At 33.4% G+C, this 69,245-nt stretch overlaps 6 protein-coding genes, 1 long non-coding RNA gene and 1 pseudogene across 7 annotated transcripts; 2 read left to right on the top strand and 6 right to left on the bottom strand.

The window, feature by feature from the left end:
• Positions 1 to 1,269: 1,269 nt before the first annotated feature.
• On the bottom strand, positions 1,270 to 2,043 carry LOC123897407. Its single transcript, XR_006805019.1, has 2 exons — positions 1,635 to 2,043; positions 1,270 to 1,548 (listed from the first exon to the last, which is right to left on the bottom strand). It is a non-coding gene; the product is annotated as an uncharacterized LOC123897407 (long non-coding RNA).
• An 8,256-nt stretch (positions 2,044 to 10,299) lies between these two features.
• On the bottom strand, positions 10,300 to 11,151 carry LOC123897327 (putative disease resistance RPP13-like protein 1). The gene has a single exon (XM_045947952.1). It carries the CDS (start codon positions 11,061 to 11,063, stop codon positions 10,491 to 10,493), a length of 573 nt encoding a protein of 190 aa, XP_045803908.1. The 5' UTR covers positions 11,064 to 11,151; the 3' UTR covers positions 10,300 to 10,490.
• Positions 11,152 to 16,465: 5,314 nt separating this feature from the next.
• On the top strand, positions 16,466 to 19,229 carry LOC123897264 (transcription initiation factor TFIID subunit 11-like). The gene is made up of 4 exons (XM_045947849.1): positions 16,466 to 16,869; positions 16,943 to 17,030; positions 18,601 to 18,700; positions 18,842 to 19,229. The coding sequence occupies exons 1-4, from the start codon at positions 16,544 to 16,546 to the stop codon at positions 18,967 to 18,969; spliced, it is 642 nt and encodes a 213-aa protein (XP_045803805.1). The 5' UTR covers positions 16,466 to 16,543; the 3' UTR covers positions 18,970 to 19,229.
• A 1,043-nt stretch (positions 19,230 to 20,272) lies between these two features.
• Positions 20,273 to 21,855, bottom strand: LOC123897185 (annotated as a pseudogene).
• A 134-nt stretch (positions 21,856 to 21,989) lies between these two features.
• LOC123897111 (3-ketoacyl-CoA thiolase 2, peroxisomal) lies at positions 21,990 to 27,072 on the bottom strand. The gene is made up of 14 exons (XM_045947640.1): positions 26,740 to 27,072; positions 25,903 to 25,979; positions 25,374 to 25,458; positions 25,147 to 25,273; positions 24,957 to 25,055; positions 24,803 to 24,870; positions 24,568 to 24,675; positions 24,351 to 24,428; positions 24,137 to 24,269; positions 23,944 to 24,040; positions 23,146 to 23,269; positions 22,953 to 23,061; positions 22,409 to 22,492; positions 21,990 to 22,316 (listed from the first exon to the last, which is right to left on the bottom strand). Exons 1-14 carry the CDS (start codon positions 26,833 to 26,835, stop codon positions 22,210 to 22,212), a joined length of 1,392 nt encoding a protein of 463 aa, XP_045803596.1. The 5' UTR covers positions 26,836 to 27,072; the 3' UTR covers positions 21,990 to 22,209.
• A 9,198-nt stretch (positions 27,073 to 36,270) lies between these two features.
• Positions 36,271 to 43,512, bottom strand: LOC123897033 (probable voltage-gated potassium channel subunit beta). Its single transcript, XM_045947559.1, has 5 exons — positions 43,497 to 43,512; positions 42,648 to 43,311; positions 41,264 to 41,407; positions 40,290 to 40,454; positions 36,271 to 36,664 (listed from the first exon to the last, which is right to left on the bottom strand). The coding sequence occupies exons 2-5, from the start codon at positions 43,209 to 43,211 to the stop codon at positions 36,551 to 36,553; spliced, it is 987 nt and encodes a 328-aa protein (XP_045803515.1). The 5' UTR covers positions 43,212 to 43,311; positions 43,497 to 43,512; the 3' UTR covers positions 36,271 to 36,550.
• Positions 43,513 to 50,201: 6,689 nt separating this feature from the next.
• LOC123902308 lies at positions 50,202 to 51,458 on the top strand. The gene is made up of 2 exons (XM_045951999.1): positions 50,202 to 50,797; positions 50,893 to 51,458. Exons 1-2 carry the CDS (start codon positions 50,320 to 50,322, stop codon positions 51,123 to 51,125), a joined length of 711 nt encoding a protein of 236 aa, XP_045807955.1. The 5' UTR covers positions 50,202 to 50,319; the 3' UTR covers positions 51,126 to 51,458.
• A 10,421-nt stretch (positions 51,459 to 61,879) lies between these two features.
• LOC123891833 (protein MAIN-LIKE 1-like) lies at positions 61,880 to 64,829 on the bottom strand. The gene is made up of 3 exons (XM_045941717.1): positions 64,694 to 64,829; positions 62,682 to 62,914; positions 61,880 to 62,335 (listed from the first exon to the last, which is right to left on the bottom strand). The coding sequence occupies exons 1-3, from the start codon at positions 64,827 to 64,829 to the stop codon at positions 61,880 to 61,882; spliced, it is 825 nt and encodes a 274-aa protein (XP_045797673.1).
• Positions 64,830 to 69,245: the final 4,416 nt, after the last annotated feature.

The raw sequence follows: 69,245 nt of genomic DNA, 5'->3' as shown, positions 1-69,245 counted from the left end.
ATATAAAAGTATCGCATCCTTCTCATTGTCGCGAAGTAACGAGGAACCTTCGGTAACATTTTTCGTCCATTTCGTTATAAGAATACGTGATCATAATCGATGCTATTTTGTCCTGCTTTTTTTTATGATAACTTCTCTAAAAGAATCTCAAGGAAGATTGATAGTGCAGTCCTAAACCAATAAGGCGTGTATTCTTAATTAGTGAAGTTTGTCCATTCTTTATTATATAAGACTTGTTTTCTATATTTCTTTGCGGTGGTAAAGTTTGTTAGGTTTATTTTTCTCTATAGGTGATATACTTTTTTTTGATAAATCCTCTATAGGTGATAGACTGATATCATGAAACAACTCTCAGTTAAATTAAAAAGATTAAATTATATTTTTTTTTTATCAGAAAGATTAAATTATATTGATGTTCCATTTTTGTCTCATTTTGGTCCATTAAATAATTGTCAGATAGTATTTTTTTTTTATTTGACTAAAGATAGTTTATTAACTTAAGATACAAACATTAGATATTTTGATCTCTTTTTGGTCTCTTAATTAAGTTAGACACTAATAAAATCTCTTATAAAAAAAATCATAAAATATAAATGAAATTCATATTTAAAATTTAGTGATATAAATTTATGATAAATTAAAAGAACTAAAAATAAACGATCAACTACTAGAAAAATCAAATTTAGAGAGGGAAGAAATCCATCACTAAATCAACAAATTCCATCACAAACTAATTTAGCGACGGATTTAGTGAGGCACAAAATCCGTAAAGAAATTGAGCGTCGCAAAATATTTGTGAGGGATTTTGACATCCGTTGCAGTTTGCGACGGATTTTTACCGTCTCAAAGATTAAATCCGTCACTATTTGTAAACCAAAATTCAACTTTAGAACACATTTCCGTAACTAATAGTGAGGGAAATATTTATGAGGGACAAATTTCCGTCACTAATTTAAAAGAATGTATTTTTGTGAGGGATTTTTTCCCTCTCTAATTCGTAGTATTTCACCTAGTTTTTCATTTTCTAATGTGAATTTTTTTAAAAAAAAAAAATTAATATAAATTTAATTGCATCCATAACTATCACATATTATTCAATAAAATACATAAAATTGATCCATATAAATTTAGTACAGTAACTATATTCTTAAAAATACTAGTTACATCCAAATTCTCAAAACAAATTACTCACAAATATAGAGTAAAAATACACTTTAGGGAAAATAAATTACTCACAATTTACAAAATACAATAACTACATTTTTTTCCAATGTGTTAGATATAGTTTGTTTAATTTGATCTCCTATCTAAGACAAGATAAAATAAAACAAACTATATCTTATAGTTTACAAACCATACATAATTCTTCGACTAACTCATCCTCCATATTCGTCTTCAAGTGCTTGTGGTAGATCCCAATCTGCAGCTGACAACTCCAATTGAACTTTTTAAGGTAAAACTAGTTTGCAAAAGAACCTCGGCTTGTTAGTTCATTGATGAGATTATTGTAATATTACAATCCCTTAGGATTTATTGGCCCTCTCCCATCTATATTAAAATGAGATCAAGGTCGGAATAACATTTGGCTTTAAAACAATATGATCCTAGTACGTACTAAATTAGGAGTAACTTACCCTTCCACGTGAATCTTCCATGGGGATGGTGCTATAACATCAGTGGTTAACCTAAAATACAAGACGATCAAGATGATCACTTCAAAAGATAACAAGGGACCATAAATTAGTTCTTTAATACAAGGGACCAAAACCCAAACTGTCAAGACATCAAGGTGTCAGTCAATATACCAGTTAGCCAATAATTTAGTACACATACATATCAAAGAAACAATTAGTATAATTATGTTTAATAATGAAATGCCAAAGAAATAATATAGTAAAAAGTACACACTTTTTTCAAAGCAATTTTGGACTGTGAATTTGTACCCCACAAAAGAAAAGTAATGAACTCTAAACATCACTAATCTAACTTTAATCAACATGCTTAGGTGCAAATTCTGACACTACCACAAACCATTTGATTCCTTTTAAACAGGGGCGGACCCACGTTGGACCCAGGGTGTGCAGCTGACCACACTCAAATTTTAATAATTGCACCAATAATCCTTATTTATTTAAATTTGCACCCCCTGAAAAGTTGGCTTTGCACCCTGCACCAAGCTAAGCTTCTGTCTAGTCCCTCTGCACCATGCAGGGCTGCAATCTGCATAGCATTCTATGACTGTATTGTATGCAAATTTTATTATTTAATGTGTTAAATTATATTTTTCATACATTAAGTTAATTTTATATTTTACGGAGTACTTTGGTTCTATAAATGTTCTTTATTTCATTTTAATCTTTTAAAATACAGACATTAGATAATTTGGTCCAGTAAATTTTTTCTTTTCATTTTTATTCTTTAAATTATAAATGTGAAACACTTAAATCTTTTAAAATATAAATATTAAGATATTTTGATTTCTAACGGAATGACTAAATTATCTAAAGTTTGTAATTCAAAAGATCAAAGTATTCGATATTCATAACTTAAGCGACCAAAATATAGAAAAAAATGAAAAAATAAATTTAAGGGACAAATGAAACAAAACAAACTTAAAAGAAAAGTAATTTGTGTTGAAAATATACATTTTTAATCGTTTAATACAGTGAATGCAATATTTTTCAAAAAAAAAATAATTATATTTAACTTTTTAACTTGTATCTTAAGGTTGATTAAAAAAAACACTTGTATCTTAATGCAAACTTTTGAAATTATATATATATATATATATATATATATATATGGGGATGGATCAAATTACACCGGTGTAATATTTGAGTAATGTTACACCGCTTAATAACGCTTTAACGAATACAAATTTTATAAAATCCACCGTTGGATTGAAAGCTTATATTGTATAGATCATATATGTTGAATTGTATAAAAATCTAAAATCGTTTGATATGTTTTTGAGATAGATCAAGATTAACGGTATTCAATAAAAGTGAAAATATTTGAGTAACTATATGGGGAGGGATCAAATTACACCGGTGTAATATTTGAGTAATGTTACACCGCTTAATATATATATATATATATATATATATATATAGGGGGCTGCTAATTTAGACCCAGTTGGGTCTAAATTAGCAAGGTGCACCTTTTGAGTTGGACAAAAATACCCATTTTTTAATTTTTTGGAAGAATAGAGCAACAGGGGCATTTCTGTAATTTTATGCAACAGTACGCGCGCCCCCACTTCTTTTTTCCCCCCCAGGACACGTGTCACGCTGTTATTTGCCAAAACCAAAGCGCGTGTACCACACGCGCCGACAGGCGCGAGTGGCTGAAGCCCAATCGCGGAGAGAGAAGCCTTTTTAAAAAGGCAGGCCACGTGTCACTCTTTCATTGGCTGCGTTAATTTTTTTTCATTTAATACTTTAAACTCGATTATTTCGTCGTAAATTAATTTTTTATTTTTTAATTTTTATACCAAAATTCATAATTTTTTTTTCTCTACAAATAGAGACTTGGTTCGTTTGATTTGGACACCGAAAAAAAAACACGATTTTTCACTACTTTAAACTCGATTATTTCGTCGTAAATTAATTTTTTATTTTTTATTTTTTATACCAAAATTCATAATTTTTTTTTCTCTACAAATAGAGACTTGGTTCGTTTGATTTGGACACAGAAAAAAAAAACCCAATTTTTCACTACCTTAATCTCATCAAATAACTAATAATCAACTTACTGAAACCATCCTACCAGGAAAATGGTTTCAGATTACAACTCTCTGAAACCATTGTACCAGATAAATGGTTTCAGAAGCAAACACAATTAATAAATTACTCACTGAAACCATTCTACCAGTAAAATGGTTTCAGAGTACAACTATGTGCAACCATTCTACAAGCTAAATGGTTTCAGAAGCAAATAACTAATAATCAACTTACTGAAACCATTCTACCAGCAAAATGGTTTCAGATTACAACTCTCTGAAACCATTGTACCAGATAAATGGTTTCAGAAGCAAACACAATTAATAAATTACTCACTGAAACCATTCTACCAGTAAAATGGTTTCAGAATACAACTATGTGCAACCATTCTACAAGCTAAATGGTTTCAGAAGCAAATAACTAATAATCAACTTACTGAAACCATTCTACCAGCAAAATGGTTTCAGATTACAACTCTCTGAAACCATTGTACCAGATAAATGGTTTCAGAAGCAAACACAATTAATAAATTACTCACTGAAACCATTCTACCAGTAAAATGGTTTCAGAATACAACTATGTGCAACCATTCTACAAGCTAAATGGTTTCAGAAGCAAATAACTAATAATCAACTTACTGAAACCATTCTACCAGCAAAATGGTTTCAGATTACAACTCTCTGAAACCATTGTACCAGATAAATGGTTTCAGAAGCAAACATTAGTTTTTAATTATCGTTTTATCTCATTTAAGGTAGTGAAAAATTGCGTTTTTTTTTTTCGGTGTCCAAATCGAACGAACCAAATCTCTATTTGTAGAGAAAAAAAAATTATGAATTTTGGTATAAAAAATAAAAAATAAAAAATTAATTTACGACGAAATAATCGAGTTTAAAGTAGTGAAAAATTGCGTTTTTTTTTCGGTGTCCAAATCAAACAAACCAAGTCTCTATTTGTAGAGAAAAAAAAATTATGAATTTTGGTATAAAAATTAAAAAATAAAAAATTAATTTACGACGAAATAATCGAGTTTAAAGCATAAAATGGAAAAAATCACGCAGACCCATTCATATGCTGACACGTGGCTGCCTTTTTCAAAAGTAAAATTTTCTCTCTCCAGCTTATAATCTAGTGTGGCGCAGACAAGATGGTAGGATGATCTGGGCTGTCTGATCAATCAGACAGCCTTAATGAGATCACATCTTGGCTGTCTGATGGAAATCAACGGTCTGTAACCATGGTCCTTCCGTACGCGCGCGACACTGGATCCACGTCTATTAATTTTTAAGAAGGTGGGGGCGCGTGTCATTATTTTTTTTTTATGTAAAATTACAGAAATGCCCCTGTTGCTCTATTCTTTCAAAAATTAAAAGAATGGGTATTTTGGTCCAACTCAAAAGGTGCACCTTGCTAACTTAGACCTAACTAGGGTCTAAGTTAGAAAACCCCATATATATATATATATATATATATATATATATATATATATATATATATAGAGTCAGGATCCGTTAACACCAACTAGTTTGACACCAAATGTTACACCTCTCAATAACGTTTTAACCGATATAAATTTTATAAAATCCACCGTTGGATTGAAAGTTTACATCATATAGATCATTTGTGTAAAATTTCAAATAAATCCAAAATCATTTGATATGTTATTGAGATACATCAAAATTAACGGTTTTTGTATTTTTTTAAATGCCGTTAATCTTTATGTGTCTCAATAGCATATCAAATGATTTTGGATTTATTTGAAATTTTACACAAATGATCTATATGATGTAAACTTTCAATCCAACGGTGGATTTTATAAAATTTATATCGGTTAAAACGTTATTGAGAGGTGTAACATTTGGTGTCAAACTAGTTGGTGTCAACGGATCCTGACTCATATATATATATATATATATATATATATATATATATATATATATATATATATATATATATATATTATTTTTAATTAAAGTGAAAAATTTTGCACCCACTGAGCCAGGGTCCTGGATCCGCCACTGCTTTTAAATGTGCTAAATGTGGAAATAAAAGTCAAATCCACTTAAAATTAATGTTATAATTATTATTTAGATACATGTGTTACAATTGTCCATTGCAGATCTTGGTGAAGTCTAACAAAAGCATCAAACTTGATTCCTATTAGAATGGGAATTGCAGTCTGCAAGTGAATGTAACATGGTCATCACAAACTCCATAAAAAACCTGATAAGTTGCAATTTCTGTACCTCTAAGACCTCATCAGTTTTATTTAGATCAAGGATATCATCCTTAGCATCTTGAATCGATCTGACAGTTTTCTTTGTTGATAATCCTGCAAAACGTGTGTATATGATCAAGAGAGAGTTTCAAGTTTTTAAGAGTATATGATCAAGAGAGAGTTTCAGGATCCGTTTGGTGCGCAGGATAGTGAGAGATGATATGATAACATTATCCTATCCCGTTTAAATCCATCGTTTGGTGCACTAATAAGAAATCATAACTTTAACCTATTTGTAATCTTATCATGTTGACCTTTTGTTATTTTTATCCTTAATTTAGGTTGGGTTAGCAACCTGATTTTACGTGTTGTATTCTTTTATTCACGCAATCAACTCCTATTCTCCGACTACGTGCCTCCTGCTCCGACAAACCTCTCTCTCCCATCCCTTCCCCTTTCTTTCTTGGCCAATGCTAGGGTGGGAGACCATGACATGTCTCTCACCGGTGCACCATATGATATGTGGATTGGATTGAATGTGTACATGATATTATGGTGTACTGTCAGTATTATATTATTTATTAATTTTTTTGAAAAAAAAAGTTTTCAATTTTTCCGGATAAAATTTTTCTATTTTTTTTTGGAAAAAAAATTTCGGTTTTTTTTTTCGAAAAAAAAGTTCCAAATTTTTAAGGAAAAAAGTTTCGATTTTAGAAAAAAACAATTCCGGAGTCTTTGCTGAACAAAAAAGTTTTCGTTCTTTTTTCAAAAAAAAAAGTTTCGGATATTTTCCGAAAATAAAGTTTCCGATTTTTTTTCTGAAAAAGATCCAATATTTTATTCGGAAAAAAAGTTTCAAATATTTTCTATTTTTTTACTCTTTTTTGTATCGACAATAATTTTTAGGTGAACATTTCGAAACTATTTTTCCCAAAAAATCGGAAACTTTTTTTGGGAAAAATCTGAACTTTTTCCATAAAAAAACAAAAACTTTTTTTTTTGAAAAATATCCGAAACTTTTTTCCCGAAAAAAGAACGGAAAATTTTTTTCCCAGAAAAACTCTGGAATTGCTTTTATGTGAAATCGAAATTTTTTCCCCCAAAAATCAGGAACTTTTTTTCCAAAAGAAAAAATCGAAAATTTTGTGCCCGAAAAAAAGATAGAAAACTTTTTTCCAGAAAAATTTAAAACTTTTTTTTTTCAAAAAAATATAAATAATATAATACTGACAGTACACCATAATATCATGTACACATTCAATCCAATCCACATATCATATGGTGCACCGGTGAGAGACATGTCATGGTCTCCCACCCTAGCATTGGCCTTCTTTCTTACGACCTTCTTTCTCCCACAAATTAGTTATTTGCTTTCTTGTATTGATATAATCCCTTGATTTGTTCCCAATTTCATGTATCGATCTGTTCTCTTGTGTTCTCAATTCCCCCCTTTTTTTTGTTTGATTGTTAATTCCCTACTCAAATTAGTTTGTTTGTTTAATTCCCCATTTTTTTTTATCAGTTTTTCATGTATAGATATGAATTCTCTATTCCTATTTTTCATTTTCAATTCATTCTTTTGATTTAGTTATTCTCTCTACCAACTCTAATTTGAGTAGTTGCATTTGTTTTCTAATGTTAACAGAGCCATCTCTTTGCTTGTCTGCAATTTGCGTTTTTTATCTCCATTTTGTTCCCAAATATTTTCTCAATTTGTGTTTTTTTAATGGGAAATGATTAAAAAAAAAGTTTGTTATTTAAATATAATATCTGTTGCTTAAAAAATTATATATATGTCAGAAATCTTGTACCAATTGTCTATAAAAAAAATTGTGAACCAAACACATGACATTATAAAATAATGCTATCCTATTTTTTATCATGTGTGTACCAAATACTTGATATGATAAATGTAATCCTGTTATTATCATATCCTATCACTATCCAACTTTTTATCATATCCTGTCTTTATCTTATCCAGCACACCAAACGGGTCCTCAAGTTTTTAACAGATAGTGTGTAAATGGTTTACCGTCTTCGACGTCCCAAATGAAAAACGAACAGACCAATAGCTAGTTGATCACCTAATATTGATCAAGAAGTCACATCCTCAGACCCTTCAACGAAAAACTTTTTTTCTTCATTATCATTCACATTCAGTATGACATCATGACAATAGAATTCTCAATACATAATAAAGAAATAATAGATTATAGAATTTAAACAAAATATGATGATTTAGTGACAATTGTTTAAACAATTATTTAGCAAAATATGATGATTTAATGACTATTTTATTTCATTTTGATTAGATGTATTCAATCATTATAGTGACTATTTGCTTCCATTAGTCCATGCGTTTTTTTTCTTATATAAACATGTAATCGGGCAGTTTTTTTTTAATATAATTGGGCAGTTTTTTTTTTATATATATATTAATGTATCATTACACATATAAATGTAGGTATATGAAAAGTTGATCAATATGACAATAATGTAAAGAGAAATGATGCGACACATTGTAAGTGATGACATGGCTAAATGAAGAAATTTCATTGGTTTGGATTAGGGTTTAGAGAACTAATAGGATAACTATCTAGGATTTATATATATAATAAATATTTATAAAAAGGTTTCAATTTCTACAACAAAGATCGAACAAAAGGAAAAGGTAAAGGAAAATGAGGAAAGATTTGTTCTTGATACACCAACAACAACATCATCATCACTGCCCATTCCTTTTATCGATGATGTTAAAGTAAGGAACACTCTCTCCACATGGAGACAGATGACCACTCATTTCGAAGCAAACCATGAGGCGATGCAAAACTTTTACAAACTCATTGGACTAAAATTTTGAAGTTTCTATATTTTCACTCAATTTGTTGGATGCTGTTAATTTGTTAGGTTTGCTAATATATATATATATATATATATATATATATATATATATATATATATATATATATATATATATATATATATATATATATATATATATATATATATATTTCAATGTTTTCTTTCTTTTGCAGATATCTTTATTTTGGAAACCGGTCTCGTGATCCTTAAATTTGTTTGCAATATGTTTAGTTTATTTTACATATCCCATAGGGCTAGACTAGATGGATATGTATGTGCTTAGTTGCATTTTGTTTATAGTTTGAACTTGTGGTGCATCGTAACTATTATGCTTTGTTACATCTGGTATTGTGATAGCTGCAATTAGTATTTTGAATTTCTTCCACATCCACCATTGCATCCAAATTAGCCCATAATTTTCATTTCTCTAATTTGTTTATGGATATCCAAAGATTTCGAGATAAATTCTCAGAATGATAATAGTTCCAAAACTATTACTAGGACCACAAAAGTATGGAGATTTGCTCTAAATGGTTTTATGGCAAAACTATTTTTTGGCTAAACCGAATCTCCAGCCGCAACGGGAATCCTCTATCTCTGCACCACCGTGAACCATTATTACCAGTGTATGACTTGATGTTTTTTAAATGCATTAATAATTGCTCTTGCCTAGAATCATGGAATGATAACTCTGATTCGCTAGATTCTGTGCATTTGAGTGTGTGTAGATGCTGACAAACTATCAGGTTTTATTGTTGTTTTCCTTCTTTTATAAGAATCACGCATGCGGTTGTTGTTGATTGTTTTGATTCTCCAGCATTTCATCTGAAAATCATGCATCAGTTCCATTCAAGTTTGATTCCTCCGAGGTTCTCAACGTTTATGTCCAATTCTCTCGTGTCGAAGTTGCAACTGTGTCGCCAAGCTTCATATCCTTTAGGTATAGTTTGTTCTTAATTTTTGTTTGCTCAGTTTCATAATTCCTAATTGTATGTTAACGTCCCTCTATAGATTTTTGCATCCCCAAATATCCAAAGACTTGAGGTTTGGGAAAAGATCTAAAGGCAAGAATATAAGTGAGTCACAGCTAACAATCAAGTACAAAGATGTAAGTGATTGGTGGTACCGAGGTGTATGTGCATGGAATACTAGCTTCTGACAATTCTGAATGTTGAGCACGCGCAGACTTGGAGATGTCGGAAGTGAACAATGCAAACGTTTGCAATCTCTGATAACAAGTAATGCCAAAGATGGAAGACTACTCGGAAAGTTCCCTGTCAGTTTAGGACAACTTTCAATATAGAACTCCCTAAGATGACTGAAAGCTCTGCTGCCTACATTGTCCGCATCAAAACACCGTCTCTCGCATGCTGACATAGACTCAATCCTTAGAATTTCCAGTGCAGGAAAGCTATCAGTACTTAAAGAAGTTCTATTTCCATAAAACTCGTATCCTACACTCATCAGTCCTTCAAATTTAATAATCTGAAACTCTTTCAACATCGGAAGTTGTCCAAGTGGAGGCAATTCTTAGCAATATTTACATCCTTTAAGCTTTAAGGACACCATGTTGCAAAAGTAGTAGTCCCCTAACCAATCTGGAAACTCTGTGCCAGGATAGTCATTGATATCAAGCTCATTCAAATTAGTGTGTGTGGTTCGAGGCTGCGCAGTATTGTCTTTTCATGCTATGAGTTATCGGTATCACCACTTCCACCCCAATCCAAAGACAATTTTTCAAGGCCATATTTTTCCTTCAATTTCGCCTTTTCAGAATCCTTATAATTGACAACATGTTCTATGTCATGAATGAACAAAGATGCATGTAAATTACATAGCTCTCCCAGTTCACTAATGGAAGATCCATGATCTTCGCCAACAAAAAAGTCACTCAACTTTTTAAGGTTTTTCAATTCACCGATTTTCAATGGCATCGACTTCAAGCAAGTGCCTCTAATATCCAAGTAGCGCAAGTTGACAAGTTTATGAATATCTTTTGGAAGTTCAATAAGATTATAACATCCAACTAACTTGAGTGTTTGCAAATTGTACAAACTGCAGATGGATTCAGGTAACCTTATAATCTCGGTGTCAGACACTTCTAGAGAGCGCAGATGTTTTAGTTCTCCTATTGAATCAGGTAACTTGTAGAAATAAGCACCTACCAAGGTTAACACCCTTAAGTACCTTAGCTTTGTCAAAAGATCATTTGGCATGTCGTCGAACATGTCTATGGATGTACCTATCGTTCTTATTTGCATAAAGGTACGTAGACGGTTCGCTTTGCTAACATCTTTCAGGTTTACATACTAGGAACAATGTGAAATAATGTGAGACAAATATGTGGTAAATGACTTACAACATATGTTTCAGACTATAATTTGTGTTTGATAGGATAAGATTTTAGAAGGATGAGTTGTGCTTAGATCTTGAGAAGACTATTCAGTTGTGGTTGTTGAAATTTTTTATACCTAAAGATATATCATTTTACTGTCATAAATAATGAGTTTCATGTTCAATGCCTATTTTTTCCTCCTATTCTTAAAATGAAAAAAATTCTGATTTCATTTATTGTTGAAATGAGGCTTGTTCAATCTTTTTTCGGTGAACGGCAGTGACTTACATATGCATTGGTCTTATCCTTTGAAAGAGGATATCTTTTATCATCAGTCATTGCTTTACCGATCTTTAGTAGCTGATGTAAATGATAGCCGATCATTCTTTTCAACTGAGTACTACACCCTAGTCCTTTCCATTTCTGTTTATAATAGATGTTAGTATTCCCGCTGTATTGTATTGTATTGCAGGAAAGTTTAATGTCATTAGTGCCGAGGGTGGTTGATCTTGTTGTTGACCGTGATATACCTGTTATTTCAGCTGGAGGATTTGTAGATGCCAGAGGTATTTAAATATTTATTTTTATGTTATATATGATAGTCAAGGAAAAAGCTTCATATTCTTGAATGAATTTCTTAGAATACACATTTTTATGTTTTTTTTCCGCTTCATCCATGGAAGTCTATCTGTAGGCTAATAACTTGCACAAATGAGTTCCTTATATTTGTGTATTTCATCTTAGTTTACTTATCATGTATGACCCGAGTTTTGCTAATCCTTTATACAAAAGAAAGGTAATCAAACTTGATGAAACTGAGTACACGGATGTATTTGGAAGGGCAAGATGGCCCGGTGCACCACACCGTGTCCTAAAGACTCCCTTCTTCATGGAATGGAGATCCCTTCCAACCCATGAAAGTGAAGCCAACAAGCCTTTCATTGGCCATTCAACGATTCACGGCGTTTTTCTGGTACTGTCCCGAATGTGACAACTACAGGAGATATCGAGAGCATGGTGATGTATTCTGGCGAAGGTGTTGGTCTCATCAAGAAAATTTTGCCTGCTAGTTAAGTGATAAAGAGGCTAGTAGAAAGGGCAGAACTTATAATACTACAAAACTTCTAGTAGACTGTAAAATTTCAAGTAGCTTGGTCAAAATGGCTAAGATGCAGTTAGTAACTTTTTTGTTTTCTCTATGGAGAGTAATTTCATTTTGAATATGATATTGTAAAACCCTAATTTTGTTTTTGTTGATTTTTAGGGCTAATTTGTCACAATTTACTGAAGAATAAATGAGTAGATATGAGTCATTTCGTAGAGCTGGATTCCAGAAAGCTAATATGAAACGGGTAATTCTCTCACTAATAAGGTTCTTAATTTTATAATCTTGTGTTCAAGTTAATGTTATATTAACTAGTACTATTATGTAGCATTGAAACTTCAAACTGAAGACGTGTCCTTTGTCCCGCCATGTATTGGTGTTAGACACTAACACGACATGACACTGACACATATAGTGACACGGCATTTAATACTTCCATTTTCTTAAATTATTTTTGTTGCGTGCTTATGTTTGTGTCCGTGCTTCATAGTTAACTTCTGGATACAGAGCAGTGGAAGGATTGAGGTTTAATAGTTTAGGAATAGTTGGGTTGATAGAAGGTTCATTGTGTATATTTTTTTCACTTGTTTCCTTAAAGTTACTTTTTTTATTTTTTTGCCATTGCTTTTTCCTCACCATGTAACAAGGCTCTTAATTTCAATCTTGCATTCAAGTTAATTTTCTATTAACAAGGTTCTTAGTTTTACTATGTAGCACCGGCATTTTAAATTTTTCAAATTGAAGCATGTCCGGTATCACAACATGTTTTTATGTCTGACACCAACAAGACACAATACTAGCACATGTATGATGTAGTTGCATTCAATACTTCCATTTTCTTAAAATTATGATCAGTATCAATGTGTTGTGTTGCTTTGTGTCCGGTTTTATGTGTCTCTGCGAGTACTTCATGGTTAACTACATGATTTTGGGGTGTGAAAGAATTGGGGTTAATAGTTTGTGATTTGTTATCATGTGTCTCTAAAAGTAATATCAACTTGATTTGTTCATCAATGGTTTATATTATGTACTTTAAACTCTAAAGTGAGATGCTCACTATGGAAGAGTCGGATCCGTGTATTTTACATTCTGTTATGGATAATTGGACAGTGAATGATCAAACTATACCACCATAGGCACATGACATTGTTGAATACAATTTTTTTGTAACTGTTGAGTTCAGATTTATTTAGAACAGCTACAATTGGTTTGATAATACAATATCTTTTGTACACATGACTGGATGTTTGTCCAATGCTTATAGTCACTCAATTGAGCTAACTTAACTCAGTGTCCTATGGTTGGTTAGTTGCGGGATCGCATTTTAGGATAACTATTCTGAATTGATGTGTTACAACTTGATGGAAACACAGTTTTTTATGGCTCTTGGATTGAAAATGAATTTGCATGTTGTAATGTTAAAGATGTATCATTTTGCAATACCAAGAACATACCTTCTTTTGAATGTTTGCAACTGTTTGCTCACATGATCTTCAGGGAGGCAATGTCAAATGCAAAGAAAATAAAGAAATTTGTTTTTTGCTATCAAATATCGGTTCTAAAAACGAACTTATTCAACTTGATAATATGGTTTAAGTTGCATCAAATAAAGCTGCCTCTATCTTGTTGTGCAAGAAAACAACATTCATCAATCGACAATGGTTTCTTTCTTGTTTTCCGTAAGAAAGGAGAGGAACCACAAAACAACAAGCCTCAAGTGTCTCAATGCCCTTACCACTAATTAATGATTGTCATCTTGTTATGATTAATTTTAGGATTAGAAAATGATGCTTTGAGATTCAATAAAGGACTAGGATCATCCAGCAATACTTCCTTCATCTGTTACTGTTGTATTTTCTTGGGTCACAAGCTTGAGAAAAATCACCTTGAAAATTGATTGCTCAATTCCCTTTCTATGATAGATAAGGCACCCCCTTCCAGGAACAAGTTCACCTTGAATATAACGAGGTTTTCCACACCCAAATGGCAACGTGCATCCATCCTTAGGCTTAGCCATACCTATGTGATTCTAGTTTCATTAGTGAGAAGACAGTTAGTTATTAGCCATTTTCTACAACGTACTATACTCAATCCATTACATGATAGAGTAGCAAAATTACTTCACATTCTTCATTCCCATGTCCCAAACAACTGTATCGGCCTCGTCCCCATCTGCAAACGCGGCCATCCCACCCAACCACAGCAGCGTGCCAAGCACCAGCTGCAACAACCATGGGTTGAAGGTTTAGCATCTCAGCGTCTGAGAAATTCAATTCAGCTTCTAACTTCTTTCTGTAGGAGGTAACTAAGACTGAGCTTGAACTCCAGTAACCCTTTGGATTTAACAGTTAAAACCAGATTTTGCACATCATATGTTATTTGAGGAACTACAAGTACTTGACTCACATCAATTCGAACTCTAACAACTTTAGAGCCTCAGTAGATTTTTTAGCCAAATATTGTTACATAAGAAACAACTACTCCTTTTTGCTCATGTGAAACCAAACGCATAAATCCAAGGCTTATTCTCTCATAATCAGATTCATCACCAACCTTATATCCCTTGGTATTGACATAGATTAAGGTGACAGAAGAACTACAAAACCTATTGTTTGGACTGAAATATACTAAATCGTGCTCTTGACAATGAGAATGTTGTGCTTTGAGACCTCTGCAATAGTTGGTTATATTGCTTGAATCTTCGTCTCACATTAAAATGGTTTCATATTTTTTGAGAGGGCAATGCGTGCGCAGATAAATTGGGTAGCTTTCGGCTTCCATACCGAAAATAAGTTGGTGGGACTCATTGCCATCAATGCTCTGGGATGACTTTCTTCGAGATAAGCTAGGACTCCTTCAATACCGGATCATCTGAATTTTGTTTTTTATATTTTGTCTTTGGGTAAGGCTTAGTCCCCTTGTAATTATATTATTTTTTTTCTTTTTATTTAATAATATGATATATAGAAAGAGGATGGGAAAGATGGCGTGCCAACATAGTAGGATGTCTATCTTTACCTTGATATCTAGATGCTCTTAATTTATAAAAATAAAATAAAAAGTATTTCATTAAATTTATTTATTTTTTTAATATCTTTTGAATTTTCAATATATTTTGTTCATTACTTTTTATGTACCTTAAATATGTCAACAAACTAAATATATTATATGCTTTTCTTTTTTGGATGTTTGTTATATCTTTATCTTTTAAAACTAACTTCTTTTTTTTCTTTCCATAACTTATTTATTACTTTTTTCATATTTTAACGTCATATTCCAAAAAAATAACTTAAGTATATTGACAAAAAAATATCAAGTATTGTTAAGTTAGAGATCAAACTGAAATACTCTTGTTTAATAATTGTACCAATTTTGTTGTTTCTAATGCTACTGCATTCTATTGGATTTTTTTCCCCATATGTCACACATCTATACAATAAACTTGACTAAATGAAGGATAACAAAATGGAGGAGATTAGAACTCCTTTTTATGACATTCACTTTAAATCCTATTGAATAAAATTCATTGAGTTCTACACTTTCTTTTACCTATTTTCTAAGTATAAAGTCCAAAATAATTTGAGTGTTAGAAAAGAAGTATTCTTACCACTTCTTACTCCCTTTTGAATGTTAAAATTTTATTTCCTTTGACTTTTGCTCTTTTTATGTTCAAAAAAAATCTAGATAATATATTTTTTTAAAAAAATAAATATTACCTAAAAAAATTATTAATATTATAATGTTTAAAATATTATATTATAATTATATGCTTCAAAAAAATTATTCTATAGGTTTCCTCAAAAAATAAATAAATAATATTATATTATAGGATTTTTTATAATATATTATAGATGTAAATCTTGTAAAAATATTCCATATAAATTAATACTCTCTCCGTTCATTTTTAAAGTATCGTTTTAGAATAGTAATACTAAATTAGCGAATTGTATTTTTCCACAATTTTTTACCTTGATTTTAATCGACCAATATCTTTCTATTTTTTGTACACATTTTCTCTTTTTAATATATTTAATATATTATCTAAAAAATGAAAAATATATATTATCTTTTTTAGTTTACAATGAGCTGAGATCGAACACATGACCTATAGCTGAGAAACGAAAAATATATATATTATCTAGTAAGAAACTTTAGTTTAGTATTGACCTTAATGTATCTTCTAGTTTAAAAATAAAAAATAAAATAAAAAAAAAAAAAAAAAAAAAAGAATATTGACCTTGATAAGTTATATAACCGAAATTTCTTTGATTGATTCTGAAGTTGCAATTTAGAGAAAGAGAATGAAGCAATCAAAGGATCCATTCGAAGCAGCATTCGAAGAATCACCACCTGAATCCCCAATCGAAACAGAACCAGATCCAGATGCAGATACAGAGATTCCAATTTCAAATTCATTGAATTCACAACCCATTCATACCAACGAAGAAGAAGAAGAAGAAGACAATCATGTCAAAAACACTACTTCCATTAACACCGCCATAACCACAACAAAGAATAATAATAATAATAATAAAGATGATGAAGAAGATGAAGAAGAAGATAACATGGATGTTGAACTCGCTAAGTTTCCTACTGCTGGTGATCCTCATAAAATGGCTACGATGCAGTTAGTAATTTCATTTTCTTCATTTTCAATGTTATGTTGTCAAACCCTAATTTTTGTTTTTTTTCATTTTTAGGGCTATTTTGTCACAATTCACTGAAGAACAAATGAGTAGATATGAGTCATTTCGTAGAGCTGGATTCCAGAAAGCTAATATGAAACGGGTAGGTAATTCTATCACTAATAAGCTTCTTAATTTTAATCATGTGTTCATGTTAACTACTATGGCCCTGTTTGGATAAACAGCTTATAGCACAAGCACTTATCATGCACAAGCTTAAAAAAAGCTATTTTTATAGCATCAGATAAAATTAAATTATTTTTGTACATGTTATAAGTTGTTTTCATAAGCTATCTTGGAGAACTTATAAAAATAAGCTGAAAAAAGCTTATGAAAAATGTCATAAGCTGTTTTTATAAGTTATGCCAAACAGTCTCACAAAACTTATGTTAGTAGTTTAGCTCAAATAAACTCATCCAAATAGGCCCTATGTAGCACCAAAACTTCATGTTGAAGACGTGTCCTGTGTCCTACCATGTGTCAGTGTCAATCACCAATACTTTCATTGTGTCCTTGCTTCATAGTTAACTAGTGGATAGGGCTGTGGAAGAATTGGGGTTAATAGATCAGGATTGTTGGGTGGATTGAAGGTTCATTGTGTATATTTGAGGTTTTGAGATATAGGGGGCGAGTTTTAAATAAGCAGCATTTGGGGTTTAATGGTTGTTAGAGGAAACTGAAGGAATTAGCACCTGTCTTTAAGGCCTAGCTGTTTTGAATTTGGCTCTTCTGTAGTGAAGCAGATAGTAAAGTGATAAAATCAAGGGTTGTTATCAAACTTGTGATTTGTTATGACGTGTCTCTAATATCACCTATTGATTTGTTCATCCATGGTTAATATTAACAGGGGATGTGTTTTAAAAAAACATGATTTGGACTTTGATGGTTCTTAGAAGATAATAATGGAATAAACACCTTTAAGCCCTGGTTGTTTTGAATTTGAAGGGTTGTTAATTTAAACAAACTCGTGATTTGTTATGATGTGTCTATTCTCAACTATTGATTTGCTTATCTTATGAATTGTCTTGTGAACTTCAAACTCTAAAGTGAGATGCTCACTATGGAAGAGTCGGATCCATATATTATACATTCTCTGTTATGTGTAATTGGACAGTGCATGTTTAAGCTATTTATTTCTTGATACTAGGCTAAGCTGATATTGTGTCCTTTAGCATCCTGTTTTTCTTTATCCCAAACAGATCGGGGAAAAACTAATTATAATTTCAAGACTCTTAACTGGTCAAAATTTACCACCATAGACACATGATGTTGTTGAATACAAAATTTTTGAACTGTTGAGTTCATATTTTTTATATCAGTATAATTGGTTTGGATCCTCTCTGGTTTTGGGATAACAAGATACGGTCCTGTAAGAGAGAATAATACAGTTTTTTTTTTTACACATGATTGGTTGTTTGTAGGGTAGGGTCCCCTAGTTTTTGTCCAATTCTTATAATCACTTTAGCTAACCTTACACGTTTTCTCCTTGTATTTTATATAAGAATGGTTTCTGTCATGTTAGGTTATGCTTCGATGCTCCTTTTGAACTCATGTACTTCTACATGAAATTGAAGATTGCCATTTTTGCATTCTGATTTCCACGAGTAATTTATATCACCGTAAGATAAGATTGCTCACAAGTTGCCTCTTTTCTCTTGGTTGCCTGAAAGCAGTTATTAGCAACCATCACCGGGTCCCAAAAAATCTCGATTCCAATTACGATTGCAGTATCAGGGATTGCAAAAGTGTTTGTGGGTGAAGTTGTGGAAGCAGGTAGATTAGTTTTCTTTTACGAAATAGCATGGTTCCAATTTAATATAATTAGAAAAAGAAAAATGCAAATAAATAGCATAGTGAACACTCTTGCGCATATAGTGTTTTCAAGGTAAAAATGTTGCAGTATATACTTTGCAGCTAGAACAATTATGAAGGAAAGGAAGGAATCTGGACCAATCCGGCCATGTCATTTGAGAGAAGCGCATAGACGACTGAAGCTTGAAGGAAAAATCTTTAAGAGAACAACCTCGAGGCTATTCCGGTAATGGACCAAATATGATTTTCAGGGTCATATGATTGGCTTGCAACAGTGGCATGCAGGCAGGAAAAATAGTTGATCCAACTTATCCAATCAACTTGAATTAGTGAATTAATGTTGGTAGGTAAAATGGAAACCTTTCCCTATTCCTACAAAATAAATTATGTATAATAGACTTGAGCAACATATTTTCTTTCTAGTTGAGTGAAATATCAAGATTTAATGTATTCACTGTATTATTATAATCTACTACCTTTTCTTCATCAACTAATAAGCCTAGCAAGACACACAACAAATTCGAGCATCCATACTCATGAATTTCAGATTTTATTTTAAACTTCGCTATTTGGTGTTTTACAATGGAAGATCATTGTACAAGGATTCAAATGAATGTATCCTAGTTATCCATAATTCATATAAGGGAGTAATTTGTCTCAATATTTGCTTGTAAAATAGTTAGATGGATGCTAAGGCTTAAGGAATCAACTGGAAATGGCAAGTCCTACACAAATTTTCAACTATTTTTGCACTCAACTTACTCAATTTCTCTTTTCTTTCATTAAGAAACCTAATAAATTTAGATTACTTTTGCATTGTATTGTACTAAAATTCATTGACCGGGAAAACCCCTTCCGAGGTTGTTCATTGTAGCAAACTTGTAAACCTTGAGTTATACGACAATCAGTTATGTTTTGCAACAAAAGAGAGAGACATGTTTTTCTTGTAATCTTCACGTGATTATGTTTATAAATTGGCCACTCTTTTTGTGAGGCAAATTTCTTTCTATATCTCTTACTATCACACCAATCACACCATCATAGCTCTTATATCAGATTAAATATAATTGTAGCATACTTGTCTTAATCACCATCAGATTAAGTATAGCATACTTGTCTTGTATATGAAACATGGATGGAACCTGAGAGGTAAAAAAATATTATAAGGGGGACACTATAATGGATACAGTCTAGCATAGTTAGGCTTATCTCTATTCCTAATAATTTGATTAATGTCAAAGTTGTTGAGAATATTATTCGGCCTTAGTTCTTAGCTTCCTAATATGGTCATTATGTCTCCTTCTGCTGATACTGGTGAAGATAAGTGTTTGTTGCCTATGCGAATTTGTTCACTCCTATGGTTTCACTCCTATCCTTAGGTTGAAGTCAAGAATTATGTGTTGCAATATAAGCGCAATTGCGCAAACATTGCATATGGTATGATAGATAAAAATGATAGATCATATGAGTTTTCTTCTATTATTAATTCATAGTCCACAATCGACTACCCTAGAAAACTATAAATGGACAACATTGTTTTTTTTTTTTTTAAGAATAATGCAAATGGAAATAATGTATTACAAATTATTGCTCACAAGTTACACTTTCCTACATATTTGTTTCAATGAAAGGCTTATGATTTCTTACCATCTAATCCATCGAGACTAAGGGTGTGTGTGTCTAACTTGATGAAGGACTATGACCAGAGACTAGACCTTCCAACCTTGCAAAGAGAGGATCAGAGTGGTTTTGTTTCCCTTCCATGAGTTTTTTACTAATCCGAATCCTGAGTGGCCTCATAGTAGATGACTCAATTTGTGGACAACCCCTCAGTTGAAGTTCTTTCAAGCTTGGCATTAACTCATGCATATTTTCAGCAGAGAATTCAACTTCTGACAGTAGTTTATGGTTAACAAGTTAAGCTTTGGAGCTGCAAATCCTCCCTTAGGAAACGATGTAAAATTTGGACAATGTCTTATGCACATGGAATTTAGAGAATTGAAATTTGGAGGAGAAACATCTGATGCTGAAACAGTAAGTTCTTCTAGATTTTCGCATCCCCGGATATCTAAAGACTTGAGGTTTGGGAAAAGATCTAAAGTCAAGAACATGAGTGAGTCACAGCTATCAATCAAGTACAAAGATGTAAGTGATTGGTGGTACCAAGGTGCATGTGCATGGAATTCTAGCTTCTGACAATTCTGAATGTTGAGAACGCGCAGACTTGGAGATTTCGGAAGTGGACAAAGCAAACGTTTGCAATCTCTGATAACAAGTAATGTCAAAGATGGAAGACTACTTGGTAAGTTCCCTGTGAGTTTGGGACAGTTTTCAATATAAAAATGACTGAAAGCTCTGCTGCCAACATTGTCCGCATCAAAACACCATTTCTCGCATACTGACATAGACTCGATCCTTAGAATTTCCAGTGTAGGAAAGCTATCAGTACTTGAAGAAGTTCTATTTCCGTAAAACTCGGATCCTACACTCATTAGTCCTTCAAATTTAATAATATGAAGCTCTTTCAACATCGGAAGTTGTCCAAGTGGAGGCAACTTACAGCAATATTTACACCCTTTGAGCTTTAAGGACACCATCTTGCAAAAGATGTAGTCCCCTAACCAATCTGGAAATTATGTGCCTGGATAGTCGTTGATATCAAGCTCCTTCATATTGGAATGTGGTTCGAGGCTGCGCAGTATTATCTTTTCATGCTGTGAGTTATCGGTATCACCACTTCCACCCCAATCCAAAGACAATTTTTCAAGGCCATGTTTTTCTTTCAATTTTACCTACTCAGAATCCTTATAATTGACAACATGTTCTATGTCATGAATGAACAAAGATCCATGTAAATTACATAGCGCTCCCAGTTCACTAATGGAAGATCCATGATCTTCACCAACAAAAAAGTCTCTCAACTTTTGAAGGTTTTTCAATTCACCGATTTTCAATGGCATCGACTTCAAACAAGTGCCTCTAATATCCAAGTAGCGCAAGTTGACAAGTTTATGAATATCTTTTGGAAGTTCAATAAGATCCATGATAGATGCAACATTCCTACTTCGAGTAGTAACGATAATGTTACTTCCGTTAGCCCCTCCATGTTCAAAATAAATAGAATAGTAATCTTACTTCCGTTAGCCCCTCCACTGTTCCTACTTCTCTAACTAAATAATAGTAACGATCAATCCATGTTCAAATTTAGAATATTGTCACTCTGATGTAAAATGGCAAATGAAGAAACACGTGATAAAATATGCTATTGCATTATCCTTTCCTTTCATACAATAAATTTTACCAAACACAGAATCTTCTGGTAAGGTCAAAATAAAAAGCATGAACAGAAATTATAGAATTATTGACCAGTGATTGACATTTTCACTATCACAGAACAAAGCTTTTATTCTAATTTCTTAATATAGATAGATAATAATAACCAAATAGAAATAAGTTCCAAGTAACTAATTCTAGCGAGCATCCTTAGATAAGAAAAGGTTGTCTGTTTTCCGGGCGTTGCGGAGCTCATCAACGGAATCACCTCTCTCAAAAACAGCAGCTGCCCCCATTCCAGTACCTGCTCACAGTTTACAAAGAACAACATTAACTATAAGATGTTCAAGAACACTCGTGATCACACACACACACAGATTGAGAAAGTGAGTGTACCAATGCACATAGATATCACTCCAAATCGACTGTCCTTGCCACGTCGCTTCATTTCATGCAATAGAGTTGCTACACATCGAGCACCTACATCCCAAAATTAAAATAAAATAAAATAAAATAAAAAATGCTTCCTTATGCGGTACAAATTATTGTTAGCTCAATTCTGAATTCTCATATTTCTTAGCTTTGTATTCCAAGGCAAGTCATTACAGTTTTGTTTGAAAATACAGAAAATCTATCAGGTTATTATTGCTATAGGTGAGATCCAAATCCTAAGTACCGCTGATTCTTCAGATTGACATGTCTGGATAGTGGACACGGAAACATGTGATTGCATTCGATCACTTCTATTTTCTTAAACTATTAGTGGTTGTGTGTGTGTCCATGTCAATACTTCATAGAAGAGATCTATCTTACAAACATATTGGTAACTTTCAAAACAAAAAGGATCCAAAGTATGATAAATTTTAAAGCTTCAGTAATCAGCAATGGTAATGTAGCTTTATGAATGTGAAAAGAGAAGTTTTTGATTTGTGGTATATACCTGTTGCTCCCAAAGGATGCCCAATTGCCATTGCACCTCCATTAACATTGATCTTTTCTGAATCGAGTCCTAGCTTGTTACGGCAATATACGAACTGGGAAGCAAAAGCCTGAAAATATGCAAATCAATGAAGTTAGTACATAAAACAAATGGTGAAAAAAAGGATAATAAGATAAGGACACTAGTTAAATACCTCATTTATTTCAAAAAGATCGATATCATCAAGCTCAAGACCTGCAGCCTTCACAGCAACTGGAATTGCAGCAGCTGGGCCAACACCCATGATGGCTGGATCAACACCAACTGCGGAGAAACTCCTACATGACAACCAATAAATAATGTTCTTCAGATTATAATACAGAACTTTTCCATACCAATTTTGCACCGAGACAATTTTTAGAACGGAATGAAGATTCATTAAAACTTTGTATGGATGCAAGAAGTCGGAAAGAAAATAGAGAGAAGAGAAAATAGATGCATTTTATATATTGTTTGGACTTTGGATGGAAAAGAGAGAGCGAGAGAGGGAGGGCGAGGGGGGGAGGTAACTACAACACATTGCAGAAAACAGGAATTTGTAAACGCATTTTGAGTTATGAGCTATTGTGCTTAATTAATCAAGTCCTCCAATATGAATACTTGTGTCTGAAGTTTCCTGAGCAGTTGGAAAGAAAGTTGGCACTAAACTAACCTGGTTAAACTTAACAATCCCTTTAATAGCCCAACATAAGAAGGAAATAGCAATGGGAAATTTGATCTGGTGAAGTATATATTTTTGTGAACAAATTACTACTGCTATGATATTTTTCACAAAATTATCAAATACATTTCATGCTAAATATATATTTTTCTAATTTATATCTTTATGTTAAAGAGCAGGGAAATCAACCAGGCCCTCCTTGATTTATAAAACTCAAAGCGTGCCAATTTGGAATCAGTATATAAATATTGCCAAGGATCATAAATCATAACTATGTTACCCATTAAGTACCTGAATACACCAAGAATGGGTAGCCCCTTTTGCACTGCAACACTTCTTTTCATCAGCAGAACAGCCCCAGCACCATCACTCACCTGGCTAGAATTACCTAAAACACAGACATCAAATCAAATGATTAAATAACAATGTTTATTATAATTAGAAAGAATTTGAGGAAATGAATCACATTTATATGGCCTTATACCAGCAGTGGTGGTTCCGTCTTTCTTAAACACCGGTTTAAGCTTTGCTAGGTCAGATAATGTTGCATTAGGTCGAATTCCATCATCAACGGAAATGGTGACAGATTTCTCCTCGCCAGTTTTTGGGTCCACAATCTATTGAAGAGAAGTCTAAATCAAAACCTAATACTCAAAAGGAAGATTCAATATACCATTACAGTGGAAATTGGAAAATACCACGGTGGAAACTGGTATGATTTCATCTTTAAATTTTCCAGAAGCAGTAGCAGCAGCTGCTCGCCTGTGAGACTCAACCTATCGACAATATTATCAAAGAGATTTAGTTAAGGTTTGCGAAAGTTAAAATATAAATATTTATAAAAAAAAAAAAAAAGGTTAAATTATAAATAAAAGAGAGAAGATAATGCTGCATTAAAAGATATATCCAACTTACTGCAGCTTCATCTTGTTCTTTCCTTGAAACCCCAAAGCGACCGGCAACATTTTCAGAGGTAATCCCCATTGGAAGAAGGCAGTTTTGGGCTTGTTCAAACATTTTTACCTGTGACGACAAAGTAAGACATATCACAACCTTGTAGCCCTTTAGAGGTATTATTTCCAGAAACCAAAAGTAAAAAAATTGAATGAATTAATTAATCTGGCAAACGAGTTAAAGTTAGGAAAAATACTCTAGGATTCACTGATCCATCCCATGCCATTGGATTGGTTGTCATGGATTCCAAACCGGCACCAATACCTAAACAAAAATAGTCAAAGGTTAAAAACAATATATGAAGTTGTTGCAATCACAAGAAGTACAAAACAATGTGATGCATCATATACCAATGTCATAAAATCCAGCCTTTATAGCAGCGGCTACATCAGCAACAGCTTGGAGCCCAGATGAACATTGCCTGTTAACTGTTCTAACAGGCACAGTGTCTGGATGGAAGAAAAAAAAAGAAAAAAACACATGTAAATAACTAACCAAAATAATCGATAAGTTTCAGTTACACAAGTTATCTAGACATACCAGGAAAACCAGCATAAAATGCAGCCATGCGACATTCACTAGCTCTTTGAGATCCAGCTCCCAATACAGAACCCACAACAATATCCCCAACTTCACTTGGGTTCAAGTTGGTTTTCTCTATTACAGCCTACAATGAAACCTCATCATCACATTCATGTATATGGATAACATTATAGAGCGAATTATGAACAAGTAGCAAAAGAATTAGAAATTAAAAGTAAGAAAACCTTCAAAACAGGAGCTAGGATATCATCAGGATGAGTATCTTTAAAACCACCACGTTTAGCTTTGCAAAGAGCAGTCCGATATGCACTGCAAGCACATAACATAACTACCATGTTAGATAAAACAATTAAGAGATCCCTCAAACATATTGGTCCAAATTCATAGTTGAACATGTACAGGACGAGACATTTGAGTTAGCAACTTAGTTAAGCAATTATTTAACAAACACTTCATATAGATATTTATGTATAGGTTGTGTCCATAATTGAAGAGAAAATGAGGAGAATTTCTGCATAAGCTGTATATAAGATGTTTCTAAACCTATACTATGGAGATTATGGAAATAATATCGTAAGGGCCTATTACAGCTTATTTTAATAAATTCTTCCAAATCCAATCACTTACGTAAGTGCTTATATCATATAATTCATAACAATAAGCTCAAATGAGCTTTTCCACACACTATATCAACAATCAAACAAAACACATGCTTAATGTGAAAAAATCCATTTGAGTAATAGCTGAACTCACGCTACAATCACTACATCGTCTCCAAAAGCAGCTGTCCTGTGATAAGCAGCACTGTCTCCCGCCAAACATGCTGAAGCCTGTGAATCAAATTGTTCAACATACAAATTAAAATCCACCATAACAAGTTCATTCAAAGCACAAATATACACCCATAAAACACATATTTGCGCTAATACATAATATAATCAACAAAGGAAATTATGTGTAGCAAAAGGGTCAGACATAAATTCCCCCTCCTCAAAATTAAAATCAGAATGAATATGAAGGTAAATTCTACAGTTTACCACAGTAAACAACAACTTGAAAGTCACCTGAAACTCCAACTCCGAGTCTATGACTCAAACTCGAAAGTAGAAGCTCGTTATTATCCTCGTCTTATCATCCTCGTCTTATCGAACAAGACAGAGACATGATCGGTACCAATTCGGGAAAAAATAAGGATAAACAAATATTAATGATTCAAAACTCAAATTAAATTTGTTTTCCTTTGTTTTTATCGAATTAACACCGATCATGTCACTATCTCACTCATTATAAAGAGGATCAAGACCATATCGATCCTCGTGGATATTTTGAGTGATTTTTAAGTGCTTTTCCATGTGAATAATGAATATACATACTTTGGAGATTGCATCAATATGAATTGCATAAATAGATTAAAAATCAAAACTTTAATAAAACTATAAGCTAATAACAAATCAAGGAAACATATAATCGCATAAGAGGCAAAAGGGTCATCAATTTTAACAAAAAAGATGAGATTAAAAGAGAAACGATGCGATAAAATTGAAGGGAAATTGAGAAATGAAAAGAGAAAAAGAAGAAGAAGAAACAAACATTGAGAGAGGTGGAAGATGATGATGATGATGATGATGAAGAAGAAGGGTTGAGATGTTGAAGCAAAACTTTCTGTCGGTTAATCGCTTTCTCCATATCGTGAAAATCGAATCGAAGTGAATGAATTATGAAGAAGAAGAAGAATGAATGAAAATGAGAGAAACTTGATTTGATTTGGTTCCTACAATTTACTTGTATTTATTTTCCACTATTTATTATTGCCGAAGCAATCGCAAAATTGTTTTGTTTTATTTTATTTTGGATAAGAAGAACTATTTAACTATTTATTTATTATTCCTTTAAAAAAAATATTAGTATTGTTTGTTTCCTTTTGTAAAGAAAAAACAAGATTATTGTTATTATGGTATATTATTGAGTATTTGTGTTAAAAAAAGGTATATTATTGAGTAAATAGTTTTTTTGAACAGGATTATTTGAGTAAATACTATAAACAAAATTGGAAAAGAAGCTCTATATAAGTAAATTTTATCTACAGATTTAATTTTATTGTGGCTAGAAATTTTACATTTAATGTGGATAAGTGAAATGATCGGGTTTGAATCTCGACTCATGCATATATAATGCAATGTCCCTACTAACTAAGGAGGGTGTATTGAATTGAGATTTCAATGGATTTTAAAAGACTTTTTTATAATAAAAATGTCTTGAGGTATTCAATTAAGACTTTTATAAAATGTAAATAAATCTCGTGGTATTCAATTAAGACAATCAAGATTTTTTTTTCAATCCAACGAAATCTGTTGGTATTCAATTAAGATTTCTCATGATTTATAAAATGTCTTGTGGTATTCAAAAATATATAGATTTGAATGGATTCTTTCTTTGAATGGATTTTAATGGATTGTGTGAGACTTTTTAGTTGAAAATACATATACATTCTTCTTTCAACAATCTCACGTAAAACATCAAGACTTTTTCAAACTCACTCCAGACTTTTTTTCTTGTGTGTTTCTTGATCGTTTTCTCTCACTCCACATTCTTTTTCTCCACCACCACAATTCCCTAACATATGCAACTCAACCATTCTTTTTCTCCACCTGAAGGTTGCCATGGAAGGGATGTACATAATATTTCTATTCCTTTGAAACTCAATTGATCAAAACGATTTTCTGATTTTTTTTTATTTATTGAAAACGATTTTCTGCTGCCTTATAAAATTGATCTTTAACATAATTTTGTAAACAAGAAATATATATATAATTTTGCAACCTTTTTTTATGATTAGTGTTTTCTGATAAAGTTTTTAGTTCTCTTGTTCTTTTTTATGATTATTGATTCATTGATAATTCCTTGATGTTTTTTGAGGAATGATTGATTGATTATTATATTTTTGGAAGAAATTTGTATTGAATTTATTGAGTCATTTAAATGTTAAAATTCCATAAAGTTCTTTTGAAATCTCAAAAGTCTATGTTATAAAATCTCATAGAGTCTTGTGTTAAGAATCTTGAATGTAAAAAGTCTTTTAAAAAAGTCTTTTAAAATCTTACAAAATCAATATAATCTCACAAAGTCTTTTAAAATCTTTAAGATTTTCTTTTTCCAAAATAGTCTTTTGAAATCTCAATCCAATACACCCCCTTAAATTAAGTTCATTGGACAAAATTTAATTATAAAAATTCACCTTAAAGGTGCGTTTGATTCGTAAAACAGTAAGAACTGAACAGAACAACACAGGATAAAACAAGATAATACAGGACGGGACAAAGTTGTATCAGAGAGATATAGAGCGATAATATTTTTATATTCGAGAATAAAATGGGTATTTTGGTATTTTTTTATAGTCGTACTGTGGACAAAAAGTTGTCCCGTGATTTTTGACAAAAAATCTTGCTACCTAATTTGTCCAATTTCATAACCAGTTTCAAATCAAACAGGATACAACAAAAGTTGTTCAGTCCAGTCCCTGTTTTTAGCAAATCAAACGCACCCTGCAGATATTGGGCGATGTCCCTACCAAATGAGCTTAGTTTTGTTAGTAGGGACATTACATTATATATGGAGGAGCCGAGATTATTATAATTAAATTTAAGATGATGTTCCTACCAAATGAGCCAAGATTATTATAATCATGTCCCAGCATATTTTGTTGAGATTATTTTCATTCGAAATATCTATGGTCTTCATTTCTTAGAAGTAGAGTTTTAAGAGGCAATAAATCGAGTAATCACTTATCACATTTGTTTCTTCAATTTGAAGTGGTTTTAAGCTAAATCGAGTTTTAACCAATGCCCAACATCATTTGCAGGCTAAGGTCAAGCACTTCATGATTGGTAATTGTTGGAATGTTCCACATTCTATTCAACTTGCTTATCCTAATTTATTGTTTTATTTGAATCAAACTATTATTACCTTGAAGAGCAAGGATGACGGTCTTATTTCGAAGCACTCGCCTTTACGCAAGCGTTTCTCTATTGGACAAAAACTTATAGCGGGCCAAAATATCGCCCCTAGGTTCAATATTTGGCCGATGTGTATAAAAGAAATATTTGTTGTAAGAGGTTACTATTTAAATGATCTCGGTTACTTCGAAAGAATTAATCTCCACAGTTGCGCGAAATATTTTTTGTTTTAAAAAAACACAAAAAAAACTTAAATTTTGTACAATTAAACTTTTACAAATATTAAATTATAGTTTTGTTAACTTCTTTAACTAGTGTCCAATCCAATTTATTTATTTTTTGAGATTTATCCATAGACGTGTCCCTCCTGACAAAGAAACAACTGGAGGCACGCATTCCAACATTCATTCTCAACATGGACCATGTTTGTTGTCGTCCAATGGTAGCGCTAGCGTAGCGTAGTGCCTCAAAATAGAAAGATTGATCGAAAGAGATAATTTCAGGTGGAGGGAAGTCTCAGGCGGAGGAAATTCTTCGATAGGCACAAGCATTTATTTAGGCACTTATTTTAGGCGCACATACAAGAGTTAAAAAAATTAAATGAAAAAAAAAATTTATCACATCAATTAATACTATTTAATTTCTTTTCTCTTTAATTTTTTTTTTGCATACTGTGAGTATGCCTAAGAAATAATTATTTTGGCTCGTGCCCATATAAGTATTTCTCTATCAGGTGACTCAAATTTTGAAAATTGGATTGAAGTGTCTAACTTTTGCTGCATTCACTTATTTGGTGTACTCCGTATTCCTTCTAATCATTGAATAGTTCAAATTTTAGTATAGATTTTAATTGTTTTAAAAATTAAAAATATACGATTTAAAATTTAAATAGTCTAATCTCGATCCAACAACTATAAATACATCAAATGCATGAGTGTATCAATTTTCAACTATTATGAATTGTGATTCCAAATCTTACATCACACTGATACAAACTTACACTTTATCTAACGGTACACTACACGTCAAGGGCAACAACTTGTTTTGTTTAGGGTAAGACATATAATGGAGACTAGGGGTCTGTTTGGATTAGTTTATGCAATATAAATTATGTTTTATACTGTTTTATAAGTCCATACTAGTGAAAATTGTATTTTTATAATCTATTTTATCATAAACTACCTTGACAAACTTATAATAATACATAAAAATTGTATAAGCTGTTTACATAATCTCAAAAATAAGTTAATCCAAACGGACATTAGATTAGCCAACCGTTTAAGTGGTAAATCAATATAAAATTATTGTGTGTCAATGCTATCTCTCTCTTCTCTTTTAATTTTGCATAAGTTCTTTATGATTTTACTTCAACTTCTTTTGTGTTTGAAATCAAAGTTAAGTGTTTTGATAAGGAACTTAAGTTAGTGTTTTAAGTTAAATGTTTTTATTCAAGAAAATGTTAAAAACGGTCAACACAATTCATCCCCTTTTTTCTGTTTCATCATTCACTTTTAATTAATACAGTTAATTAAATAATATTGATGTTTAAATTAGATGTGAAATTTATGGTTCAAAAAAAAAAATTAGATGTGAAATTTATATTTTGGGCTTTATTTCAATTGATGCTCAGTTGTTGGGTCTTTAACCCTTTAGGTCTTGAAAATTGCTCTATAGGCCTTCTATGTGCTCACAGGCCACCAAAAATCTGAAAATACCTTTGGTTTCGATTTCAGTTACGTTTCGATCATAAATTATAAAATATGATACCGACACACTTTGAAAGTTACGTTCCTAAACTGAGCGTTTGCGGATTGTAACTTTCGAAATATGAAAAATTCATGCACAATATTAATATCAAGATTGCACAATTCAGAATTGGAAAAATTTATTGTTGTTTTCAACTATGGATTGATAAACTAAGTTATCTGAATAACATTGCAACAAAATGAACGGATAATAAAATGCTTAGCGGTTAATCTATTACTACCTTAAAAATATTATTATCCAATGTTTCTCCAAACCGTTTGTTTAGTATTAACTCACTCTTGAATTATACTTTTGAGAAGAGCATAAATTAAAATAGAACTCAACTATTTGAAGAGATCTCTTGTTCAAAATCCGAATGTGGTAATGTTTTCTTTATGTGGTATAAGAAAAATTACACAACTATGTTAAGATGTTTCTTTTCTGCCATATCTACCGAAGAAATTACTGGATCATATTATGATATTGTTGACTAGACAAACCGTTTCGGTTTGAAGTAAATCACTTCAAAAATTGGCAATAAAAATTATGCTTTTATAATAACAAAAGAGTTGTTATTGTTTTGAAGAAAGTGATTTCAATTTTACTTTAAAAATTGAACAAACTATAAGGATAAATGGCTAAATGATATTCCCTCGAATTTCTGATAACATGTCTTCGCATTGAAGAAGAAGCTAGAAAGCAAAATCAGAATAATGAAGTGCTTGTTGTCTTGAACAACAACACTAGAAAGAAATTCACAAGTCTGAAGCCAATTGACAAATTATTCAAGAATCAGATACACAATGTGAATTAAAACTCTAGCTGGTACTTTGATTAGAAACAAAAAAAATCATCACTTTTATTGATGACTATTCAAGTTATATTTTCATACATCTTATGAAAAATAAAAGTGATAAGTGATAATTTTGACATGTTTCAATTATATGGAACTGAAATTGAAAAGTAATTCAATGAAAAAATCAAATGATTTTGATAGAGGCACAAAAAAATAATTCCCACATTTTTAATGAGTATGAAATTATCATGAAACAACTGTATCTTATTCTTTTGAGATGAACGGTAAAGCTTAAAAATTTTATAGAACCTTTACCGAACTAGTTGTTGTTACAGTCATGCTTAATTTCGGCATTGCATCTCATTATATGAGTGTGAGAAATTTTATTAATTGATTGTTTTGTGTTAAGAACAAAATTTCTACTTATGAAATTTTGAAGAAAATACAATCTAATTTGTCTTATTTTAGAACTTGGGTTTATCTGGCCTATGTTTAAATTCCATAAATCAAAAGAGTTAAACTCACCAGTTAAGTATATAATTAACAGTAAAGCTCATAGGTTTTATGACCTAAATGTTAAAGTGATCATAGAATCAAATGATGTTGATTTCTATAAAAATGAATTTCTCTTTAAATTGAGAAATAATGGGGGCACTAGTGGGGGTATTGCAACTGATCACATTCCAGCGATCAGAAGCAGTGATGAGAACATTGATCAAGATGTTACGGAACCTCGAAGCGGTAAGATAGCAATAATTGCTAAAGAGTGTGAACCCGATTACATGGTTTATACAATCGAAGAGAATCTAACTAGCTTTCAAGAAGCGTTGTCTTCCTTGAAGGCTGATATATCGCAAGAGGCCATAAAAGATAAGATAGATTCTCTATGATCTAATAAGACTTAACATTTGAAAGAATTGCCTCCTGAGTACAAATCAATGGGTTGTAAATGAATTTTGAAAAAGAATCTAAAACCTTATGGAACTTTTGATAAATACAAGGCTCGCCTTGTAGCCAAGAGTTTTAAATAAAGAAAAAATATAGATTTCTTCAAAAGTTTTTCTCCTGTCACAAGAATAACATCCATAATGGTACTAAAATCTCTTTATGCTATTTATAATAGTAAACCAAATGAATGTCAAAACCGTTAGTAAACCAAATGAATGTCAAAACCGTTTTCCTTTGTTTTTACGGTGACTGGAAGAAGAAATTAATTTGGAACAACCTGAATATTTTGCAATTCATGGGTGGCAAGAAAATTAAAGTCTATAAGTCATATAGCACTTTATATGGTTTTAAATAAGCCATAAGAAATGTCATGAAAAGTTGACAATTTCATGATATCAAATGAATTAAAAATGAATGAAAGTGACAAATGTATTTACTATAAACTGGTAAATAGCATTTGCATTATCATATGTCTTTATGTAAGTGATTTACATGTTTAGAGCAAACATTCATGTTGTGAATGAAGTGAAATCATTGTTGTCTACCAACTTTAATAAGAAAGAGTTCGAAAAGGTAAATGTAATATTAGTTATTAAGATTATTAATTCATAAATGAAAATTTCCTTAAATTAATCTCGCAATGATGAGAAGGTTTTAAAGAAATATATTTACTTACTGCAAACTTGTTTGCATACTATATGATCTAAGTGTAAAAACTATGGAAGAACACTATTGAAAGTGTAAGACAATTAGAATATAAAAGCATTGCCGACTGCATTCGGTATGTCACTGATTGTACTATACCCGACATTGCATACGTCGTAGTACAGTTGTGTGGGTTTAGTAAACCTAATAATGAGCATTGATATGCTATTGAGAGGTTCATGAAATATCTTACAAGGGTCATGAATCTCATATTACATCAACAGAGATTTTCTGTTGTATTAGAAGGATACAATGATGTAGATTGGAAAATATATTATCATATGATTCTAAAACAACTAGTAACTATATATTTATTAGAGTAGAGAAATTGTATCTTGGATATCAAAGAAACAGACCATATTGGCTCAATCCACTATGGAGTCTGAAATGATAGCATTATCGACGGCTAATGAAGAAGCAAAACGGTTGAGATACTTGCAAGCTGAGATTCCTTTATGGAATAATCTATGCCAGATGTGTTGATCCATTGCGGTAGTACCGCGGCTATTGCATAAATTGAGAATCGTTATTATAACGGTAAGAGACGTCAAATAAGAAGTAAGCACAGTGAAGTGAGAGAGTTACTCTCTAAATGAGCTGTAAGAATGGGTCACGTACACACTGATGAAAATTTAGCAGATCCTTTGACGAAAGGAATAGCTAAAAACGATGTCCATAATACATCCAAGAAGATGAGATTAATGCCTACTGTGAATTACTTATGATGGTAACCCAACCTAAAAGACTTGAGATCCCAAGAATTAGGTTTCAATGGGTAAACAACAAGTTGTGAGTAATATGAGGTGATCATGCAATGATAAGAGAAGCATGAATCCTGAAAGCGAATGGATGAGATATTAAATCTCTTAATGAGATCTATACTCTATATGAGTGGAGTATCAAGCTTCAGGAGTACTCTTGATAGACTCGCCTATATGAATGTGGAACTTAGGCCGATTCCTATGGAATTTTGAGGCGAATTCCTAGAGCGTTCATGAAACTAGGATACACGTGCAGGACCATTAAAGCACAGGCTTTTAAGATACACCTTAGGAAAGGTTGTGTGGGGTTTGAGAAAAATCTGAGATAGAGTTCAAGACAAGCGTCACTGTTGTTGAATCGGGCTCTTACTCGCTATGTGAAGGTTCAAGACAAACGTCACATTTGCTTATACGCTGTTTTAGAATTTTATTTTAAATTCAAGTGGGGGATTGTTGGAATAAATTGCACAATTATGTGTTAATTGAAAATAAAATATTGGGTACTAGAGCATTCTAGCATGTATTTTTGAAAAATAAATAAATTAAGTCCTGCATTGATAAGATTGCACACTATATAAAATAGTGGTAAGTTTTTGAGAGAAAATAGGAGGAACTCGATAAAAAACCCTAAGGGTCCGTTTGACCTAGCTTTTTTTGAGTTTATGTAATATAAATTAAGTTTTATGTTATTTTATAAGTTTACACTAGTGAAAATTGTAATTTTATAAACTATTTTATCATAAACTACCTTGACAAACTTATAATAATATATAAAAATTGCATAAGTTGTTTGCATAAACTCTAAATAGGAGGAAAAAAATCAAGCCAAACGATACCTAAGTATAAGTGTTAAGTCTCTTGAAAAACCAACCCTAGAGATCGATATATCAAGGTGCGGTCACTTGGTTTTTTATTTTTGGAGCGGTTTTCCTTTGATAGCCGTCACTTGTTGATGTGAAAATATTAAATTGGATTAGCCATCATATTCATTCTTCAACATCACAAATGATAAGGATTTGACAGAGGGAATTTAACTACCACTTAACAAAGGCTGGCAAAGTAAGTAGTGCTCACACACCATCAACCGTTGCACTCTACGTCGACAGAAAGTGTAACGTACTTATTTTTGTCTTTGTGTCAGAGACATTGAAATCACTTCATCTTTCATGGTTTGGAAGTTGATATATTATATTGAAAAACAATTCATTTATCATACCCCTAATTCATATTGTTTAGAAAAGCTTTGTGAGTGGCTTTCAATTCCTGTAATAAAGAAACCGAGTGGTTAACATTTTTACATAATGTTATTGCACTGTTAAGTCTATATATATAGAGTTCATTGGATGGTAATATGTTCTGCAAATTAGAAGAACTAGTGTTAGTAATAGTTTGTTTTAAGAGTGGTTAATTACCATCGTTCCTTGAATTAAGAATACTCATAGTATGATAGTCTTTTCGACTTAAGAATACTCATAGTACTATAGTCTTTTCGACTTAAGAGTGGTTTTAGTATCATATTTAAGGATGTAATTCTTGCCCGATATATACAGTGACCCGCGACTCAATTCAGTAATCTCTTCGGTAGCTGAAAATTATTTTAAACAATTTTTAGTCTCAGAAACAACAGTTGTCAATATAGACTTGAGCATCATAATGCTAAACTCTTGTAGATACATTTTTCACAGTGATCCACCGTATTGAGAACATGTCTCCGCCATACCAAAACCTTCCAGAAACAAACACTACCACATACCACCAGAGTTATCTAGTTTTGTCTTGCTCGGAGCTGTGCTGAACGAGAAAAGAAATTCATTTTACTTTTGAAAATTATAGATAACAATTTGAAAACTTATTCAATACCCTCCAAAACTCACCCTCAATGACTTTCTTTTTAATTCATCCATATTAGGATGTTTTGGTTCAATGAAGAAAAATCATCTCCATGCAAATGGGAGGCTCCCTTCTTCCCTTCATTTGTAAAAGTCACCCTCTCTCAACTCGAAAACATAACCTAAATGTTCTATAACGCGAAACATTTTAGCTGTTAAGTATCCTAAGCTAAAGAATGTAACCTTTCAATTATCTGCCAGCGGTAAAAATATGCCCAAATTCATTGTTTCATGCACCCAAAATAATTAATCATGTCTTGTCCCATGGCAGAAATAACTATCAAGAGAAACAATGGACTATATCGAAATCCAAACAATATCTCTTTAAAAGAAAAAACTATCAAACCATAAGCATATATTAATCTAGGATGATAATGTAAACCAATATCCTTGAGTATATTTAGCTCCTAAAACCCATTTGGAGAACTCAAACCCATAAATAAGAAACCATAATTAGTACCACAGTTAAAAAGGAAAAGAGGAGGAAACCACATCAATAACAACAATTAACTGTAACATAAAGTTGTTTTCCCATGAAAAGGGATCATGAAACTTTCCAATGAATGCACATATATGTTGTGTTGCATATGGAAAACCTGAAATTCATCTATATGAATCCGGGCGCTTTGGTTTGGATTGAACAACAGCCTCGATCTTCTCCATCACAGCAGGAGTCAGTAATGGAATGACATCAATAGCCTTCATGTTCTCTTGAATCTAAGCAAAGGAAAACAGAAAATATAAGATAATTGGCAAAGTCCATTCATGCACGCAAGTATGCTTCATATTAAGAATGATGGCAATTGCATTTATGTTCTACTGAATCTAAGCAAAGGATAACAGGAAAAAATATGATGGTGATAAATTCCTTACACGGGGAAATACAAACTTTCCGCACTTAAACTATATGGTAAGAGTCCCACATTAGTTGCGAGATGGCTTGAATATATGTTTCTAAGTGAGGGAAATCCTCACCTTATAAGCTGGTTTTGTGAGTTGAGTTAGGCTCAACTCCCAATTCTAAGACTAAGTTATGCATATGTCCATGATATATTTAAATCGCCATTGTTACTATCAAACAATGAAAAATACATAAAAAGTAAAACATGGATTATGACGGTCAAGATGACCTCTATTTCTTTTCCCTATAGCATATACCAATTTTCTGTCAACTGATTAATCGATGTAAACTTAGCAGCCTAGTACTGTGATTGATTATTTAAGTTTCTGCACATCTACAAAAGGTTAGACCATCATTATGCATGCCTTGTTAATAATGTTAAAATTCAGATCTCCCTATTGTACTAGTTCCTTAAAATAACTGTACTATTCCTAAGAGTACATAAGCTCCCTATTGTACATATTTCAACAAGAAAACACCATTAGTGATTTTGTCCCTCTTTTCATGTTCAATTCAATTTATAACCTTCACAACCTTCATAATAACAGTTCAAATTTAAAATCATTAGTGATTTTATCGCTCCTTTTCTTTTGTTTACATCTACTCTCCTAAAACCTAAATGATTTTACAATATTCCAAATAGATGTTTTCTTAATAACACAAATATACTTTTCTGTGAGACTGATAAAAGCTATAGATCTGTTTTTCGATAAGTAATTGAAAGCCTAGATATGTTTTACTACAACTAAAATAAACTAAGCATTCCAGCCATTCAACGCTAGTAAATCACTTCTGAAAGCTAACATCAATATGAGGAAAGAAAAGGAGACTGGAAATGAGCAATGCGAATTTCTAGATTCATTTCGACCATCAATTACAAACACAAACCAGTATATCCCTTAAGGGAAAATGTTTAAAAACTAAGTTCACACACAAAAAAACTACTCAAAGCTTAAACATAAAACAACCAAGTTCACACACAAAAAACTACTCAAAGCATAATCATAATAAAACGACCTAGTCCACAAAAGAAAATACTTTTAAGTCTAGAACAAATCACAAATGCAATGTTGATGCAAGAAAACAAACCCAAGACACAAAAACAGAGCAATCATCAATTCACCAGAGACAAACAACTTGTGCGCAATTCAGATCGGAAGGGGCATGTAGGATCGAAAATCGTATGATTTTACTATTTAAAACTAGAACTTGATAACCTTGTCTGAAACAAGTCTGCAACCTGAGTCATATGCCGCGGTGGCCAGTAAATTCTTCAAGTTTTTATTCAGTGGGACGGTTTAGCTATGGAGTATGTTAATCATTGCTTTTGGACTGTATTACGTGGCTGTTTTATCTTTATTTTCTATTGTTTCAGTTTTTTTATTTGAGTCAATAAGTGGTTCCTACATCTTAAAAGAGAAAGTAGTTTTTGTTATCCCACATTCCTAATTCTATGGTGATGCTGTTGTGTTCTGTTTTGATATTTTGAAAACACTATTTAGTGTATTGCTGTAGTCATTAATAAACTGAATTTCCCTATTTCATCTCATTGATATTCTCTTCAACCTACTTTACTTTAGTTTTCAATTCTATTTTTCCATAAACCAACAGAGTATGCTTCTTGGGATGATTGGACCAACTTACAAGACAAATTTCCATAACTCACCCTTGGTTAATGTTATGGCAGCTAACAGCTCATTTGGAAATCCAAGTTGCCTAAAAGAATCAAGTGGTGAATTGGAACAGGTGGCTATCGACCCAGGAACTCGGGAACCAAGTAGGAGTAAAATAGAGAAGAAAGGTAACAGAAATATGCAGAGGAGTATGTCAAGTAAGCAAAGACACATCCAGAAATTTATTGAAAGGTCGGCTGAAAATAATTAATTATAAATTATAATATCTCTCAATTTCTGTTTCCATTTTAATTCTTGTCAAAGATTTATAAAAAAACCAATGTTTTAAGAACCGGACCGGACATCAAACCGGTGTGACCTCCGGTTCATGGTTCAATCGGTTCAACCGTTGTAGAACCGGTAGAACCGGATATTAAATAAATATATAATAAAATAAAAATACTCATCTCAACACCAAAATCACATCTAGTAAAAAAAAAAAACACACCAAACTCACATTTTCATAATAAAAAATAAAATAAATACATGTCTTATTTTCAGTGACCAACATTTCATAAAATATGGCCCAAGCCCATTATACTAACCCTAATATATAAAACAATAGCTAAGAAATTATGGCAAAGAATGGAAACAAATGTGCAGCCGCCACCTACTTTCTCAAATTCATCCATCATCTTCTTTATGCTTCATATCTTCTTTCTCTCTCTATCTGATGGAAATAAGTTCCATCTCTTCTTCAAGCTCATTCTTTTTTCTTATTCTTCTTTATCTTTTATTTTTATCCTTCTTATTTTTTTCATCACTTATGTCAATTGAATATGAATATAGAAGAGGGGAATGATGTTGTTTTGTTCATACATGGCAAAGAGAAGATAGAAAGCTTTCAATTTGAGGAAAGGTCACAGTTTTCACGCGTTTTTGCTGTGAAAAAAGAAAGAAAAAAAAATTGAATTTTCTGTTTTTTTTTTTTTTTTTTTTTAAATTAAGGGAGAACGGACTAGCGGTTCAAAATGGTTTTTTTCCCGGTTTAACGGACTAGCAGTTCTGACCCTTCGTCCGGACCGGTGTTGTGTCCGGTTCACGGCTGAACCGGTCGAACCATCCGGTCCGGTTCTTAAAACATTGCAAAAAACAGTGAAACCAGAAAATGGAAACAAACTATAAAGACCCCCTAATTCTCAGTCTTTTCCTATTTTCATTCATTTCTATTTGAAAAGTTTTCATACCATTAGGAAAACAATGAACATCTCAAACCACCAGACATTTGGTAGTAACTAATAATAAATGTGAAAACCTCTCCACATTAATACCTCGTGTAACAGAAAGAAGAGCAGACACTTGTCCTAGCCTCAAAAATCAAAGAGAGCAGAATATAGAAAAGGCAAACAGTGATACAAAGAAGAAATAAGGAACAATATATCAATAATTCTGGATCACAGACACTGACATCCGAAAGAAAAATCTTAACACAGTTTCTCACAGCGCAACCGACAATGCTATCTAACTATTGTGACTGATAATCAAAAACCTTAATTTCAGCAAATGTAAAGGAAATTACCCATTAATAAAAAAATTACTCTCCTTAGTGATAACTAAATAATAGAAAATCCCTAACATTACAAGACATTGGTAACTAAAGTGTATCGAGTTATCTCATGCCGATGCTCGAGATAAGTAACTGAACATTCGCCAGCTGCTATAAGTATTTCTTGCTAAATGCATAATGTTTCAAGAATGAAAACGAAAGATTTCTTTCACTACCTAAATGACGTCTTTATAAAAATGTATTGACAATGTGAAAACTAACCTGAGACTCTTTGGTAGCACCGCAGATAACTGAGGAAACATTAGGATTAGCAGCACACCACGCAATTGAGAGTTGAGCTAATGGCACACCTAGCTCATCTGCTATTGGCTTTAAACCATCAACCTTTCGGAGCACATCATCAACCAGTGATCGAGATGCAAGATTCTACAATACATGAGAACAGAAATAATTGCTCAGTAATCTAAACAAAAGGGGCCACAAAAGTCTCATCCCATTGTCATCCATCATACAACAATAATATCACAACATATGTCAATTTAGAAGGAAATGAAGCAATACAAATGAAGAACACGTTAGTCCTTATGTCTAGTTCTATCCAATAGTGACGATTAATTTGATGATGTATAAACTTACAGTGTTGATATGACCATTAATAATTGTCACATTGCAAAACGGTAATGACATGTCAAAATTTTGGGCCAAATTAGTCCATGTATTATTCTTCTTCAACATTTTGAACATGTTCGTACTCATAAAAAAGGGCCTATATTTGTCACTGACTCAATATACTCAAATTAGTCCTGCATATATTATGATCTTTGTGTTCCAATTAACAACCCAAAATAGTCACAATGTTATTCGTCTCTTTGAATTCATTCATAGTCATCTAGAAAGACCCCTCCCTTCATAAACTCAAATCATTCCCTCTTTTCTCATGCCCTCTTAATCTACATTTAAATTGTAGTAATTGGAACCAAACAATGTACCACTAAACATGTACCTCGAGTACCATCCACATCGATTAATTCAAATTGTATGCAATGTACCAAAACGTAACTACAATCAGAAATACAAAAGACATACCACAATCTTAGTGACAACAAATCCAATGAGGTGACCCAGTTCATTTAAATTAAAAAAAATATGTTATCACATAAGACACGGTGAAGAAAAAAAAAAACAGAAACTTTTTCTCAGAAAAAGCAACAAAAAGGCTGTAAGAAGTTAATTACTTTGTAATTTTCCAAAGCAAAACGACTATCTGGGGGAATAACTCCTTTCTTGTATTTTCCAGTGAGGACTCCAGATGCAAGTGGACTCCAAGTGGTGAGACCTATTCCATAAGATGAGTACAGTGGAAGAAACTCATTCTCAACCTGCAACGTACATTCACACACTCAGATCAAACCAACTTAAATATCCAACTAAAATGAAAAAAACACATATCAACGATATCATATAAGCATATAACAAGCAATATTATCCATACGGATAAGGGGAACTCCAAAATAACTACAGATTTTTATCGAACATATTTTTGTACAAATTTTCCCTTAAAGATAAAGTTCTTTATTAAATGGATGTAATTCATATACACTGTCAGTGTAAATATATTTTAGACCATCAATCCATTATAGCGGTTAGATCATTAATCACATTTGTCTTTAATCAATCATATTTGACTTTAATCGTAAGTACTTCTACAGTCACATATATGATTGGTTGTGATTTGCTTATCTTACACTACAATGCATCACAATTAAACTCTTCAAATTTAAAAACATAAATACTAAAATTACAATTTAGAAAACTCTTCTACACTAGTAGGAATCGAACTAGGTCTTCTAGAGTTTACAACACCTTTTTTTTTAGTAAAACAAAGGTATCCTCTGCGCGCAACTGCAGAGACTAATCCCCTCGAGGTAACTGAGATCCATTTAAGGGGTTGACCTCTCCCAACAAATGTTTCTCTATATGCACCGGTCGGGGATCAAACCCAGGACCAAATGGTTAAGGATCCCAAGTATCTACCACTTGTGCTACACTATGTTGGTTAGAGTTTACAACACTTTAACACACTACAAATCAACCCGTTGCAATTTGACCCAGGTAAATATTATTCAACTTAAACAAGCAACTTAAATTAAAAACCAACATTGTTTTTTTCGACCAAATAAAAACCAACACTATTATCACCAACTATCTATTTGGATACCGTTCATTTGAAGCTTATAGCACAAACGCTTATCATATAGTATAAGCTTAAATAAGCTATTTTTACAGCAAAAGATAAAATAAAGATAAATTGTTTTTATATATGCTAGGAGCTATTTTCATAAGTTACATTGAAGAAGAACTTATGAAAATAAGCTAAAAAAAATACTTAAGAAAATTGTCATAAACTTTTTTCATGAGTTCTCCTAAACAGTCTTACAAAACTTATATAAGTAGAAAAGATCAAATAAATCGAACCAAACAGCCTCTAACTAATAAACATAATAAAATACATGCACAACAAATATTTCATAAAATCTCCCAAATAGTCTCACAAAACTTATATCAATCAATCTATCTAATAAACATAATAAAATATCAATAAAAACATGAAATTTAAACCTTATGCCTGTTCAAGAGATTATACTCAGGCTGTTCAACAATAGGACCAATCAAATCCAAGCGTTGAGCAACAGACCAAGCTTCAGTAATCTGCTGAGCAGTCCATTCACTAGTCCCCCAATAAAAAGCCCAACCCTTATCAATAACATGATTCATAGCTCTAACAGTTTCTTCAATAGGAGTACAAACATCAGGTCTATGACAATAAATAACATCAACATATTCCATATCAAGTCTCTTAAGAGAAGCGCGCGTGCCTTCCACGATATGTTTCCGCGAAAGTCCTTTATCATTTGGACCTTGACCACCCCAAAAGATCTTGGTGGAAACGACTATGTCTGATCTTTTCCAGCCGAGTTCACGGATTGCTTGTCCCATGATCTCTTCTGCTCTTCCGTTTGCGTAGATTTCTGCGTTGTCGAAGAAATTAACGCCGTGATCACGGCAACATTGGAGTAAGGATTTGGCTTCTTTGACGTCGAGTTGGTTTCCGAAACTTACCCATGCTCCGTAGGATAATTGGCTTACTTTTAGACCTGATTTTCCGAGATTGTTGTATTGCATCTTGGAGGAAGATGATGATGCAGAGAAATGGAGTGAAGAGAGAAACAAAGAGTGATGAGATGAGACTCTGTTTGGATGGATCTAGAAGTGATTAATTTATTTAAGGGTTATGTTAACGTGTGCCCTAAGGGCATATGATAAGGTATCTTAATATAGAAATATTACATTTAATAATGTAAGAAATTTAATGCATAAAAGTAAAAATGCACAAGTTCCCAGAAATAATTTCTATATTTGCTTCCTTAACATGTGCCCTTAAGGGCACAAGTTAACATTCTCCTTTATTTAATTTGGCAAACAAAAAGAACAAGGGTAAAGTACTTACACACCAACGTTGTCTCGTGGTTCAATAAGACATAAAATTATTTTTGTCCAATCACTTGTTCTTTTATTGTCTTGTTCTAAAAACAATTTTAAAATTAAATATGGTATAATTGAAATTGTTTTGTTAAATCATTTACTCCCTCCGTCCCAAATTATAAGGGAAAATAAAAAAATTACACTTATTAAGAAAAAGTAAAACATGAGAATTTGAAGTATGTTTTTGTGAATTTTTCTTGGAATAAGTTGCATAGGAAGATGTAAAAACCATTTTTATTGGTTGTTGTTTATTGAGAAAATGAGAGAGAGAAGAAATTAAATGCAATTTGCATTTAATTTTATGAAAATAAGAAAAAAACATTCTTGAAAATGATTTTTTCTCTTATAATTTGGGACAAAAAAAATGGACTTTTTTTCCTTATAATTTGGGACGGAGGGAGTATATTTTAGCTATTAAATGCACTTTAAGTGATTATTTAAAGAAGCAATTAAATGTAGCAATCAACTGCACTTTAAGTGATTATTTTTTAGCAATCAAATGCAATCAAATACAATCAAATGCACTTTAAGTGATCATTTATTTTTATTATGAATTGTTCATGAATTTTTCTGAACAATTTGTCACAAAAAATTAATTAATCAACTAAAGGTTAAGGAGTATGAAGTTCAATGTTCAACTCCTGATAAAGGAGAAAAAACTAACATAACATAATATTGTAATACTAATAAGAAAAATAAAAAAAACAAATGTTTTTAATTTATGTGTCTAATTTTTTCGATAAAAAGGATATGTAGAAAATAATGAAGAAAAAAAAAATTCACGTGTCTTGAGAGAAACATAGATTGGAAATTGGAAAGGAATCCAATAATAAGACTTTGATGATAAGGAGAGAGAAAATTAAGAGATAAATAGAAATAAATTAGTGAATGAGATTGTAACCAAAAAAAGTTAGTGAATGAAAATATCACATCCAAAAGTGGCATATTTTATAAGGGCTCTATTAGATTGGATATTTGGATAAGGCCCAATGGACCAAAAAGTCGAACACATCTAATCAAGAATTTTAGTTTTCGCGCCATCTAGAAATTCTCACGCGTCCCCTAAAATTATCAAAATAACCTCATTGCATTATAGGATGCGAACAATATTCGCACCTTATTTTGCAAGTGGCAATTTTATTTAAATCAAGTCCAACATATGCACCCCCATGAATGAAAATATTATAAAAAAGAGTTCGGATTCTAGGATGCGCTGAGTTTGCATTTTATGATGAACATATTACTTTTTGGTGTTTCTCTGAATATAACTCAGAGAAGCTAAGGAAGAAGGGGAATTTAGTTGACAGACTTGTCATACCACACAGTATCAATGTGTTAAACCATGTTGACAATAGCCATAATGTCAACGTCACTAACTTTGTACTTGGGTGATTCAGTTTCTCACATACCATATTTTCAACCTTCATACTCATTGACTTTTTTATCATTCAAGCAGAGATGTTATCAAATTAAAAAATCTTAAGAAACAAGAAACATTCATTAATAACAAACAAGTAAACAAACAAATTTAAAAGTACAAATCAGACCCTAACTCCAACAAATAATCTTGACTCAAAAGAAAAGAAAAATACATCAAAGGAAAAATAAAATAAAAATAAAGGTGCGAGAAAATAAAGTTGAGTTTAGAAAACTCATGGGCTACCTTCCATAAAGCGCATGTTTAATATCTCGAGTTTGACAAACCAACACTCAAGCTAGGATGGATACTTTAAATTTGATTCACCCTTGCTCTTCTTTTTCTCCTTCTCAGGAAGAATATCAATCTTCTTGGCAACAAGATTTATTTCTCTAGTGGCAAATTCTTGAACTTTTTCCACTTAGTCCTCCATTTTTCTTCTCTTTTTCCGTGTTATTTTTAGGGTTTGTTTTGATGTTTTTACCTCCTTTGAATTCCCTCTATTCTTTTGGTTTTCTTTAGAAGAATTAGTCTCACACCCGTGCGATGCATATGTGTTATGTGGTATTTTATATTATAATGTTGAAAAATCATTCGTATAAATTGTATCAATAAGTATTATGAAAATAATAATAATAATAATAATAAAAGTGATGTACTTATCACTTCCTCCAACCAATATATTTTCAACCTTATATGTTGATCATTCTTCAACCAATTTTTTTATCTTTGAAACCAAACTCTTTCCCACAGTAGCAAGAATCTTATCACACTGGATGATCAAAGTAAAAAAAAAGGGAAAAAGTCAATAAAATAAAATAAAAAAACATCAATAGAGATTTTGTGAAAATGTGAGAAGTATATCAAGATAGTACATCACTTTTTCATCAACAAACAACATATTCATAGACTAACCTCACTTTGGTTTGTATTTGTCTGTTACATTCCACACATGAATTATTCGAACTTTCAACTTTAGATTTGCTTTTCCAGCTACTATAGCGGACACAAGAGTGTAGATATGAGCTATGGTTTGAAAGAGTGATTTTTTTTTAACTAAAAACTAAACTCAATAGAAATGTATGCATGGATAAAGAAGTAACTGATATGCTACTTATATATAGGGATGGCAACGGGTGCCCATGGGTGCGGGTTTGACACTTACCAAACCCACACCCGAAATCATCACCCAAACCCAAAGGCTGTTCGGGTGGCAAAACAACACTCACGCCCACACCTATTGGGTTCGGGTTTTTTCCACCCAAACCCGCAGCACATTTGAAAATAATTTGCAAATTTAAGAAATTAAATTCCAACATAAACTTTGAATTAAATTTCAACTAAAATTAAGGTCTTCCAAGGAAATTCAAACATAGACTTTCAAGAAATTACAACATAGACTTTCAAGAAATTAAATTACAATTAAAATTTAAGGTCTTCCAAGGAAATTGAGGAAGACTATGAGGGTAATTAGGTAATTATAAAATATTTCGGGTGGGTGTATGAGTTTCGGGTGTGGGTTTGACTGATACCAAACCCACACCCATATTATCGGGTGTCACCCGAACCCAAACCCAAACCCAGTCAAATCGGGTTTCGCCAGTTGACTTGGGTTTGGGTTCGGGTGGGTCTCTCGGGTTTGAGTTTTTTTGCCATCCCTACTTATATATACCTATATGTATAGAGAATGAGTAGGGACCATCAAAGTTGAATGAAATATGATAATGATAATGATTATACATTTCAATGTCATAACCTAGGTCTTTGCATAACCTTCACTCTTCTCTACAATTATAATGTAATTAAGTCAATAATGTATACACTCTTCGACTCTTCGTATTTTTGTGTGTGACTAAATTATAAACTATTTGTTGTCTCTATGAAAACGGTTGACATTGAAATGAGATAAATGTTGAAAGAGAATCCAACTATGTTCATCCTCATTGTCACTAAGGAATGTGATAATAATGTAGAAAAATGTAACATCTTGTGACATTATTGAGTGATTTAATTGCATGTAAGTGGGTGATGTGGATTAAGGTTAAGATGAGTAGTAAGAGAACTATCTAAGATTTATATATATAAATAATTAATTTGTTGAATCGATCTAGCTAATAACTCACTTTAAATAGTTTCCTTCACTAAGTCTTCAATTACATCAATTGGATAATATTGGAGATTTTCATTTTGATGTCTCATAACTTTAAAAGCATTGAAAGTAATCTACTCATTTGGATATATCAACACGACTTTACCTAATTAATTCTACATAAATCAAGGCTCTACCAATTGCTAAGAAAGGTTTTCTAAGGAGGAGTGGTAGTTCGAAATTTTCTTCCATATCCAAAATAAAAAAGTCAATCAAGTCATTGAGCTCAAGTGGTTAATGAGCTTCATCAAAAAGGACGGATTTCAGGAGAACCCGGATTCTATTCCTGGGTGAAACAATTTCTTGGCTGAACAATTTCGAGAGAACCTAAATTTTACTTACCTCACGACCGAACTCTGGACTACTAGACCCCTTTCCCCTAGGAACCAGATGATTATAAACCAAAAATAAAAAACAAAAAAGTCGGCCGGAAATAATAAATTATTCATCCTAACTAACCAACATCAAAGTCATCTTCGTCGACTTAGGTTTCCCACAATCAAGTTTGCTCATCATAGAAACAGACATCAAATATTGCTTGAACCATCTTCACTAAAGGCCTACAAATTAAATAACATTTGAAAATTTCTCATCCCACCTACCCATTTTCTCACCACACCCCTGGAAATTCCATTTTTGCCCTTGGTCAAAAAATTCGGAACGCGTTTTCCGAATTTTTTTTGCCTTTAAAAACAACTTCGGAATGTGTTTTCCGAATTTTTTCCAAATTTGAACTAAAAAAATTCGGAAAACGCGTTCCGAATTTGTGACCAAGGGCAAAAATGGAATTTCCAGAGGTGTGGTGAGAAAGTGGGTAGTGGGATGAGAAATTTTCATAACATTTCTCCAATTAGAAAAATATTATGCGGGCCTCTTGTTGGGACTACGGCCTTCTATCCACACCTCCCTCTGTCTCTCTCATTTGGGACTACTACGGTCTCAATTGTCCTTGTTGTTTCACATTGCAAGAGCTTCTGCTACGAAGCTTCCAACATCTTAGGATCATCTATTTTGTAAGAATCTTAGACTCGGGCTCTTGAACACAAATAATTTGAGATTATTTGCATAATGGTAGTCTAAGTTTTAAGAGAAAAAAGGAGTATTTTGTAGTACAATTTGTATTATTGATCGCCGGATTTTAAATTTGACAAGTGCTATTCACACTCTTTTAATACTCTCTACTACTAGTAATGGTTGAAATTTAAGTGGTTGAGTGGTTCTGCATAAATTTATTAGAATCCAACTTTTCGCACCCTCTGAATATCCTCGGTCACCCCCTTAAAATTACCAAATTAACCCTCCCGCTTTCTAGGATGCAAGCAGTTTTTTGCACTCTAAATAGCGAGTGTCAATATTTTTAGCTCAAATCCACCCCCTAGAATGGAAACAATCATAAAAAAAGGAGTTCGCTTTATAGATGCAGTTTGCATTCTAGAAAGCGAACTCTTGCCTTCCCCCTCCATTTTTGCTATTTACACACTTGCATCCTAAGTAGCAAAAAAGTTTTTTTTTGGGGGGGGGGGGGGGTGGGTGGGTGCAGAAGTAGGATTCAATTTATTAACCAACTTGCAATTTAGCCCAAACTAAAAAAGAGTGTTAAGTTGATTAAAAAAAGGGTGTTAGTATTCCAAAAAAACAAAAAGAGTGTTAAAAGCAGGAAAAAAATTTTTTCTACCCCAACAATCTTCTATCTACCCCAACTTTTTTTCTAATATTCCCATTATACCCTTATCAAATTTAAATATATTTTATTATTTTTTCACTTTGTTAGTTTGTAACCTTTTTGGTAGACTGTTTACACACATCACTCAGTGTTCCGGTACGTTTTTTTTTTTTCAGGTTTGTCGAAATTACCGGAACACTTTGAAAAAGTGTTCCGGTTTGTTAAATTTCCAGTTTATTACCGGAACACTTTTCAAAATCGTTCCGGTATGACATTTTTCCAGAAACGTTGGGTGTATACCGGAACACTTTTATAAGTGTTCCGGTATACAAAAGGTGTTCCGGTAATAACAAAGCGTTCCGGTAAGCATAAACGTGTTTTGTTGAATACCGGAACACTTTTCAAAGTATTCTGGTATACAAAAAAGTGTTCCGGTATACAACCAAGTATTCCGGTATACAAAAGGTGTTCCGGTAATAACAAAGCATTCCGGTAAGCATAAACGTGTTTTGTTGAATACCGGAACACTTTTCAAAGTATTCCGGTATACAAAAAAGTGTTCCGGTATACAACCAAGTATTCCGGTATACAACAAAGTGTTCCGGTAATTACATATGTGTTCCGGTGTGTTTAACAAGTTGTAAAAAGTGTTCCGGTACATTAAATGTGTTCCGGTATAGCATAGCAGTTTTATTAATTTTTTTTAAATTTTTTTTTTTAAACAGATATGGCTCAAATCGGCAATACAAGTCAAATATTAGTAGATACTACAGATGTTTTTACAACTGATCAAAAATTTGCTACACCGGATGCTGTTCTCACATGGGCTCGAGATGTTGGAGATGCCAACAAAGTCAGTATTATCATTACTCGGTCAGATAAAAAGAACGGAATAAGAGGTAGAAATGACAAGTTGATTTTAGGTTGTGATAAAGGTGGAAAGTATGACTTTTCAGAAAGTTCCACGACAACTGCATCGAAAAAATGTAACTGTCCATTTAAAATTAGAGCTGCACCTTCAACAGATGGTTCAGGATGGAAAGTTCAGGTTATTCATGGAGTTCACAACCACGGGCTACCTGACCAATATCATGCGTTTCAGCAAGCATGTGTTAATTCAAGCAATTTTGTCGAATATGTCAATAACACCTAGTTGGCCCCTCACAAAGAACAATTTGTTGAAGCATGGACCAATCGAGTGATGCATTTAGGAAACACAACGACTAATAGGTATAATTTTTTTATTTTAAAATTGTAATTATATTTTTCTTTTTTCGGTGTTTAATTGAATATTGTTTGCAATTTGATATTTAGAGTTGAGTCTGCACATTGGAGACTGAAGCAAATGTTGGAACACAGCAAAAGAGACTTATGCAAGTGTTTGGAAGGCATGAATGACAACATAATACTAGAAGTTGACAAAATTAAGAAGTCTTTTCAAAAGAGTTTTTACTATGCAGAAAAGACACACAGCAGTCCATTTTTTCAATATTTGAGAAACTTTGTCTCCAGGGCAGCTATGACACTAATTTCTGATGAGATGAAGAGAATTGACATTGTTGGAACAGATAAAAACTTGTGTGGTTGCAAACTTAGGTCAACATGTGAGTTACCTTGTGCTTGTGAATTGAGTGGATATACAACCAGCGGTGTACCGATACCATTAGATTCAGTTCACGGTCACTGGAAGAAATTAACTATGGAAGAACCATTGGAGGATGACACAGAGGATGGATATGAGTTGGACATGAGTAATGCAATGGAGGCAATATGGACTCGATTTCGGTCACTTGATATTGTTGGTAAAAGAGCGTTGAAGAGTAAAGTGTTTGAACTTGCTTATCCAGCCTCAAGTTCATTGCGTCCACCACCTGAAAAAATAAAAACCAGAGGAGGAGTGAAGAACAAAGATAAAGGCAAAGCACCAAAGGGTTATGATGTGTACCGTGATCCATCATACTTTGAACATGTTGAAAGAGAATATGGTGATTCACAAGGTGACTAATTTATTTTTGTTATAATATAGTTATTGTTTATATTTTTATTTCTTATTTTTATATATTCAACTTATTTTTTTTCTACATAAATCAAGGTACATCAAAGAGGTCGCGTACACAACTATCTCAGCCATCTCAGGATCAACAAGCTCAACCATCTCAAAAGCAACTATCACAAATGTCTAAAAAATTGACATCTCAGAAGTATCTGGGGCAATTTCCTGATCATATACATCCACATATTGTTGACATTATTGAAGTGTTAGGAGATGGAAATTGTGGTTTTAGAGCTGTTGCATATTTACTTGGTTACACAGAGGAAGGTTGACCCATCGTCCGCCGAGAGTTACATGAAGAGCTGACAAATAATAACAGTTTGTATGAGAAATTATTCAGACAAGGTTTACAGGGCGTTAGAGATTCGCTGGTAGCAAATAGATGGTTCACCGTACCTGCTATGGGTTACTTGGTAGCAAATAGGTATAATGTTATTTTAGTCACTTTGGGTAAACCTAGTCGGACCTTCTTTCCTATGATGACTTCATATTCCTCTTCAGCAAGGTTTTTTTGTATCGGTTTTGTCGGTGGAAATCATTGGGTGCCGGTAAACATGTCAAAGGGATTTCCGTTGCCCGAAGTTACAGCTGATTGGAAGAAATTTCGTTCACATGAGGCAATATCTTGGATGTCAAACTTAAACGGACGCCTACAATATTGGCAACTTCTAAATCCTCCGGTGAAACCTCCTAATGGTGTTATGTTTGTTGATTAATTTTTAATTTTATGTCAAACATTTAAATATTACTTATTTTCATGTAATGCAAAACTCCTCTTGAAGAGGTTTTGTTTAGAAACCCATTTGGCTTTGTTATAAATCATTGTTTTTGTAGTTATTATTACTAAATTTTATCCGATCATCATCATATTTTCAAAATATAGCATAAAAATATCAAGCAAGAAGCAACAAATGTCAATGGCATGCAAAGTAATACCCCTGTTTGTTAAAATGCCAAATCACTAGTGCTAATAATACAAGAAAATCACACACAAGAAAATCATCCAAATTAATAATACAACACGGAAAAAAAAAGGTCATGGATGTTCACCACGAGCCACATCCAGTGCTAAAAAAAGATCTTCAAATCCCTCTTCATCTCTGTCGATATTTAAATGCGAGACAAACCTCTTCAACGCGGAACCAATCATACCTCTCCATCTTCGTTCGCGTTGGAGGTCATCCTCTGCTGGAGCTGGTGCATCTGCTTCCATCGGATCATCTTGTGGTGCCATATACTGTGGAACTGGCTGTGCTCCATGTGGTCCATCAACAGGGCGACATACTATAGGATGTGATACCATATAGTACCACGGCAAGTAATCAGCTGCAGCCTCAGCAGCATATGCCGCTGGACGTGTGGGCTGAACGATCCGATCAACAGCGATGTCATAACCGATCCAGCCACTATCAATAACATCAATGGCAGGAGCTGGAGGTGGTGGTGGTGGTATATACTGAACGTAGCCAAACTGCCTAATACATCTCTCAGGCAAGTAACGAACTACAGTGCAGCCACGCAGATATCCACTATACATACTCACCAGGTCAAAAGGAAATGCAGCTCTATGGTCTTCAAACGGACGCCATATAACGTCATCCGGGGTCAATGCATCCAGTACTGGTCGATAAGCAGGAAGCTTCACATTCCCTTGCCTATACCTCCACCGCCTAGCTCGAGGTAAACTCGCACCAGGAATATCACAGTCAATACCAGACTCAGCCCGCCTTCCAAGGGTAGGGATATACTCGTGAATCCAACACTGTTACAACCAAAATTTTCATTATTTCAATAAGCTGAAAAATAATAATGCATCACTTTTTACGGACAGTTACATATAGCAGCAACACACATAACATACTCATGAAATGAAAATAATTAAGAATAATAATTACTAAATTGTTACATTAAACATGAAATGAAAATTATCAAGAAAATAGTAGCTGAAAAATGAAACGGATATTAAATACCTGTAAAAGTGTCGCATACCCAGCGAGCCCCTTTGTGGTAAAGATAGAAGCATCATTCAAGGTGTCATATAATTCAACCAAGGCAATTGCACCCCAAGCAAATCTACTACATGTAGACAAAACCCTAAACATCGGTAGATATTTTGCATCCACGCGTGTAAAACTCTTGTCAGTGCAAATGGTACAGCCGATCAACAACAACAAATACGACCTAGCAGCACAATCATAATTGTTGGTGTTTTGATTGGCTACATTTTGCAAAAGCCAACCAGCCAGATGCTGAACTGAGATGCTGTAGCATTATAGTACAGCATACTGAAGCTCTGTTTTCGTGCAGAATTTTTATTTCAAATCTGAGTCAAGATTTGCTTCAATTATATATTCAGGCACGTGCGTCTAGGCAAGACGAGACTTACTCAGCAAGTTTTATTGAAGTCGGTCAAAGGAAAAGTGATTTAAAACAAAAATATAATTATATTATATTTTTGGCGTTTTTTTTTGTTTGGTACAACATGAAACAAACAAATTATATTTTTGAAATTAATTTAGGGTTGGGCCGAAATTCTCACAGCTGTATTTGTCTGAAGACCTAGCTTGCCCATCAAGACAATTGAAGACTATAAATATGTGAAGCCTCAAGCTATTCTACTCATGTATTCTAAACCGTGTTCTTTACAAAGTGTGAGTTTTTAGGGTTTAGAGTTTGTGTCTTTTGTCAGCCTTTCTTGTGTCAATTTGATGCAAGTTTAGGACTGTGTTTTGGTTGTTAATTGTAAGCTACTCCTAAGCTTTGAAGCACGGAGTTAGCGTGTGTGATTCACTCAAAAGCTTTTAAGCAAGAGTGTGGTCTAGTTTTTAGGAGAGTGTCTCCATCCTGATTATTATTATTGACAGCAACATGATATGTGTTGTTAGAGGGAATTTGGGACGGGGTCTCATTATCTAAGAGGTTCTTAGATAGGATTGCACGGGTAGTGTCTAGGCGATAAGTCAAGTACCGGGTGTTGGTCGAGGGCTTTGAACTAGAGCTATTATAGTGGATTCATTCCTGGATTGGTATCCCCCAGAGTAGGTGACGTTGCACTGAACTGGGTTAACAATTACCTGTCTTATTTATTGTTCTGCAATTTATTTATTTATTTACTGTGTTCTGCGACTGTCTTGCTGCAACGTGTGCTATAGCATCTTGTGCAGCATTGTGTTCACTGCGTGCCAGATTTGAATTGGCATCAGAGCAGGCACCCTTTCTGGTTATAGGGTGAGCTCCAGGGAGAATGTCTGGCAACATGGACAAAGAAGGAGGGCTTGTAAGCAGACCACCGCTTCTCGTTGGTGTCTCCAACTATGATTATTGGAAATCACGCATGATTGCTTTCCTAAAATCTATGGATAGCAAAACTTGGAAAGCTGTTCTGAAAGGATGGGACCCCCCTGTGGTCATGGACAAAGATGGAAAGCCAACACTTGAACTAAAAGCTGAGGAGGACTGGTCTAAAGAAGAAGATGAGCTTGCTTTGGGAAACTCAAAAGCATTATATGCATTATACAATGGGGTAGACAAACACATCTTCAAGCTGATCAAAAAATGTGTCTCAGCAAAGGAAGCTTGGAAGATTCTTGAAACTGTTCATGAAGGTACTCCTCAGGTAAAGATGTCTAAATTACAGATCCTTACTACTCAGTTTGAAAATTTACGTATGAAGGATGAGGAAACAATCCAAGATTTTCATATGACTATTCTAGATTATGATAATTAATTTGATTCTTTGGGGGAGAAAATTCCCGAAGAAAAGTTAGTAAGAAAAATGCTCAGATCTCTTCCAAAGAAATTTGATATGAAAGTCACAGCTATGGAAGAAGCCAAAAACATATCTCAGATGAAACTGGATGAACTAGTTGGATCACTCCAAACTTATGAAAGTGCTGCAAATGGAAGAAGTGAAAAGAAAAATAAGAGCATTGCCTTCTCATCTAAAAATAATGAAAAAGAACTGGAGGAGGATGAAGAATCTAATGAAAGTATCTCTGAAGCTATGGAGTTGCTGGGAAAACAGTTCAACAAAGTTCTAAAACAAATGGACAAAAGACCCAGACCAAATTCTAAGAATGATGCTCCAGGCACTATGCGCAGCATTGTGAATCAAGGAAAACCTAAGAGTGATGAAAAGTCAAGCTTAAACAAGAATATTCAATGTCATGAATGCGAGGGATATGGTCACATCAGACCTGAATGTCCAACATATCAGAAAAGAACGAAGAAAGGACTAACTGTCAGTTGGTCTGATGATGATGACTCAGAAGATGATACAGCATCTGTGACTGCCAAACATATCTCAGTCTTAACAGGTACTATTACATCTGATACAGAATCTTGTGATGGAGAGGTAACCTACGAAGAACTTGCTGATTCTTACAAAGAACTCTGCCTCAAGAGTGGAGAAATATGCAGAGTCATTGAGAAACAAAAGGTAACCATCAATCAATTGAAGGCAGAAAAATTTGAAAATATATCAAAGATGGATGAGCTCCAGAAGAAGGTAAATTATCTATCCTCTGATCTTGATGAAGCTAAGGAAGTCATTGAAAAATTAAATGCTGACATTTGGCGTTTGAGAAAATTCTCCGACATGTTGTATAAAGATGATGATCATCTTGATAAACTTCATAAAGCTGATGGTCAACTAGAAGAAATCTTAGAGAAAAATGTTCTAAAGCCTAAACATATTGGGCTTAGTTATGAGAATGTCAACAAACACAAAGGTTACAGCTCAGATCTCACGTACATGCATCCAAAAGAAACTCATAAGCAAAAGATGCCTCAACAGATGCTACAACATCATAAGCAGCATCCCTTGTCAAAGAACAAAAGAAAACATCACTCTTGGATATGTCACTACTGTGGTAGAAAAGGGCATATAAGACCTTTTTGTTACAAATTGTTTGGATACCCTAACAGGCATCATCAGCCTAAACCAGTTTCCACAACTGCCTCCACTCAACAAGAATGGAAACCTAAAGGTAAGAATGTGAAGACCAATGATGGTACTCAACTTGAGAAGAAGATTACTGCTCTGGTTGCTCACACATCACTTAGAGCTTCATCAAGGGAAGACTGGTATTTCGATAGTGGTTGTTCAAGACACATGACCGGAATTGGAAAATTTCTTGTTGATTTAAAGTCTTACTCAACTAGTTTTGTAACTTGTGGCAATGGTACTAAAGGAGAAATTGTTGGTATAGGGGAGCTCAACAGTAATAGCTTGCCTAAACTAAGCAATGTGTTGTTAGTAAAAGGATTGACTGCAAATTTAATAAGCATCAGTCAATTAAGCGACCAAGGGATGAAGGTAAACTTCACCAAGTCTGAATGTTTGGTTACAAATGATGAGGGTGAAATTTTGATGAGGGGCGTCAGATCAAAAGACAACTGCTACTTATGGGTTCCCCAAGAAGAGGCAAATGTGTCGACATGCTTAATCACGAAAGAAGATGAAATAAAATTGTGGCACCAAAAACTTGGTCATCTCAACCTAAGAAGCATGAAGAAAGCTATACCTGAAGAAGCCATCAAGGGCTTGCCAAATCTCAAGATCAAAGAAGGAAGCATTTGTGGTGAATGTCAAATTGGAAAACAAACCAAGAAGCCACATCCAAAGCTGCAGCATCTTACCACTACCAGAGTTCTTGAGCTTCTACACATGGATTTGATGGAACCTATGCAAACTGAAAGCTTAGGAGGAAAAAGGTATGCCTATGTTGTTGTAAATGATTTCTCTAGATATACCTGGATAAATTTTATTGGAAAGAAATCAGAGACCTTTGATGTATTCAAAGATCTATGTATTCTACTTCAAAGAGAGAAAAACAATGTTGTGTTAAGGATCAGAAGTGATCATGGAAAGGAGTTTGAAAACTCTAGATCCTCTGACTTTTGTGCCTCTGAAGGCATCATCCATGAATTTTCATCTCTCATTACACCACAACAAAATGGTGTAGTAGAAAGAAAGAATAGAATTATACAAGAGTCTGCAAGAGTAATGTTACATGCAAAGAAACTCTCTCATGGTTTTTGGGCAGAAGCTATGAACACTGCTTGTCATATTCATAATAGTGTCACCTTGAGATCTGGAACTACATCTACTCTGTATGAATTGTGGAAAGGTAGAAAACCTACTGTTAAGTACTTTCATGTGTTTGGAAGTAAATGTTATATCTTGTCTGATAGAGAACCAAGAACTAAAATGGATCCTAAAAGTGATGAAGGCATATTCTTGGGATACTCAACAAATAGCAGAGCCTACAGAGTATATAACTACATAACCAAAACCATGATGGAATCTATAAATGTAGTAATATATGGTATTTCAAGTGAAGTTGTGAAAGATGATACAGAAGATGCTACAGCATCTATCCAAGGTAGTATAGATTCTGAAACTATTGAGGAATTCAAGAATGATACAGAGGTTACTACACCTGAACCAATCTTTGCTACTTCAAAGAAAGGGTCATCCATTCGTACTCAAAAGAATCATCCTACAGATCTGATTATTGGTAATCCTAATCATGGAATTACTACTAGAAGGACACTTGACTTAGTTCCTAATGCTTGTTTTGTTTCTAAGTTTGAACCCAGAAATGTGATGGAAGCCCTCACTGATGAGTTTTGGATAAATGCTATGCAAGAAGAGCTAAATCAGTTCAAGAAGAATGAAGTTTGGGACTTAGTTCCTAGACCAGAAAATACTAATGTGATTGGTACCAAGTGGGTCTACAAGAACAAGTCTGATGAAAGTGGAACTGTGACCAGAAACAAGGCAAGGCTGGTTGCACAAGGATATTCACAGATTGAAGGGATAGATTTTGATGAGACTTTTGCTCCGGTTGCTCGTCTTGAATCCATTAGATTACTACTAGGAGTGGCATGCATTCTAAAATTCAAGTTATTCCAAATGGATGTGAAAAGTGCCTTCCTCAATGGGTACTTAAATGAAGAAGTATATGTGGAACAACCAAAGGGGTTTGTTGATCCAAGCTTTCCAAATCATGTTTACAAATTAAAGAAAGCTCTTTATGGATTAAAACAAGCACCTCGAGCATGGTATGAAAGATTGACTGAGTTCCTTACTAGTCAAGGCTACAGGAAAGGAGGAAATGACAAGACTCTATTTGTGAAAGAAGATCAAGGCAAATTTCTAATAGCACAAATCTATGTTGATGACATTGTCTTTGGAGGAATGTCTAGTGAGATGGTACAGCATTTCGTGCAGCAAATGCAGTCTGAGTTTGAGATGAGTCTTGTAGGTGAACTAACCTACTTTCTTGGGCTCCAAGTAAAGCAGATGGAAGATATTATTTTTATCTCCCAAAGCAAGTATGCAAAAAATATAGTGAAAAAGTTTGGTATGGAAAGTGCTGCTCATAAAAGAACACCTGCAGCAACCCATTTAAAGCTTACCAAAGATGAAAAGGGAGTTGATGTAGATCAAAGTCTTTATAGAAGCATGATAGGAAGCTTATTATACCTTACAGCCAGCAGGCCTGATATTACTTTTGCTGTAGGAGTATGTGCTAGGTACCAAGCTGAGCCAAAGATGAGTCATCTTGCTCAAGTGAAAAGAATTTTGAAGTATGTGAATGGTACATGTGATTATGGGATCTTGTATACTCATGGTGAGAACTCTATGCTAGTAGGATATTGTGATGCTGATTGGGCAGGTTGTGCAGATGATAGAAAAAGCACCTCAGGAGCTTGTTTCTTTTTGGGCAACAACCTTATATCTTGGTTCAGCAAGAAACAGAATTGTGTATCCTTATCTACAGCTGAAGCAGAGTACATAGCTGCTGGTAGCAGCTGCTCCCAGCTATTATGGATGAAACAAATGTTGCTGGAGTACAATGTGGTACAAGATGCTATGGCATTGTACTGTGACAATCTTAGTGCCATCAATATTTCAAAGAATCCTATCCAACATAGGAGGACGAAGCATATTGATATTAGACACCACTTTATTAGAGACCTAGTTGAAGAAGGTATTGTGACTCTTGAGCATATTGCCACTGAAGAACAACTGGCTGATATTTTTACTAAGGCTCTAGATGCAGTCCAATTTGAAAAATTGCGAGGCAAACTTGGGATTTGCCTATCTGAAGAGTTATAGCAATTATTGCAAGTGTGGCGTGCAGTTTTCTCTTCAATTTATTTAGTAATGCACGCTGTTATGGGTAATGTTGAAACATCTGAAGATTTGGTAAGAATTGTGTGTTAAGGATGTTTCTTGTGGAGAGAAAGTATTTGTCAGAGAAAGTTATGTGGTGTTTTCCCCTGCTGTGTTTAACATTTGTTGGTAATGATATTAGCGCTCCAACTGAGGTCAAAGATGACTTTGTGTTGGAACATGTCAAGAAGAGTGTTCCTGAGAAAGATGTCGTACATGATGCTACAACATCTGCAGCACGGGAAAAATTGGATAACATCGTGATACCCGAGTCTCCAGATGATGTTATTGTTCCTGACAAAGAAAAGGGTTCTGAAGCAACTACTACTGATAATGTTTTTGTTCATGATATCTATGTGATCCCTTATGTTGATGATAGTGGTAAAACTATGTCTGTTCCTTTGAATGTTGATGAATCTGCTGAGAAAGATTCAAATGTTATTTATGTGGACAATCTCAACCTTACTGAGAGGACTCCTGTTTCTAGTACTAGGAGGTTAAAGAAGGCTTGATGTGGAAAGGAATTTAAGTGAAGATTTTTTACAATGCTAAAAGCTTGTTGATTTGATTAAAGCAGAAAACTGCAACCGGCTTCAACTACTCATTCCAATACTCTGACTACAGGTTTGGCTCGGTTTATAAATGTTGTAGGGACCAGATCACCTCTTGACCTTGGTTTCCATATTCTTGATGAAACTGTTCTGCATGGTAAGTCATGTGCTGTGAAAATGCCTATAGTTTTCCCTACACTGATGTGTGATTTTATTCTAGCTCAACATCCTGGCATTTGTACTGAGGCTGGTGTTTCTAGTAAGAGAGGTTGTGATTTATCTTTTGATTTTAGACTGTTTGAGGGTACACATGCTGCAGACTGTGCTGCATCATCTGTCAATCAGTCAACTGATGTTTTGCCTAGGAAGCAAATGATTGTTGACCTCAAGGTGTTTTTTCAATGTCAATCCTGGTGTTCTTAATGATATTGCAGGTGGTGATACTGAGGTAGAGGAGGAGGACTCTGACGCAAGTCCTTCTATGTGACCTGCTTATGCTTTATTTGCATGTCCTTTTGGATTTTAATTTTGTGGGCTACGCCCTGATGCTCTCTGGATTGTAACATGCACAATCCATGTCTTTTGGCTCCGACACTCCAGGTTCTCTTTGCCATGATGGTCTGTAATATGCACTTTATGATCTCTTATGCTCTGATACTCTCTACACTCTATGTTTCTCTATGCTCTGATAACTCTGTGGAAGTCTGTACTTTGCTCCTATTCTATGGTAATGACTTTAGTTGTCAGAATTTATGGCTAAAAAGGGGGAGTAATATGTTGTGCATAATGTGATGCATAATGCTATAGCATCTAGTATAGCATGTCTGTTTTATGTGATATGCATGTTTTGAGGGGGAGTGAATGTTTATATGCATATATTGAGGGGGAGTAGGTAGAATTTATTTTTCTACTACCTTTAATATGCATGCTTATATAGGAATTTATTTTTCCTATTTTCTGTGGCGTTGCTTAAATTTTAAGGAGCTTATTTCTCCTATCTTGAATCCACTATGTGAGAGTTTATTTCTCTCTATCTGTACTTTGAGGCTAAGATGTGTTATGTTCCGCTGTTGCATGCCTCTGATGCTTACGTGCTAGCTATCTATTCATCTGATGAATTCTTTTACTTTCTTTCCTAGTTGTGTGCGTATGTTGACTCGAAGGAAAGTTCAAATAGCTTAGCATCGTTCTACTTTCTTTCCTAGTTGTGTGCTTATGTTGACTCGAAGGAAAGTTTAGACTGTATCTCTCTATGCACTGGCCTAAGGTTGTTTTAGCCAAAATTTGCCAAAGGGGGAGATTGTTGGTGTTTTGATTGGCTACATTTTGCAAAAGCCAACCAGCCAGATGCTGAACTGAGATGCTGTAGCATTATAGTACAGCATACTGAAGCTCTGTTTTCGTGCAGAATTTTTATTTCAAATCTGAGTCAAGATTTGCTTCAATTATATATTCAGGCACGTGCGTCTAGGCAAGACGAGACTTACTCAGCAAGTTTTATTGAAGTCGGTCAAAGGAAAAGTGATTTAAAACAAAAATATAATTATATTATATTTTTGGCGTTTTTTTTTGTTTGGTACAACATGAAACAAACAAATTATATTTTTGAAATTAATTTAGGGTTGGGCCGAAATTCTCACAGCTGTATTTGTCTGAAGACCTAGCTTGCCCATCAAGACAATTGAAGACTATAAATATGTGAAGCCTCAAGCTATTCTACTCATGTATTCTAAACCGTGTTCTTTACAAAGTGTGAGTTTTTAGGGTTTAGAGTTTGTGTCTTTTGTCAGCCTTTCTTGTGTCAATTTGATGCAAGTTTAGGACTGTGTTTTGGTTGTTAATTGTAAGCTACTCCTAAGCTTTGAAGCACGGAGTTAGCGTGTGTGATTCACTCAAAAGCTTTTAAGCAAGAGTGTGGTCTAGTTTTTAGGAGAGTGTCTCCATCCTGATTATTATTATTGACAGCAACATGGTATGTGTTGTTAGAGGGAATTTGGGACGGGGTCTCATTATCTAAGAGGTTCTTAGATAGGATTGCACGGGTAGTGTCTAGGCGATAAGTCAAGTACCGGGTGTTGGTCGAGGGCTTTGAACTAGAGCTATTATAGTGGATTCATTCCTGGATTGGTATCCCCCAGAGTAGGTGACGTTGCACTGAACTGGGTTAACAATTACCTGTCTTATTTATTGTTCTGCAATTTATTTATTTATTTACTGTGTTCTGCGACTGTCTTGCTGCAACGTGTGCTATAGCATCTTGTGCAGCATTGTGTTCACTGCGTGCCAGATTTCAATAATTCTCAACTTCACACTGCCTTATGTAGTTATCAAATAGCCATTGTTGAGAAAAATATCCACCTCGCTGCTTTCTTGTCTCTCTGGCCGCACACTGAAGACTGACACCCAACAATTCAGCTGCAAGTGCCGCAGCTTCTTCCTCTGTGAACGATGACGGTGTGTAAAAGTCACCCCTAATAGGAATATGCAACAAACATGCAACATCATCCAGTGTAATTGTCATTTCACCGAACGACATGTGAAATGACGATGTCTCTGGGTGCCATCTCTCAACAAACGCGGATATAAGATTCGGATCGACCTTGTTCAAACTGGTCCGCTCAAGTGATCTCAACCCAGATGCAGTCATCCAACCTTCAACATATCGTGGATGTTGATCAGGAACCCATTCGGCCAGTTTGCCACCGAGAGATGCTATCTTTAATTCAATTCTTGGTCCATGACGTTCCTACATTATATGAAAAGGATTGTAAATAAGTTTATCACAATTACAACTTTTTTGGTCATATTATGGGTGACAGAAACCAGAGAATAGTGTAGTAATTAAGTAAACAAAACAAAACAAATGCAATAAGGCAGCAAGTAAGTGAACAAAACAAATGCAATAGCTATTTATAAATAATACTAGGTTATGAGTGTTACCAAAACATTAAGTGAATTTTTTCATAATTTTTGACCTGAGATTCTTTCCCAAAACATTAAGTGAATTTTTTCATAACATTGATCATAAGATACATCCTACTGCTATACATTTCATTGAACTTTAACTAAAACTATAAATAAAAATTGATTACCTCGCCAAACCATACATGACGAGCAACGTGCTCATGATACCGTGTCAGAAGACTAGTATCAATCGGTCCTCCAGGCCACACCACAGGCTGCACCACAGGTTGCACCTCCGGCACAAGCTCCTCCTCCTGCTGCTCCTCCTCCTGCTCCTCCTCCGCCTGGCGCCGTAGAAACTCTTCATGTCCGATATCTTCGGAACGCCTAATTCTACCATCGCGTCCTCTGATACGCGCCACTGAAAATAGAAAACAACATTCATTAATAAAAAATGCAAATACAGTTTAAAAATGCATACCGGAACACTTGGGTTTGAGTATTCCGGTATGCAGACAATAACAAGCGAAACAGATGAGAAATTTTCATACCGGAACACTTAGAAAAAGAGTTCCGGTATGAATATTCATACCGGAACACTTGAAAAAAGCGTTCCGGTTTGTTATTCGTACTTACTCTCTCAAATTCCTCTTTCACAACACCGGAACACTTTTTTGAGATGTGAGTGGAAAATGAATTTTTTTTTACGGTTTTACTTTATATAGGAGGGCATTTTCGTCATTAAAAAATTTGTGTTGGGGTAGATGGAAGATTGTTGGGGTAGAAAAAAAAATTTCTAAAAGCAGATGGTGAAAGAAATATTTGGTTGTTTTTTAAGTTGTCCGGTGGAAAAACTCATCGCATTGAACTTCTCTTTTTTATGCTACACCTTCCCTTACAAATCTTTTAAACTACAAATTTTTAAAATCTATGTTAAATTCATTAAAAGGTAAATAAATGAAATTGTTCACATTTTTGTTAGAGTAGTCTCATCTTATAACTAGTTTCTATATATTTACCGATCTTCCAACATGTATAAATATTTTTCTTTTTTTGAAGGATAATCTCTTATTACAAGTTAGAACAAAACAACTCAAGAGACTTAAATGAATACATTATCAAAACTCACACATATTAAGTGGACAACTTAACATATTAAGTGCACCCCATTTACGTTTGTTATTTTTAACTTCATAACACCAGAGACGGTGAATGTTGAATTTAAAAGGTCATACATAGCAATATTATGACTCATTGATCTATGAATATTATTTTTAAGAGAATTGGTTTTCTTTTCATTCTTATCTAATTATTCAATATTTTTTTAATGAAATTCTTACCGAATTATATCTATGCAACAATTTTACATTTTGAATTGTACTTGCTAATACTAAATATTTTTATTAGTATGACAAACATTTAGGGCGTGTTTAGTAAAGATGGAACAAAACAGTACAGAACAAAACAATATAATACAACACAAGACAAAATTATACCGGAGAACGATATTGCGATAATATTTTTATATTCAAAAATAAAATGAGTATTTTCATATTTTTTATAGTTGTACCGTGAACAAAAAGTTGTCCCGTGGTTTAATGGGGGACAAAAATTCTTGTTTTTGTCATGTCCTTTGCTACCTAATGTGTCCAGTCTCATAAACAATTTCAAATCAAACAGAGTACAACAAAAGTTGTTCAGTCCCTTGTTTTTTGGCAGATCAAGCGCATGAGGGGTTTGAGTAACATGCTAGAGATTTTATATTCGATTCTCAACTCTATTACCGTAAAAAAAAATTGACAAACATCTTTTAGGCTATGTTTGGATTGATGGTACAGAACGGAATGGAGCAGAACGGAACATAATGGAATGGAGTGGAGCGGAACGGAATGGAACACAAATTCCGTTTCATTGTTTGGATATTCAATGATGGAATGGAACAAAATTACCACTCTATCGTTTGGGAAGTGAACGGAATGGAATAAATTATAACATTTTTATTCCAAATTTACCCCTATTTTAAAACATTAAACTATAGGCAATAATTTCAATTCACTCAAACTAAACCAACAAAAAGGACTCAACACAATCATAAGCACACCAACACAATCAATTAACAAAGATAGGTATCAAAGAAGAGGCTTCACTTTGGCAACCATGATTTTATTGGCTGACTATTGTTGTTTCACTCTCAATAAACCTCGACCTCTTCCTCGACCTCTTCGCCCCCACTCCAATTCATCTTCAACATTTTCTTCTCTCAAAATCAATGGAGGAGGCCATAGAAGAAGAATAGCAAATAAAAGGGTGCAAAATTTACGAAGTTGTGACCTCATAGATTTTCATCAAAACTTGATCCTTTATGAAGTGGCATTGTCTTTACAAAAATACATTGTTAAAGAAAAGAAATCACAGATTCAAAATGAACGAGATTGCAATGAAACTCTTATTGTTTTACAACACTCTTCAGTTTTTACATTGAGCACTGCTACTTCCATCAACAACCTTAATTAATTGATAACATAATTCATAAGGTTGTTGGGCAATGAAAAATTAGCAAAAATTAGTAGTCAGCATATAAAAGCACATAAAAGAAAAAGTGAGGTAGAGAGTTTCTAGTGTGATTTGGGTATTTGAGAAGAAGAAGACACAACTAAATTAAGGGTAAAAGAATAATATTAAAAATATAATGTTCCATTCCATTGGATACACCCCAAATTGGGTTGAATGAAAAATTGAAGTATTGAGTGGTATAGAATGGAATTGGTTCCATTGGATTCCATTACATTCCATTAGCTTTTTGCAAATTCAAATAATGGAATTTTAATATTTACCTCTCCATTCCATTCCATTCCACCACATACCACCAATCCAAACATAGCCTTACTATCTTATCCAATCCAATAAAGACTAAAAAGGAGGTCTTCCTAAGAAAAAAAGAGTCAAAAGAGGATAAAGACCGCATCACATTTTCAGTTAGCATACTTTCACCAAACTTATGATATTACCGCGCCATCAACCAACAAGCTTTCTCTCTTTTGCACTTTTTCTACTTCTCATTTTCTGCAATAGTAGTACGTTTAAATAATATTGAAATAAAGCTTACAATGTGAAGCAAGAGAATAAAGATATAAGGACTGACGGCTCCCATTCAACTGTAAATACCCACCAATCACTCCGCAAGTAAAATTCCTTTTTATGTTCTGTCGGGCAAATCATACATGTTATGTTAGGTGAGGTTGTTGTGTTAATATTATGAAATTGGTTTACATTACGGTCGGACTGCATGTAGTTAGTGATTATGAAGCGTTCAATTGGTTTAGATTTTAAGATAATTTTTATTTTTGTTTAATATAAAATTCTAAAATGACATTGCAAAATTGGATCGCCTAAAACTTACTAGTTGCACCGTTTTGCGACTGCACATGATTCGCATCCATAAGTATTTTTTAATTATTATGTTGCATGCATGTACAATATTTTTACTATCATTGTTTAAGGAATCTAAATTCTTATCATTTGGACAATTTATTATTGATAAAAAATGTATTTTAAAATTGGGTGTGAAAGTGTTAAAATATATATAGTTGTAATATAAGCTTAATATTACTTAAAAGTCAAATACAAAATGGTCTTTTTTCTATGTTATTATTATTGAAAAAAGTTGTATGACAACACTCATGGTTTTTGTTAAGAATAATGGTGATTAGCTAGTAGCTTATATTAGTTAGTTAGAGTTTATATTAGTTTGTTAGAGTTTGTTATTAGGTGGTTAGTTAGTTAACCCCTAAATTGCTCTATATAAGAGCCACTATTGTATCATTTTCATCATCTTTTATCAAATATGAATCCATATGATTTTTACTATCTTGAAGACTTTCTAAATTTTTCTCCATTTTCTCCAAACCATGGAAATCTTAACATGGTATCATCGCCTCGGTTTCGATCACCGAGAATCCGTCCCGCTTCCGCCATTATTCCAGTACCGGAGAATTCCTCCATTGCTTATCACAAAGAAATTTACACTGTACTTTTTGATCCACCTTCATTTCTAATGGTTCACTCCATTTTTTGTCACTTGTGGAAGAAATTGAAGATGGAGAAGAAATTCTTGCCACTTCCACCACTTCGAAAATCACCACAAGAATCTTCAATTCATGTTCAAGAACGTTTGACTGATTCAATTCCAGAGGCAGAGGGGGAGATTTCATCATCATCTACCTCTGTTCTTGTTTCATCTATCAGGTTTGGTAATTTTCATTCTGAAATTGTTCCGATCAAACCGATTAAATCTGTTAAACCAAGAATCGAAGGATACATACTCAAGATTGGGGAGATACCTTGTTTCTTGAACCAATTAGAACATCATGATTCTGTATCATCACCTTCAGATCAAGAATTAGAGATCAAAGAAGAGTTGATAAAGACTACAAATTCTGCAATTCCACTTCCCCGATTTGAAACTACACAAAATCAAGCGTTGGATCTTGTCATGGATGCATTGAAAAATCTGGTGAGTCAAGTACAAAATCACAATGTTGATATCAGTGTTTCCAATCGCATCACCATTTCCTCAATCAATTTCTGCGATTATAGATTTGAAAATTCTGTTTTGGCTTTGAATGATGATGTAATGGCTTCGGCTCAAGAATGCGATAGTTCTGTTATCATAGATCCACCGTTCCAGTCTCTGTTTAGGTTCTTTTTCAGAACAACCGCTGTTGTCGCCGTTGAAACTGTTTTCGATCCCGGCGGCGTGATCGTCAAGCCTCTTTCCGTTGCGAAGGTTCTCGATGATTATGGAGAAATTCGTAGCTGTGAATCTCAATCTCACAACGATGGCAAAACAGATTATGTGATCATTGTCTTTGATCCCGGTGGCAATCAATGAATCTCTGTTTTTGGTCAACTATTGATTTGATGCACTAAGAATAGAAGGTGTTTGTGTAAAGTCCTTTTTGAATCCAGGTTCACTATTGCAATTTGGTGGAGTCTAGATGATGATTCTTGAGCTAATATGTTTTATGGAATATTGAAAGCTTTATCAGTATAGTGGCATGGTTTGGAAGATACTTTTAGTTATAATGAAGCTTTGGTTACAAAGTGTTGAGAGTATCTAGTAGTGACTTGTTGTCTTGTTTGGAGCTAATTGTTCAAGTTACTTATGTCTCTGCATCATTATTCAAGCTTTGTTTGATAATTGGTTGCTTATGGCTTCAGTTGTATATCAAATGGTTATTGAGTTTTGCAAATTCATACATGTTTTGATGAAGTCTTGGCTTATTGTTTGTGACTTTCTGATGTTGAAGACAATTTTGGATTATGTGTTGGCTGCTACAATTCTAAGAGTTATTAGTGTTGCAATTATTGGTATTGTTATTGCATTTGGAGATCATGCTCTGCTGGTTTCAGTCATTTGATATACATGGTTTGAGGATGTATTTCATACATTGTTGGATTTTGCTCATGATTCTCTACATCAATGGTATTGACACATATGGATAGTTTAGTGCCTCGTGTTTGCTTCTGATTAGTCTACAAATGTGAAGATTTAAGAACACTTTTGGATTCTGTCATATGCAAAATTAGCTGGTATTCACATTAGAGAAGGATCAGATTTTGTGATTGGTTATTTACTGCCACTGCTTGTGTACTTGCTTCTGTTTGAAGGGTTGAATTGCATCTGATCTTGAGGTTTCAATTGAATTGGTTCTGATAAGAATTGGCTATTTGTTCATTCACATGTGGTAGTACTTGAGCTCTTTGGAAGCTTTTTGTTCTAGCTGAAGGCCTGCACCATTTTTTTTGGTTTCAGAGAAGGAGGAAGCTTGGATTCTTTCCTTGTTTGAGTCCTGGATCGCATGCTTGGATTCCTACTGGACTTGGGTCTCATGTTATTTGCTGCAATGCAATTTTAGATTGCATTTTTCACACAATAAGTTTGAGAATAATTGTAATTCAACCTCAAATTGGAAAATTGGAAAATTTTCCAATGTTGAGTTTGAGGGAGGATGTTAAGAATAATGGTGATTAGCTAGTAGCTTATATTAGTTAGTTAGAGTTTATATTAGTTTGTTAGAGTTTGTTATTAGGTGGTTAGTTAGTTAACCCCTAAATTGCTCTATATAAGAGCCACTATTGTATCATTTTCATCATCTTTTATCAAATATGAATCCTTATGATTTTTACTATCTTGAAGACTTTCTAAATTTTTCTCCATTTTCTCCAAACCATGGAAATCTTAACAGTTTTTCCCTCAAAAGATATAAGATAATATAAATGTTGACATATGTTCAATAACATGTTACATATCTAGTGTTTACACTATTTGGTACAGCTTGTACCTCTTTGTGGGTGGTTACAATAAATTTGGCCTTTTCTTTTTATAAAAAAAGGAATATGCATTATTTTATTTTTTTGGGTACAATGCATTATTTTTAATCGTAACTAAATAAGTCGGTCCTCTTCTAGCCACTAGATTACCTGACAAAAAAAACTCGGTCCTCATTAAAAAAAATCGCTCAAATGAAATGTATAATTAGACATTCTTGTTTATCAATTACTTATTCTAAAACTTTATTAAAATAATAAAATTATATATAAGCTATCAATAATATGTAATAATTTAAAAATGATAAGGGTAATAATTATTTTAAACAAGACACATTGTATAGATAAAATGTACTAGTATAACTATAATAAAACCGGATACTCGGAATTTAAACTTCAATTTCTCACTTATATGTGTAAAT

The sequence above is a fragment of the Trifolium pratense genome, linkage group LG1, assembly GCF_020283565.1.
Source record: "Trifolium pratense cultivar HEN17-A07 linkage group LG1, ARS_RC_1.1, whole genome shotgun sequence".
Taxonomy (NCBI): domain Eukaryota; kingdom Viridiplantae; phylum Streptophyta; class Magnoliopsida; order Fabales; family Fabaceae; genus Trifolium; species Trifolium pratense.
This window is presented reverse-complemented; position numbering and strand designations above follow the sequence as displayed.

What these genes read in the sequence shown, in the direction of transcription:
- LOC123897327 (XM_045947952.1), bottom strand. Translation starts at nt 11,063, where the DNA reads ATGCAAATAAGAACGATAGGTACATCCATAGACATGTTCGACGACATG.
- LOC123897111 (XM_045947640.1), bottom strand. Translation starts at nt 26,835, where the DNA reads ATGGAGAAAGCGATTAACCGACAGAAAGTTTTGCTTCAACATCTCAAC. An exon ending in TCCTAGCTCCTGTTTTGAAG is followed by an intron (nt 25,274 to 25,373) that starts GTTTTCTTACTT and finishes GTTTCATTGTAG; the next exon opens with GCTGTAATAGAGAAAACCAA. An exon ending in ATCTTTTTGAAATAAATGAG is followed by an intron (nt 23,062 to 23,145) that starts GTATTTAACTAG and finishes GCATATTTTCAG; the next exon opens with GCTTTTGCTTCCCAGTTCGT.
- LOC123902308 (XM_045951999.1), top strand. Translation starts at nt 50,320, where the DNA reads ATGACACTAATTTCTGATGAGATGAAGAGAATTGACATTGTTGGAACA. An exon ending in AGAATATGGTGATTCACAAG is followed by an intron (nt 50,798 to 50,892) that starts GTGACTAATTTA and finishes ACATAAATCAAG; the next exon opens with GTACATCAAAGAGGTCGCGT.
- LOC123897033 (XM_045947559.1), bottom strand. Translation starts at nt 43,211, where the DNA reads ATGCAATACAACAATCTCGGAAAATCAGGTCTAAAAGTAAGCCAATTA. An exon ending in ATCTCTTGAACAGGCATAAG is followed by an intron (nt 41,408 to 42,647) that starts GTTTAAATTTCA and finishes TGTACGTTGCAG; the next exon opens with GTTGAGAATGAGTTTCTTCC. An exon ending in GTGCTACCAAAGAGTCTCAG is followed by an intron (nt 36,665 to 40,289) that starts GTTAGTTTTCAC and finishes TCCTTTGCTTAG; the next exon opens with ATTCAAGAGAACATGAAGGC.
- LOC123891833 (XM_045941717.1), bottom strand. Translation starts at nt 64,829, where the DNA reads ATGAGGTCACAACTTCGTAAATTTTGCACCCTTTTATTTGCTATTCTT. An exon ending in AGGTCGAGGAAGAGGTCGAG is followed by an intron (nt 62,915 to 64,693) that starts GTTTATTGAGAG and finishes TTCTATTTTCAG; the next exon opens with TGGCGCGTATCAGAGGACGC. An exon ending in GTCATGTATGGTTTGGCGAG is followed by an intron (nt 62,336 to 62,681) that starts GTAATCAATTTT and finishes CATATAATGTAG; the next exon opens with GAACGTCATGGACCAAGAAT.
- LOC123897264 (XM_045947849.1), top strand. Translation starts at nt 16,544, where the DNA reads ATGAAGCAATCAAAGGATCCATTCGAAGCAGCATTCGAAGAATCACCA. An exon ending in AGAAAGCTAATATGAAACGG is followed by an intron (nt 17,031 to 18,600) that starts GTAGGTAATTCT and finishes GCCTGAAAGCAG; the next exon opens with TTATTAGCAACCATCACCGG. An exon ending in GGGTGAAGTTGTGGAAGCAG is followed by an intron (nt 18,701 to 18,841) that starts GTAGATTAGTTT and finishes TATACTTTGCAG; the next exon opens with CTAGAACAATTATGAAGGAA.